Source organism: Papaver somniferum, chromosome 9, assembly GCF_003573695.1.
Source record: "Papaver somniferum cultivar HN1 chromosome 9, ASM357369v1, whole genome shotgun sequence".
Classification (NCBI taxonomy): Eukaryota; Viridiplantae; Streptophyta; class Magnoliopsida; order Ranunculales; family Papaveraceae; genus Papaver; species Papaver somniferum.
Genome location: NC_039366.1, coordinates 186,744,346 through 186,816,434, shown reverse-complemented (window position 1 = coordinate 186,816,434; position 72,089 = coordinate 186,744,346). Strand labels below are relative to the sequence as shown.

The 72,089-nt window shown below is 36.6% G+C and overlaps 2 protein-coding genes and 1 long non-coding RNA gene across 11 annotated transcripts; 2 read left to right on the top strand and 1 right to left on the bottom strand.

The window, feature by feature from the left end:
* Nucleotides 1-9,595: 9,595 nt before the first annotated feature.
* LOC113311082 (increased DNA methylation 1-like) lies at nucleotides 9,596-17,209 on the bottom strand. Of its 7 annotated transcripts, XM_026559929.1 has the most exons (13): nucleotides 13,793-13,854; nucleotides 13,588-13,662; nucleotides 13,394-13,475; nucleotides 13,245-13,304; nucleotides 13,109-13,161; nucleotides 12,853-13,019; nucleotides 12,386-12,566; nucleotides 12,020-12,077; nucleotides 11,684-11,929; nucleotides 11,224-11,285; nucleotides 10,667-10,694; nucleotides 10,215-10,355; nucleotides 9,619-10,060 (listed from the first exon to the last, which is right to left on the bottom strand). In XM_026559929.1, exons 3-13 carry the CDS (start codon nucleotides 13,445-13,447, stop codon nucleotides 9,968-9,970), a joined length of 1,143 nt encoding a protein of 380 aa, XP_026415714.1. In that variant the 5' UTR covers nucleotides 13,448-13,475; nucleotides 13,588-13,662; nucleotides 13,793-13,854; the 3' UTR covers nucleotides 9,619-9,967. The 7 variants fall into 7 exon arrangements, 4 of the variants coding, with proteins under 4 accessions (XP_026415713.1, XP_026415714.1, XP_026415716.1 ...); XM_026559928.1 differs by having other exon boundaries at nucleotides 9,596-10,355; nucleotides 12,020-12,074; XM_026559931.1 differs by lacking the exon at nucleotides 9,619-10,060 and having other exon boundaries at nucleotides 10,212-10,527.
* Nucleotides 17,210-50,856: 33,647 nt separating this feature from the next.
* On the top strand, nucleotides 50,857-52,869 carry LOC113312980 (ATP-dependent DNA helicase pif1-like). Its single transcript, XM_026561713.1, has 2 exons — nucleotides 50,857-52,023; nucleotides 52,099-52,869. The coding sequence occupies exons 1-2, from the start codon at nucleotides 50,857-50,859 to the stop codon at nucleotides 52,867-52,869; spliced, it is 1,938 nt and encodes a 645-aa protein (XP_026417498.1).
* A 551-nt stretch (nucleotides 52,870-53,420) lies between these two features.
* Nucleotides 53,421-54,891, top strand: LOC113308469. 3 transcript variants are annotated; one of them, XR_003339809.1, is made up of 4 exons: nucleotides 53,421-53,602; nucleotides 53,813-53,942; nucleotides 54,437-54,498; nucleotides 54,624-54,891. It is a non-coding gene; the product is annotated as an uncharacterized LOC113308469 (long non-coding RNA). The 3 variants fall into 3 exon arrangements; XR_003339810.1 differs by having other exon boundaries at nucleotides 54,423-54,498; XR_003339808.1 differs by lacking the exon at nucleotides 54,624-54,891 and having other exon boundaries at nucleotides 54,437-54,588.
* The last annotated feature ends 17,198 nt before the right edge of the window (nucleotides 54,892-72,089 follow it).

The window sequence follows — 72,089 nt, the reverse complement described above, 5'->3', positions numbered from 1 at the left end:
ATGTATTAATAGTTTTGCCACTAAAATTGACAAAGGGGGAGATTGTTAGAGCATAGCTCGGTCAACCTCGCATGCGTTGCTATATCAAGCATGTTTGTCAATGTTAGTGATCAAAACTATATAGTCTTGATATCTAGCCTACTATAAAGTCTCGGTCTAGGATAGGAAAAGTGGAGGTGAGCTCAAGTACTTCATGGCGATTCAACAACAACGACGAAGATCTACACCAAGGAACCGTGGAACTTCATCAACAAAAATGTATGTGAAGACTTGAACTTATCTGTCACTCATAAGTCTATCTATTCTATCTCCTACTTATTATGAGACAAAGTCGTATGCTTTATAGATTAGATCAAGCACACCACTATTTCGAGCTGAGTATTTGATGTGATTTTAATTATTGTAGAAAAAGTGGTAATAAGATTCGTCAACTCGGATTGTGTGGACTCGATTTTAGACTCAAATTAAAATAGAAAACTTAAAAAGAAATTGTTATCAATATTATAAAAAACACTGAGACTCAGGTTTCCACCAATCTCCAATTTTCATGTGATTTAATCTAGTCAAAAATTATGCAACTCTTTACGTTTGAAGTGATTCTAATATTCGCCTAGACAAGTAGATACTCAAAATAATAGTTGTACATCGAAATCATGGACCATCAAAAGACTTAACCTAAGCATGACCCATCAATTGAGAACACAACCACTTAATCAGAATCTTATATTCGATTTCAGTTCAGTGCAAATAATCATAAAAGAATTACGAAAATTAAATTAAATAGAATTTACCACATAATAATTGGAAAAATGGCTTCCTCCGTCGCCTCGGCAATGGGGTTTAGCTTCTCATATTAATCACGTGCTCAAAATAGGTGTTCATAGCTCAAAAGGGTGAAAAACAAGAGGAAACTAATATAGCAGACAGTTCGCAACGTTTTATAGGCGTTACAAACTGACTGTTACAGAGAACTTATGCAATATGTGTTGTTACAGTAAACGATAGAAGATATATGTTGTTGAATAACGACTGCTATGAAGGGTCCGTTCTTCGTCTTCTTCTTCCTCCTCGAGCAGCAGCAGCAACAGCATGAAACTGTTCCTGCAACTCCCGTTCTTCGCTCCTCCGGTCTCTCTCTGGTCCCTGCTTGACCCCAAACACTTTTATATCTTCCCTGGGTCTCGAAACAACTTATATATAACCAACAAGACCCAAGAATCCGAGTCTGTATACAATTATTCTCTTTCTTTTTCTTTGGCCGGAAGTTACGGGAATAATCTTTGTGTGTGGATTTTGTTGATTCCGTGCTTTTCCAAAACTCTCTAAACGCGTCATACTCCAGCTAGGACTCAAACTAGACCTGATACGTACAAATCATGGCGTCAAATTCTTACACAATCTCTGAAACGCGATATACATGTCCATCTCCTCTGTTTTGCTCTCACGGCTTATCCAGCCCAACTCGATCGACCAAATCACTTGCATATGACCTATTATCCTCTAGCAAGTCCAGCCTAAGAATTTCCAGTGATTTAATCTTCATAAAACTCCTCAAAAATCCGAATCCTAAACTTCCAGGCGTGAAAGCTAGTTTTCTCGCCAATTTTCTTCTTTTGAATTTGGGAAGGAAAGTGACCTCCCCCTATCCTGTGCTGTTCTCCCTTTAGCAGCTTCCTGGAAATGAGTCACCCCTTAGTAATTAGGTTACCCTTTATCCAAAATCAAGGGTCCGTATAGCAGGTGTCCTCCGGGTGCCTTTATCAACTTTTCGAGCCGAATTTCTCCGCACAAGTGTATTTCTCCATAAACACCTATAAAGACATAAAAAGCCATAATAAATACGAAATCGAGCACTAAGAATATATACAATTGGGATCATATTAGACACATAAATGCGTCTATCAAATACCCCCAAACTTATTATTTGCTAGTCCTCGAGCAAATCAAATAGAACATAAAATCCTAACTCATTGTCGCAGGCATCGTCGATTGCATTTAGCGTATGCAATAAGCCTTTAAACCCCTAGGTGGCCCTAGTGGCCGATTTATAGTCTCGGGAGGGCTTACTAGAGATATACCCACAAAACCTTTATACTCCAGACCCTAGCTATCTACGCAGAACCTTGGAAAGCACTAAAGAATCTCCTTGGTTGGCATACTTATTGACTACAGGAAGAAATATCCTGATGCGAAATTCCAATTGCTGTACACGAGCTTGCACTCAAGCATACTAAAACTCATATAAAGTGACAGAGCTTTACTCAGATAGTCGCACTATGGACATCAATATCCAGAGTCAAAACTAATCACATGGATAGATCAAGAAGATGGATATAGAGAAAAACATAGATGGTTTTGATGTTTACTAAGTGAATGGCGTTTCCCATATCTGTCTGAAGGCCTCCGCCAAAATGAACCTATCCTAATGTATTGAGATACTAGTCTAACTAATATCAACACACTGGAATATACAAGGGAACCAGTGGTCGATAACCTAACTCTAGGTCAACACAACTGGCATATACAAGGGTACCAGTGGTCGACTTTATCGAATTTATTCATTTTGGTCAAATGGTCTGGTCTCAATTTTTTTTTCTTTTTTTTTCTTCTTTGTTTTTCTTTTTTCTTTTTTCTTTTTTCTACTTTTTTTTTGGTAACTACCATTTTTTTATATCTCAATCACTCTAATTCACCCTAGCATTGGTAACAACTCAAATCGTGAGCCCCACCTAATCACTTAGAGAAACATAGTTTAACAACAAAATAAAATAAAAATAGAAGTGAAAAGGACTCAACGAGATATGGTGAAACTATCATTTTATTTCTAACACCTGAGCTCTGTGCTTTTATGAATAGACTCTTCTAGATGTTGCCATCTAATCAGATTGGTTCCTCAACTCCTACAACCAAAATGCTTCCATCCACTTAGATTAGTTAGTGCAATCCTCAATAGGCATAAATTTCTAGGTTCTGGAGTTTATTTATTCATACTGCAACTAAAAAGTTTCTCCCATACCCCAAACTTAAATCTAACATTGTCCTCAATGTTCTAAAGATGAAATTAAAAGCATGAACAAGGAGAAATTGTTACCATTTTAAGCAAAAGAGATAAGGAAAGATATTACCGTGTAGCATGACTGTTGGGTTACCTCCCAAGAAGTGCTAAGTTTAAAGTCTTCATCCTGACTAAGAAAGGATTAATCACCTCATAGAATCATAAAGTAATAGCCGAAATTTCTGTGGGTCATCAAAACCAAATAGAGCTATCACAAATAAAAGGAATCTGCAACCTATCAAGAAAATAAACAAATAAAGCACACCCTTGTCTAGTTTCCTGTTTAAGACAACTACATCTAGCTGTGGTTCAGGTTCAGGTTCTATAACTGGGTCCAAATATATTTCTTTAGGCTGCAACTCCTCAAAATTGAGATCCGAATTATTAGGTCCTAGAGTCTGTAAATACTCAAATAAGAACTTAGAAGCACATAATAATAACCTAAATAATTGAGGATCCTCTAAGTCAATCAGGTTTGACTTACATAATTGACCACAGTGAGAGTAGTGGTCATTCTTAAGAAAATGTGTCGATTCTAATATCCTAAAATAATTAGGTTTAGTCTCAGAACTTAATAATTGACACATTTGAAATTTATACGTTCCCACAATTGGTTGAAAAATATTTGGTGGAAAACAAAGTCGATCTTAGTATCATAGCCTGGTCTAACCTCATCAACCAGAGGATGGGTTTCTAACAACTGAACTTCCTTATGGACATCACTAGGTTCAGGAAAACGTGTGTGAAGATAATATTGTAAAATGGTTGAGGCACAATGATAATCACCCCCAAACTTAGATTTCTGGGTATCTCTAGATAGACTAGCTACAATTTCCTTAATTTCTAGATCGTTGGAATCCTGAAAATAGTCAATTGCTTCTTCTAGGTTATACTCAAGTGACGCATCCTCACCCATATTTAATAGCTGTACGAGTTCATTGTCTTCGTCTAAGACCATTGTTTCTAAATTGCTAGACTCTAAAACGATATTCTTAGAATAAACTCGTTCCTCTAAACCATTATCGACTTCGTAATCAAAAGGAAATACTACATCATCTAAAGAAGTGGTATCTCTAATCAAATCCTCGTCCTTTTGAATAGGTGAATAATCATTAAAATTATCGGGATCTGAACCAGAAATAACACTATCATCATAAAGTTCATTTGGAATAACAAATTCCTGATCACTATGCCTACATATTTCAAATTCTTCATCAACACCATCCTCGTCATAATCATCATAATAGCATGAAAATGGTTGAACCTCATCTAAACAAGTAGTGTTACCAATTTTATCCTCGTCATCTTGATTATGTGAATAACTATCTTCATTTTCAAAGGTACTATTGGAAACACTATATTGGAAATTAAGACTATCTTGAGCAGTTCTTTCCTGGGCCTCTAACAACATTTTCTGAGTCGACTCACAAGACTTCCTGATTATATCTAGGAAAGAAGGTTCACACATTGCATTGCTTTCGTCCATAAATAAGTTATTCATTTCAGGTGAACTACGTGACGACTCAAGTAACTTTTGTGTCGACTCAGCTAACTTTCGTGCAGACTCTAGTAGAGAGGAATTTTGCTCGTATGACCAATGGGCGTACGAACAGTAATTTGGCTCACCATGGTATGGACCATAACCTTCAAAAGGCTGATGTTCCCAATTACTATTCACACTATGGTCAAAGTAACGTCCATTTTGAAACTCAGTCTGATATTCGTTGTGTTGGCTATTGTAATACCAGTTCGACATTCTATTGCAGGGGTGTGAGTTGTCACACAAAAGAAAACCCACTGACAGGGGATTCGTGGGTGGATAGAGTCTTACCTCCCGTACCAGATGGGCGATGAACCATTGAAGTCGACTCAGGCCACCGACTCCGATGTCAGTGTACGAACCCGAGGGGCCGAGACAGTATCGTAACTGTCGTCCTTCCCTCCAAACAGTTTATATTTAATCTTAACCCTTCCGGAGGGTTTTTAAAAAAAATAATGTCTAGACGTGTCCAGAGTGTCCAAAAAGAAAATAAAAATTACAAAATAATAAAAACCCTAATACAAAGCTTTTTTCTAAATAAATAAATAAAATAAAAATAGTTATATACAGAACTTCTTCTCCACTCCTTTTTGATTCCTCTTTTCTTTCCTTCTTTGGCTTCGCTTTTGTTTTCAGCACTTTATCCCCTTTTCTTTAGCTCAGTTCCAAATCTGAAAACAAACAAGAAATACCATAAGGCGTAAAAAGGAACAAAAATAAAAATAAAACCTAAAAACAAATCTATACACAAATCCGCGTCGGCAGCGCCAAAAATTAATGTGATTTTAATTGTTGTAGAAAAAGTGGTAATAAGATTCGTTCAACTCGGATTGTGTGGAATCGATTTTAGACTCAAATTAAAATAGAAAACTTAAAAAGAAATTGTTATCAAGATTATAAAAAACACTGAGACTCAGGATTCCACCAATATCCAATTTTTATGTGATTTAATCTAGTCAAAAATTATGCAACTCTTTACGTTTGAAGTGATTCTAATATTCGCCTAGACAAGTAGATACTTAAAACAATAGTTGTAAATCGAAAGCATGGACCATCAGAAGACTTAACCTAAGCATGATCCATCAATTGAGAACACAACCACTTAATCAGAATCTTATATTCGATTTCAGTTCAGTGCAAATAATCATAAAAGAATTAAGAAAATTAAATTAAATAAAATTTACCACATAATAATTGGAAAAATGGCTTCCTCCGTCGCCTCAGAAATAGGGTTTAGCTCCTCATATTAATCACGTGCTCAAAATAGGTGTTCATAGCTCAAAAGGGTGAAAAACAAGAGGAAACTAATATAGCAGACAGTTCGCAACGTTTTTATAGGCGTTACAAACTGACTGTTACAGAGAACTTATGCAATATGTGCTGTTACAGTAAATGATAGAAGATATATGTTGTTGAATAACGACTTCTATGAAGGGTCCGTTCTTCGTCTTCTTCTTCCTCCTCGAGCAGCAGCAGGAAACTGTTCCTGCAACTCCTGTTCTTCGCTCCTCCGGTCTCTCTCTGGTCCCTGCTCGACCCCAAACACTTTTATATCTTCCCTGGGTCTCGAAACAACTTATATATAGCCAACAGGACCCAAGAATCCGAGTCTGTATACAATTATTCTCTTTCTTTTTCTTTGGACGGAATTTACGGGAATAATCTCTATGTGCGGATTCTATTGATTCCGTGCTTTTCCAGAACTCTCTAAACGCGTCATACTCCAGCTAGGACTCAAACTAGACCTGATACGTACAAATCCTGGCGTCAAATTCTCACACAATCTCTGAAACCGATATACATGTCCATCTCCTCTGTTTTTCTCTCACGGCTTATCCAGCCCAATTCGATCGACCAAATCACTTGCATATGACCTATTATCCTCTAGCAAGTCCATCCCAAGAATTTCCAGTGATTTAATCTCCATAAAACTCCTCAAAAATCCGAATCCTAAACTGCCAGGCGTGAAAGCTAGTTTTCCCGCCAATTTTCTTCTTTTGAATTTGGGAAGGAAAGTGACCTCCCCCTATCCTGTGATGTTCTCCTTTTAGCAGCTTCCTGGAAATGAGTCACCCCTTAGTAATTAGGTTACCCTTTATCCAAAATCAAGGGCCCGTATAGCAGGTGTCCTCTGGGTGTCTTTATCAACTTTTCGAGCCGAATTTCTCCGCACAAGTGTATTTCTCCATAAACACCTATAAAGACATAAAAAGCCATAATAAATACGAAATCGAGCACTAAGAATATATACAATTGGGATCATATTAGACACATAAATGCGTTTATCAGTATTCTATGCTTATCTTTTTCTCGAAGTATGTGTTTTGGTAAAGCTTTTCGCTTTAGCCAAGTTTATCTTCATCTTTCAATCACTAGTTGAGAATTGCTCTGACGTGAAGACAATCTGTGAATAACGGTTTGGATAGCGTTCTAAGAGAAAGTCTCAACGATTGAAATGAGAGTAGATTACGTAACCCTTGATCCGAAATTCTTTGAACTTTTTTGAGCAAGTATGTTCGGTAGGATTGTGGAATTGGCTTGCCAAGTCCGCGAACCCAGTCCGGGAACTCAGTCCGCGAACTGCGGAAGTTCTCAAACCCGATAATTTTTGCTGGGATTTTCGAAACTCGTTTGTGGGACGCAAGTCCGCGAACTCAATCCGCAGACCTAGTCCGCGAACTGGCGGAAGTTTTCGACCGAGAATTTCTGCTGAGATTTGGAAAACTCAAGCCAAATGCTCAAGTCCACGAACTTGTTTGTGAACTTGAGTGGTTGTAATCTAAGATGATTTGCTTTGAACATAATATTAAATTACTAAGGAATGCTTTATGCAAACCGTGGCTATAATGTTCATTGAGCCGATTCGAATCGAATCGATATCTTCTAGAGTTCAATTGTGTCTTGTGTAGTTACATAAGATCTCATACCAATTGAATGTCTCTCTAACTAGTTCGTTTGAGTCAAGTGGACTAGTTATGATGAATGAGGAACATGGTTAATATGTGAAACTCATATGGTTACCTTTTGGGTTGCTATATTGGACCAACATGTATGTGAACGTTTTGGGCCGGTTTTCATAAACTCGGAAAACGTACACGAGTGTGTTTGACAAGCTTTATCTTTCGATCTAACGGTTGAGAGATATTGGCTTTGATCTAAATCAGTGGTTAATATTGTTTGCTTAATTCTTAAGTAAAAACCCTGGTTTGAAAGGCTATAAATAGGAGACGTCTAGGTTGAAGAAAAACTAATCCCCACACACCTTTCTTGTGTGATACTAGTTTTCTTCAAAGCTAGAGTCGATCTCCATTAATCCTTGAGTTTCTTCTTCAAACTCGGATTAACGACTAAAAGACTTCATTGGGATTGTGAAGCCAGACCGATACTACTTTTATCGTAGTTGGGTGATCTGATCTTACGTTTCTATCGTTATGAGTACAATTGTTTCTGATTGGCTCGAGAACTTGATTCTCCGATAGGTAAGATAAAGTATTCACGAACATCTTCGTCTCACTGTTCGTGAATTCTCAGTATTCTTCTTGTGTATTCAGGAATCGAGTATTGAGAGGTGATTGATATATCTAGGTTGTTCTTCGGGAATATAAGACCGGATTTATCAATTGGTTCCTTGAATATACCTTGATAGAATTATCAAAAAACAGAACAATAAATTAGGGTTTATCTGTGGGAGACAGATTTATCCTTTGACAGACTTGTCTGTGTGAGACAGATTTGTTTATTGTCAAGCCTGCGATTTTGGGTCGTAGCAACTCTTTGTTGTGGGTCAGATCAGCAAAGGGAATCAAGTGCGTAGTATCCTGTTGGGATCAGAGGCGTAGGGGTGCAACTATACCTTGTATCAGTGGGAGACTGGTAGGGGTTCAACTATAGATCAGATCGAAGTTAGTTTGGAGTAGGCTAGTGTCTGTAGCGGCTTAATACAATGTGTATCTAATCTGGACTAGGTCCCGGGGTTTTTCTGCATTTGCGGTTTCCTCGTTGATAAAATTTCTGGTGTCTGTGTTATTTCTTTTCCGCATTATATTTGTTTATATAATTGAAATAATACAAGTTGTGCGTTGTTAATCAATTGGAGATCCAATCTTGTGATTGCTGGTTTCATTGATTAACATTTGGACATTGGTCTTTGGTACCGCCCAAGTTATCTCTCTTTAATCAAGACTCGTTGTTTGCTTAAGTAAGATTACATTGAGAGATAGAGATATCAACTCCTTGAGACACTATATTCTAGATTGAGTCTGACTGTCTAGTTGATTCTCTAGTAGAGTGTTTCGGAGATTGTCCGTTCAGATTGCTAATCGAAATATTGGATGGTGTTGTTAGACCCCCGCTTTTTCAGGTATACAAAGATATGAAGATGATTATGGGTGACATTTGTCCTGCGATCCACGGATTTAACTGGGACCAACCGTATTTATGCGGATGGATTTTCGGACCGTTCGTTACTGGGTGAGACGCGGATGGAATTTTTAAAATCCAACGGATGAAGGATTTGGTCCGGATGCGATCTTGAAAATCTGTTGGGCATCCATATCCGTTAAATTAAGTGCATTTATATAGTTTTAAAAATATTATGAATAAATTAGAAATTTTAATGTGTTTGTTTGGGATGTTAATATATATAAAAAATATGTATATGTGTATCCGCGCCCTAGTTTTTTGAGAATTTATAGAATTTTAATCTTTTCAGAATTTATAGAATTTTATCATGTCCACTAGTTTTTGGAGAATTTATAGAATTTTAGTCTTTCCAGAATTTATAGAATTTTATCATGTCCGCGTCTGTGCAACCTTGCATCTACTTATCCTTCATTTCAAAAGAAGACGTGAGATGAGAAAAATTCAGTCTTTCACATTGGTGAAAGTCATTCCGGTCGACCTACGAAACAGGTCCAAATCCAATTTTAAGGAAATGGCAAGATCAACTATTTTTTTCCTTTTTTTGGACATAGCAAATGTAGGCGCATTCATGCATATTTGAAGAAAAAAAAGGTTTGCATGTATCAATACTACTAGGTAGGTTATAATTCTGTGCCTCTTGTTGTACACTTTACATACTACAACTTTTTTCTTCTTTTCCTCTACTATGGAGGAATATTTGGTACATTAAACAACACCTATCAATTAATCTTCTTTCTCTCTTCTACCAAGGCTTGGCTATTTATCAATTAATATTTCTTTCAACCAAGGCTTGGCTCTTTATCAATTCGATACTTTAACTGCTAATGAAGCAAAATTGCATACAGAGAACAAATAAATTGGGAACTAAAAAACTTGAAAATCAATTCAGGCACTATGGCTCTTCTCAGGGAAAGATAAATCCACCGCGAGAGACCATTATTCAGAAACTACTACAATCCACCGATCCTTGGTGGAACCGGTTTCTCTAGCATCGCCGTCTTCTGGAAAAACATCAACTGAGTATCCCTTGTGTACTGCAGCAACTGCTCATGATTGAAAAGTAAAACTGAATGAGAACAGATACATTAAAGATAATAATAAAGAAAGAACACCGTTATTTGTAAAGTGACACGAGATACTCGGGGGGCTTCCCCTTAAAAACAGTTCAAACTCATAAATGGTGTGGGGGAGGGCCACTCGCTCTTCTGTGATCTTGGTGAAGCCAAATTTATTGATCCAGATAGATTCGGCTTCTTCAGCAGCAGGGAGGACAATATTCTCCACATTCAAGGAGCACAGAAGCCTCTCAATACACGAGAACAGTGCTTGGAAATAACCCTACAAAAACTCAGGACCAGTTAGCCTAAAGCTGGTAAAAATATATTAAGAGATCAAAGATCAAACTCGTATCATGACATTTCCCTGGCTATCTTTAGTTGTAGCTACCAAAGGAAGCTCAACAACACCCGAGCCAAAAATCCTGAGAATTCCAGCTGACACCACAACCGAACTGAATCCCATGAAGTAAGTCAACATTATTCAAGAAGAGAAAAAGAATAATGTCATGACCACCCAAGTTTTACAAAACAAACAACGTATTATTTCTAAAATACAACTTACTTTACAGTTAAAATTGCACAGTACATTACCTCGAACTCCTGCCCAGCTATATTTCGCCTGCATCATACGAGAATATTACTTTGTTATTACTCGTAACTGCTAAGGGTGTCTTTATTGCTATTAGGCTTAATCAAAATTTGAGCGCATTTTCCTTGCAAGATAACTCAACATGTTGCTTAATTGAAATTCCAGATTCTGATGTTTTCCATCTAGAGCAAGATGTTTTATAACACAAGCGCAACTAGTGTGGTATATGCAATGTGCCTAAGGAGATCTGGGAACTGACGCGTATGTATCTGTAGGTGTAGCATATCAATTGCAGCACTGCTCTTAGGTACCATGCGTGATTATAATATCTTAAATTTTATGACTACATATCTTATGGGCATTGCTTGGTTAAGATCCTAATTCAACCAAAAGGTCCAACACATATTCTTATGAGCATATTTCAGTTAGCTGTCACACATCGTTGGACTTGACAATAATATATGCAAATTATTATTGCACTCAAATCAAATTGCAAAATAGATCGAGCAGAAATGGCATTTTAACCAAGAAGTCAATTCAAATAATGAAATGAACTTACCCATAAACCATAGCAGGAATAAGATCACGACCTGACCTTTCAACTATTGGATCAAAGCCATGCTGGAAACCACAAAGATTTAAGAATTAATCTACCAATTCCGTGATTAAAAGCAGAAGCATAATTGAATATATATATATACTACCACTAGATTTATCTAATGCAAAAGTCCAGTCAAATAAAACCCTTCTTCCTCACCAAGGCTTTTCTTTTTTACCATCTTGTAGTTCAACTACCTATACGAACTAAGCTAGTAAGGATACAGCAAAGAGTTGCAAATATGCTATGGTTACAAGTACGTCAAATGTACACTACGGAGATGGATAAGATTCTTACCATTAACATAGATGTATCATATATGTCAATGATATAAACCGAATGAATTAATCAAGAAATTGAGGTTCTTCAGAACAAACCCGTATCATAAAAGATATTAACATTAATATCTGCAAAGACTTACTCTAAATATTGCAGCAGCCTTAGAAAGCAGCGGCCGATCTTCCGAAGATCCATATTTTCCACTTAAAAGTTTCCATTGCACATTAGCCCCAACTTCATGAATTAGGCCTTTCTCAATAAGCTTTTCGTCAATAATAGTAGTCAGTGAAGCTGGAAAACCCTTTGGCCAACCAAAGATCAAGGCTTGTAAAGCAGTATGTATACTGGTGCAATCCTCAGAGCAAAACCATTTTCCTTTGGGTAATTCCTGTGTTTAACCATGCGGTAAGTGCTAAATATAACCTCATCTAATGTGTGCATGGGTGTAGTTGGAGAATCAAGTGTTATAAAGACATACTTGGTCACAGAGCATGACTGTTCGCTCGTCAAATCTTGCTACACTGAAGTCATGCCTTCTAACAGAAAGTAAAAGAAGTAAGAATAGATAACTAAAAGTAACTTTTTACATATGTCAACCCATATCTTGCAACTATTCAAAATTTAAGAGTGCTGCTAAAAAAAATTGACATAAAGTAAGCAGACATTAGAAAAACATTCTAGAAATATATCGCCGACGCCTTGGTGAATTACCAAGATCGTTATCACATTTGATATTGTGGCACAGGTAACTTTTACTTGATACCTCTAGCAGAAGATTCAGCTCTAATGATGCCACAAAAAAGCTTTATATGAGATGACATCAGTACTGAGTACTGAACATTACCTGCAAACAACACATCCACCTATTTCAGCAGCTGGGGCTCTAACAACCCGCGACAACCGTATTGTTAGTGGTCTGGAAACACCAGATTCGCTGAAAGCTGACATTCCATCTGCCTGTATCTTGTCGTCGCAATATGGGCAATTCCAATCACCTTCTGGGAGGCACTGTAATTCCAAACAAACTGCAAACACAGTGGAAAATAATACATAAACAATCTATCAAATAAACATCACAATTACGTGTAAACCACAATGTTCTGAAGCCTGTTGTTTCGGGAAAAAAAGGGACCACATATAACATGTGTAAGAATTTAAAGTTTCAAAAGTTACAAGATAAAATTATGAGAAAAGAAGCACCAGAATTTGTGTATCAAGTTCCCATATGATAAAATATGGAATTAAAGTGAAACACACACGATCATATCTTGGAAATTTGGAAAATTGGAAAATGTCTTAACAAGTACAATCCTCCATGGAAAGCCCTCGGGCATCCATCACAAAGTAACAGATCTCCTCCATCTCCACATACTGTGCACATATCATCGCCACCGTATATTGCTAAATTTTGTCCACTTGCCAGAGAAATCGCTATATCATGAAGTGATAGTCCACTAGAAGTATAGATATGGCGATAGCTACAGAAAGAAAGTATGTCAATTAGAGATGTAAAACAACAAAATATAAACTGGCTTTAACAAGTAAAAGGTACTTGCGAGACACTCACGGTTGACGCCTAGTCGCCCATCCAGCATGAGCTTCAAACTGTGAGGGACTAACCTGTTCCCCCCAGAGACATAATAAGTAAAGAAGAATACAAATACGGGACTGGATTTAAAGATGTAAGGGGTCAATGATCCTACCTCGCTATCACAGCAACTACATAAAATACCATTTCCGTGCTTATAGCCCTCAAGTGCTATCTGCAGTTAGCATATACACCACAGTCAGTGGTCAAATATATATGTGATGAAGATATGGCAACACAGGTAGATGTATCAGCCAAACATACTTGTCCCTTCGAATAGTAAGCCAGTTCAGCTCCATCAGGAAGTCCATTAGGCATGAAAAGTAACCTATGCAGATCATTATCTCTGCAAGACAAATGACAAACTGTTATGCACCAAAGCACGCTAAGTACGAGCGATAAAAAAACAAGATGGAAGGTGGGGGAGTTGATGATAGGAACCAAATTTTGTACTGTACCTCTTTTTAGACTGACGACTGATATACTTCTTCTGCCGAAAGGAGCTACTGGGGTGTGGCTTCAGTAGTGTTGGCCTAAAATTAATATAATTTCAGGATCAGTAACCAACCAAGCTAATAACATAAATTTCTTATTTCAGTTTCTTTCTTGCACTGAAAATCGAAAAGAAAACATAAACATCAAAAATGGAGAAATTTTCCCAACCGTTCATGCAATTGCACTGTCTCATGCGTTGCTAAGGAAATCTGTGCAGCCGGGTACTTTTGAACCAAAGAGTGCGGCAAAGGAACATGACTATCCTCGGTGGCTTCTTGGAATGCTAAAAAAATCAATTAAAAGCCGCTTAGTTACTTATCATATTATATCCGCTAGAACTCTAATTAGAAACAGAAAAGAAGGTTCATTTCCATAATCAACCAGCAAAGCTAAAATATAACAGACTCACCTTAAAATAGGGTGATGATACACGCGATGCTTCGGCTGAAATACCTTGCCTATTTCACTCTTTCGTTCAACTTCCGCCGAGTTCTCTGTTTGAAGTGATTCTGTAATATAGATATATCAAGTCAGAGTAAATCTTACTAACACGGGGAGAAATAAAAAGTAGTAGCTTTCATCAATTACATTCTGGCCGTCATGCACAATTCAATCACTGGTTCTTTTTCCTCTGTACATTCAAAACAACAAGAAATCCATGGTTGGAAGTACGGCTTCCCAATGCCAGTCAAGGATTCCAATTTCCAATCAGAAAGGTTCATTTTCAATTAGCATGGTGTTAAATGCAACAGATGGTTCATTAAACTACCAATCGGGATATAAAGATAAGCAGGCCAAACGCATAAAAAACTTAAGAAAAAAACTCATAAGTTTGTTCAGAACACAAAATTACGGCTTAAAAAAACATTCGCAGGAGTGAACCTTAATTGGAGTAATAACACAAAAGCCTGTGTTACCTTTCCAACAAAGGTAAGACTGCACATTGATTGATGGACCAACCACAGATTGAATTACTTTATCCAGCGAGCCGAGAGGAATATTCCTTAGCTCTTGCACTGCACAGTAGATTGATTTGCCATTGTCCAACAAAACATAATTATTTGGATGCTTTGATTTGCTACCAGCATGTTGCACAAACACATGAGCATTGACTACCTGCATAAATCATCTTTGGTTGAGAAGATGGAGAAATAGATCACAGAAAACTAGTAGTTAAGTTAGATGACTCACATTAGAAAAGTTGCACAATCCACATCCGCACAAGTAACCACAACCACTTATAATTCCACGCAGCATTCCTTTCTGTAAGCATTGTAGAGAGCAGATCAACTAAAGATTAACAGCATGTGAGGTAAACAGAAAACACATAACCATTATTACCTCTCCTTTATAATACTTCACAGATACTCCTTCGAGAATACCGGTTGACAACAACTTTCTGACGTTAGTAGGGTAGCTATTCAAACCAACCTTCATCTTCATTTCCATCTTCTTAGGAGCCAAAACCATCGAATCTGATCCAGAAAAGGTCATTCCAGAAGTGTCTACAAGCATATCAGCACTTGAATCAACCAACTTTGAGGAGTTTATCCCACGTCCTGAGTGATAATGGTTGTATGGTAGATAATTGTCCACCCCATTACTTACAGGCTGACTTGTTTTACTAACTACACCACTTTCTGGTTCCTTTCTCTTTCCAAACTTGAATATAATTCTTCTTATACCAAAACTAGATGTTTCAGAAGCTTCCAATATAACTTGAGTAGTTGAAGCACCAGAAGGAGAAACAACACCTCCAGATAGGTCCTCATCCTCATCAGTACTTTCATCATCACTGCTGTTATCATCAGAACTTTCTGTACTTGAACTCCCGGTACTACTACACGCAATATCACCACACACTGTTGTCAATAACCCATTAACAAGCTGAATTGACACAGTTTGACAACTGGAAGCGTTCTCATGCAAAGGAAGATATGGATTCAACACCTCCGATTTGGATTCTTCATTTGAAGTTTCTTTATTTTGCTTCTTGTTGAGGGACGTCTCTCTTTCTGAAGCATCCATAACAAATTCATGTGTGCGCTTCAATTCTGTTTTGGGAATTTACATCATCCATTGTCCCATCTGCTGGTGGTGTTAAACAAGCAGGTACTTCACCCATCCACAATTACTATATATCCACCACCGAAATATAATCAAAATCCAAAACAGAAATGGAAATGGGAAATAAAAACTCATATTTAAGTATTGAAGAATTACTCAGCACTGAATTTTACTAAAAAAAAAAAAAAATGAAAACAAAAAATATCTCAACTCACTCTCTTAAAGCAAGAACAGTAATGGGACAGTTTGAGTCCAAGTATCAAGTTCTTGCTTCACTATTTAATGCACTAGAGTCTAGGAGTTCCATACGAGCAAACATGATGCCCGTGCATATCTGAGATTCTCGAGTCAAAAACAGATCAAGCTATCTCATTTATGCTAACAAAGGACTTCGCTGTCAGAACTGTGCACAAGCATTTATCTTTCTCATATGGTATCATAGATTCAAGCTAAACTATAAAAAAAGAAACTCCTAGTTATATGAGAAGATCATGGAAGGAGAATCAATTTCAAGCAATTTCTATGGGGGATACAATGAAACATGACATGGGACTACAGTAAAGTAAGGAGCTCTCGGTATATCTTGGATACTAGAGTGCACCCGCCGAATGAGGTAAATTTCTCAAGCAGTTACTTTCACAAAACAAAGAATCATATTCCTTGTGCAGATATAGGTCCATTGATGTCTATACTTCTGAAGCTTGTCCATGCTGAGAAACATTGAGATTGGAGTTGTTACTTGAGACTCATTTTTCCTAACAGTTGTTTCCATTCCAGAACATTGCAAACATATAGATATTTGAGGAGACTGAGAAATGCTGGTGGATACTTTTTCAGTTGATAGAAAATGTAACATTCCGTGGAATTATATTGAAATACACAGCTTAGAAAATGAAAATTCAATTGAGTAAGGTGAAGAGACAACTCACTTCAGAGTATCCTCAATTCAGGAAAAAAAAATTAAACTTAAACCTGTACCAAGAAGTAAGAAAAATGAAGGAAGAACCCTAAATTTAACAACTCGGTACAACCAAATAGATCATATAAGAAATTGTAAGAAATCTAGGTAAAAGAAATGGAAGAAGATCTGAAAATTTTGATATAACATACCTCAAACACCAACAAATTCAACCTTCAAAAATCACATCCAGATTCCACCCAAACTGAGTGAATCTAAGGTTCTCTCCTCCTGCTTTGCAACTCCGAGATCTAATTTCTAGATTAGGGTTTAGGATTTTGGAAAGAGAAAAGTAAGGTTTCGATTCGATCATAAAGGAACAAAAGTAAAAGTACAGATAGAGATAGAGATGAAGAAATAAAATTAGGGTTTTCTCTGCAACAAAACGGGAACGGCAAATCCCAACCTGGGGCTCCCTAGGTTGTTGGAGCGAAAACTGGAAATTTAGAAAGTAGAGAGAGAGAAATTAAAAGAGGCGCGACGAATGATAGGGACGGTTTTATATGTCTAACGTACAATCATGATAATCATAATCTCAACAGCAGTTCTAGACTAACCGAAGCAACTCACTTCGCTTTGCACCCAAGCACTAATAGAGAAGGTGGAGCCCGCGCCACCAGGAGTTTAGAGGGGGGCACTTATTTGTGGCGGGTCCCATAAAATTGTGAGAGGGCATCGAGGTTGCGGGATAAATTCTTCGATGCATTTATCATATCTCTAATCTCAAAGTTGGCCCCTAGCTCAGCTGATCATCTCCGTTTTTCAAAGTTTCATGTGTTCCATGAGGTCTCAGGTTCGAGTCCCCGATAACGTAATATTCATAATATTAACATTGAAGATAGGGTTAGCTTGCCCCCTTGTAATACAATCTCAGCCCTCGCTCCCGTTTCGTCTCCCTTGGCTAATGTAATAGTATGTCGTTGGCACAATCTCAGCCCCCTCCCGTTTCGTCTCCCTTGGCTAATGTAATATTATGTCGTTGACACAATCTCAGCCCCCTCCCGCTTTGTCTCTCTTGGCTAATGTAATAGCATGTCGTTGGAACTTAGCTTGTTAGGCTTCCAACTAGTTTCATGTAATCATAATCCGAATTTTTTATTTTTTATTTTATTGATTTTTTTTTTTTGAAGAAAGAGGTAGCCTTCTTAATTCTCATTTTTTTTCCGAAGAGCGAAAATTTGTGTTAAAAAGAAAAATCGTCCAAAGGCAAATTACATAAGCAGTGCCACAAGGAACACTGAAACTATGGAGAAGAAAGAAAAACTAGTTCTGCAAGACTAGTTACATAAGCAGTGCCACAAGGAACACTGATACCATGTAATCATGTTATAGCTCAAAAGAACTAGGGACTGTTTAACATGAACAATGACCTCTTCCACATCCTTAAGTCTTCCGCCAAAAACTCTATGATTCAGTTCGTTCCAAACGTTCCAAACGTTCCAAATAATAACAAAATGCAGTAGATTCCAGATATGTCTACACTTTTCTTTCAGTATATTGTTATTCCAGGCTTCAAAAAGATGCAAAATAGTGCCAGGAAGTGGCCATGTAATGCGCAAAAACTTTAAGAAGTAATCCCACAGACGAAAGGTATAGGAACATGGCAACAATAAATGGTCGGACGTCTCCAAGACTTCGTTGCAGAGAGGACAAGCAGTGTTGTCCAAGTGAACCCCTTTATGCCTAAGCATTGCTCTCGTAGCAGCGAATCGTGAAAGACATCCCATGGAAGGATGCTTGCTTTCCGTGGGATGTAATTCTTCCAAAGAAATTTGGAAAACTGACAGTCCGGAATAGGTCCAATAAGAGTATCATAACCGAACTTGTTATTGTAGTTGGGATTGAATACTACCTCATCATCTCCTTCCACGAGAGTAGGAACAGCACCAAGATCAAGTCCCAACTGTTCATTGGTATCCAGTTCATGCTTAAAGTTTCCATGTCAGCGACCGTTTCTAATCATCTGAGGCATTTTTCTGAGAACAAGCTTTGAAAATTATCGGAAACATATCTTTTAGACATCCCCTGTCCAGCCAACTATCCATCCAAAATCTCACCCCCTTACCACTTCTAATTTTGAAAGAAATCGTGTTGTAAATTTCATGAACCATCCTAGTGACATTTCTCCATAGGCTCCTCCCTTGGATTGCGTTTTCATCAACCGGCATGATCAAAGCTGCATCCACAAGAGTCTTATGTTGAACAATAGTTCTTCACAAGGCCTGTCTTTGTTTAGTATAACGCCAAATCCATTTAACCACCAATGTCTTATTAGTTATGCGAAAATTCTTCACGTCTAAACCACCTTGTTTCTTAGTCAAATTGATTTTATCCCATTTAACCCAGATCATTTTTTTTCACCCTTCAACAGCATCCCAAAGAAAATTTCTCTTTAAATTTATCATCTTCTTCTCTACACAAACAGGCAAGTGAAATAGAGATAAGAAATAAACCGGTAGGCTAGCTAGACAACTCTTGATAAGCACAAGGCGGCCTGATTTGTTCAAAAATTTCTTCTTCCAAGATGCTAACTTTTGTGCTATCTTTTCCAAAACTGTATCCCAAATGAAGTACTTCTCGAGGTTGCGCCAATTGGCATGCCAAGATATTTGATTGGAAAAATCTATGTTTTACATCCAAGTTCCTTAGCTAAATACCCAATAATCTCATCCGCGCCAACACTTATCATAATACGTTTATCCAAATTAAGCTTCATACCAGTTAGAGACTCAAACATAGCCAAAATAGTAAAAAGTCTAGTTACCTCATTCGCATTTGCGTCGACAAATATGAGGGTATCATTCGCAAATTGTAAATAAGAGATCATGCTCCCATTTTCTGCTACTTTAAATCCGTTAATTTGACCTCTTTGAACAACATCATTCATCAACTTTCCCAAAATTTCGACCACAAGAAGAAAAAGATAAGGAGAAAGCGAGTCGCATTGTCTTAAGCCCTTAGATGGCTTGAATCTTTCCGTAGAGCTTCCATTCACCAGAACCGACAGTTGAGAAGTCGTGACACACCACTTTATCCAAGAAATCCATTTTCACCGAAACCATGCTTGTGAAGAATACGCAAAAGTGAATGTCAGTTAATATTATCAAAAGCTTTCTCCATGTAAATTTTACACAAAATTCCACGCTTTTTCGATTTAAGTCTACTATCAACACATTCATTGGCGATTAACACACCATCCAAAATTTGCTTTTCATGGAAATCCGAAATAAGCTTTGGCATTATAGTTTTCGACCTCTCAGCTAGAATCTTCGAGAGAATTTTGTACACACTTCTGATTAAACTTTAACGGTCTAAAATCCTTTGGAGTACACGAATCTTCTTTCTTTGGGATAGGAGTAAGAAACGGTAAGTTTAACCTCCAGTCTAACGACCCAAAATGATGAAAATCATTAAGCATATTCATGAAATCTACTTTAATGATATCCCAACACTTCTTATAAAATTCATATGTGAAACCATCTGGACCTGGTGCTTTGTTTGAATCCATTTTGTTCACTATATTCTAAACTTCGTCTTCTGTGAAACTCCTCTCCATCCAAACTTTATCATATTCTCCAACTACCAGAAAAGGCAGCTCATCAAGCGAAGAGGTGATATCATTATGGGCCGAAAAAAGATTAATGTAGTAATTCTATATCTCCTATTTGATTAAATTCTGATCCAAACAATCCACCCCATTGATTTGAAGTTTAGCAATTGTGTTTCTTTTCTTCCGTGCACTTTCTATTATATGGGAGTAACATGTGTTACAGTCACCCCATCTAAACCCATCTTGTTTCGCCTGTAATTACCATTTCCTAGCCTCCAATTTTTCGATATCTCAAAGCTTCCTCTTGCATTGAAGTTTAAGAACTTGTTGTTCAGGTTGCAGTATTGTAGTTTCTTCAATAATGTTTAACTCGCCTATCTTCTACGTTAAAGCAAATTTTTCTCGTTTTACACCTCCAAACTCTTGCAAACCCCATTGTTTAATAAAGTATTTCAGGTTTTACATCTTTAGGAAGAAAACAGTACACGGTGCTCCTTGGTAAACCATTGTATCCCACCACATCTTTACCTTTTTATGAAAATCTTTATGATCAATCCAGCTTCGTTCCAACTTGAAATACGGCTTGCTACTCACCGAAGGATTAGTTATAACCATAATATAGGGTTATGGTCAGAAATCGTTCTCGTAAGAGCTAACTGTAAAGCACCAGGGAAAGCTTCACCAAATTCAATATTAAAAAAAACTGTCTAACATGCAAAGAAGAGGGTCAGTCTGATTTTTCGACCAAGTATAAGATCCACCTATGAGAGGTTGGTCTATAAGTTCCTGATGCCGAATAAACTGGTTCAAAAATCCTGAGTTTCTATTGTCGCCTTGACCTTTGTTTCTTTCAATATCGGACCGGATTGAAATAAAGTCACCTGCCACACACCAAGGTACATTCCACCATTGACTAATCTCAGCTAAGTCCTCCCAAAATAGTTGCTCTCATATTATAATCACAAGGGTTATAAACATTTGTAATAACCCACTTAAAGTCATTGGTTCTGTTCATAAGAGTTGCAGAGATATTATTGAAGCCGAGTCTTTCATCCTCTTTCGTGAACCTACTGTTATCCTATATAGAAAGCAATCCACCACTGGCACCAACTGAAGGGATGTAAGTTCAATCGAAATTTTCATCATACCAAAGTTGCTTGGTTAACCAGGTCGTGCATCTCATCATCTTTTTCCCTTGAATGAGACAAATCGCACATCTCTGACTAGCAATCAAATTCTTAAGAGTTGTTATCTTATCGAAATTATTCAAGCCTCTTACGTTCCAGCATAAAATTTTAAAGTCCATCACCATTATTCTGCTCCCATAATAACCCATCATTCATATCATCTTCTTCCTTAGCCTGATAACCAACCACTTCAGTTTCATTAGGAAGATTATCTCCCACCAAATATTCACCGTCCACAGCTGCACCAACACCATCTCGTTCTTGTTCATCATTCTCCTCAACATCTAAGTACCGAAATCTTCCTTTATAACGATGCACAAGGTCTGTCATCTTAACTTTCAGTGAGGCTATGTCTTTTTCACATAGGTGACCATAACTGCAAGCCAATTCGACCAATGAATCAATTGTCTTCACAACCACCTCTCCTTCATCCTCTTCAACAGATTTATCATTTGTTAAATTTTGCACAATTGCATTCTCCATATCATTCCTATTAGTTCCACCAGGAGAACCTTCAGAAGTAGTTCTTGAATCTCTGCTACATGAGCTTTCTTCTGATTGTAACACAGAAAATCTGGACCCCGAGTTTCTCATTGGGATCCATTGATTTTCGTTACTTATATCATTTATTAAGTCTCCTCTATAGGTTTTTGAGATGTATACCCAACTCCCTTGTTCATATTCTTGTATTACATGACCCGATCCATGCATAATTAGGGTTTGAATTTCCTGCATATTAATCACCCTTAGATTAGTTCCATCTTGGCCATCCATTTCTCCCCTTAAACTTCGCACAGAAGAAACGTTGTTGGTAATTCCCGGTTGTTCCAGAGTCTGACTCTCCTTGAAAATCTCATCGAATTTACTGACTTTCCTAAGGTAGTCATAATTGGTTAACTGAGAATCAGAGGAATAATCTGCATCCTATTCTATTTTTAGCAACACCTTCTCACCACCAATCATCGTCATCAACACCGCCGGAACACCTTCAAAACCACCATCAACGGCTACGGAAATAGTGAAGATTTTTCCTTGATTTAATTTGTAGTGTCTCCATGGATATCCTGACCATCCCCCATAATTTGTTTCCAACTTGTGTGAAAGTTTTTGAACTCCACCACTTTGATGGTAATCCTTTTACCTTTAACCACTTCTCCTTAAAGGTAAAGGAAGTTACTGGAAATATTTTTCTCCCGCACCTTATCCCTTGTAATTCTTTTCCTTATATATGCATAGGATTCTTTTCCTTATGCATAGAATTATCTTCCCCAAAAATTATGCATATTTTGATTATAATTCCTTTATGAACCCAAATAATTGGAAACCACAATTTTTTCCACTCTTCCCCTTCTAAAGATATTGATGCTGTAAGAGTATTAACTTCCTTGAATTCCAAAAATCTTCAAGTTTATAGCTTCCCCTTGATTACCCCCGCCAGCCTATTCCACTTTTTTTGATGAGAAATTTTCACCAGATCTTTTCTGACATCAATAGATTTAGTATGTTTCTTAGAATGTAAAATAGGATAGTCCTTTTCAGATGAGAAAGAACTCAGTGCATTTTTTACAGTTTCGGTTTCTCTAAATCTGAAAGAACTTCTGCCATAATAGACCAACATTCTCTTTTTGCTCCACTTGGTAAACAAATGTTGTATTTCTTCCCATCCTCGTCTCTTCTAAATATTGAAATCCTCATATATTCTCCTGTGTCATTAGCTTGAATCTGAGATAGATATACATCTTCAACCAATTTTTCTGACCATTTATTCTTCCTATCTTCGTTTGATGTCGCAATTTCAAGTGTCCTTAGCCAGCATATAATCTTAGGACTTTAAGATAACCAGGATCTGAATCCTCCATTTCCTCTCTCTATAAACTTGATAATTTTTATGTTTCCGATGTAGTCTTCTTCAATTGAGAGAGATTTCCTCTCTAACTGAACTATTCTTCGTAGTGGCTGCAAGGCTCCACTATAAATTCTTATTCCTCCAGTGCTAGTATCCATTACACTTCCCGTCGATTGAGACATGTCCAAACCCTTCATCATCCGAGTAGTTCTTTGAACAGATCTACCGTTATCATATCAAAATTGAAAAGAAAAGAAAACTAAATCTAAATCTAGGCGAAAAGCAAAAACTCCACTAATCAATAAATCCCGGCCCCAAGGGGAAGGATGGAAGATCCGTCCTTGGACAGCGGAGAAGTTCAATTAGTACTCTCACAAAGTGATTCAAATCCTAGGATTGAAACGATTGTGAGGCTGAGTTTGCAGAGGAAACTCGCTATGAGAGAGAAAAAATCAAAAAAGAGAAAGAACACTTATAAATGAAACGCCGCCATTGGATGCATCCATCCATATATGTAAGCAGGCTAAAGAAATAAGATAAAAACATTTAAGTAGCTAGTGTACTTACGCGGATTGGAATTGGATAACAACCACCAACACAACAAAGAAGAAAGCCTTAACTAAAGAAAAAAGTTTCTTTCGGAATTATCCTTGGGTCATAGGGGTGGTTTCAATGAGATTAGATTCTCTCATGAAAGGTCAACTGGAAGTGATAATACCACTGGAATGAGAAAGCTCTGTAATTTTATTTCAAGACACCAACTAATTGACCTTCCCTTGCTTGGTGCTACCTATACATGGACTAATAATCAAGTTCATACATTTAAAAGCAGAATTGATAGACTGATAGTTTCTTCTTCTTGGGAATGCATGTATTCTCAAGTTATTCAAAAAGCCCTTGCAAGACCTTGCTCAGATCATAATCCAATTGCCTTGTTTTGTGAAGGAGTGAAGCATGGGCCTTCTCCATTCCATTGTGAGTATTACTGGCTTACCCATCCTAATTTTATTTTTGTTGTAAGAGAACTATGGTCTTTTGTTGTTGTTTCTGGTAGTGCAGGATTCATTTTTTGTAAAAAGCTGCAACTGTTAAAGCAGAGACTTAAAGAGTGGAGCAAAGTAGAGTTTGGTGATGTTGATAGAAGATTGGAGAAGCTGGAAATAATTTTTGTTGATCTTGATATGAAGAATACAATGGTCTTACTGAGGAGCAATAGAATGAAAGAACTCAAGCAAGGCAAGAGTATTGCAATCTTACAATCTCAAGAGCTGAAAAGTGGAGGTCAAGATCTAGAGTTACACATATCAAGGACTTTGAGAATAAAACAAAATATTTTCACATAATTGCTAATGATAGAAAGATAAGAAGTTTTATTGTGTCCATTAAGGTAAATGATACTTTAACCTCGGATGAGCAAGTTATCAAACATGGAATTGTTTCTTTCTTTCAAGATATTTTCCAATCTCAAGCTACTAGAACTGTTACTATGGATGGAATGAGCTTCTCTAAAATTTTTGAACAAAAATGTATATGGATTGAAAATGAGATAACTGAAGATGAATGTATGGCGGCTATGAAGATGCTTGGGAAACATAAATCTCCTGGCCCAAATGGATTTCCCATTAGCTTTTATTGTTTTTGTTGGGATATTCTTAAAGAAGATTTCATGAATGTTATTAAAGAATTGCAACAGAAGAACTTTTTGGATTGGAGATTGAAGAATACTTTTATTGCTCTGATTCCTAAAAAATTAGACACTATAGAAGAGATTAAAGATATCAGACCCATAAGTTTAGTGCATGGAGCTTATAGAATTGTGCCAAGGATTTTGGCGGAAAGATTTAAACAATGTCTCCCTGAAGTTATTTCTTCTAAGTCACAAACAAGAGTTCTGGACCCAACTAGTATTTCACAGTTCTCATACTGGATACCATGTTGTGTTGTATCCAGACATTGGTAATAGTTCCAGAACTCTCATTAATCAATTTGAAACATCCTTATAAGACAACACTGGTATATTTACACATATCAATAACGTAACTTCAAGTAATTTTCAAATAATTATATGATCAATACGAAACATTCCAAGTTAACATCAAATGAATGTCTCGCACAAATCATGTAAGATGTTCAAGGTTATTTTCACATGATCAACTTGACGCGATATTTAGTTTCCAACAAATGAATTGTTTACAACTAAATTTATCAAGTAGATGATGAAGTATTCTAAGCTTTAAACTCGTATTTCGAGAATTATATAAACGAGATAAACTCGACTGGAAATTTCAAATGTGTATAACACAAAGTCTATATAGATATACCACTCAGTCTCATTAGTAGATAAAATTGAATATACTTCTGATAAGTTTTAGTCTCCATATACTTTTTATCGTCGAAGTTCCTCCAATCTCTTCAGTAGATCTTCTTCTTCAATCGGTGAACACCGTGAAGTCTAATGCTCAATTACACACTTCTATCCTAATACTAGGCATATCTATAAGTAGACTAGAAGTCAAGATATAGTCTTGGTCAAATAAACTTGACAAACAAGCTTAAGATAGCAAAGCTTGCGAGTTCGACCGAGCAGTGCTCTAACACCCTTAGTTTATGCTTTACTCTTTTGTTGGATATAACATTTAAGCACATATGTCCTTTCCTGGTGATCATAAATCACTTGTGTAATCCATATATTTCTCCCCATTTTTGTCACAAAAATGACAATGAAATGAACATACAAAAGTGAAACCGAAAGGATTTTACAAATCCATAAGACTTGTATAACCTATAAGAATTAACTCAATTCCTCTTATCTGGAATCAAATGGACTAAACAAATGACCCCGTAATTTTGGTAAGCAAAATCAATAGATACAAACCAAAATATTGAATTTTCGTAGTTTTTCTCAACCAGAAGCAATTGAAACAAATATAACCAATGTAAGTACAGTAATTGTACCGAATTTCGTTAGCAAAAACACTTGATAACAAACAATAAAGAAGATACCAAATCATTAAGTCTACTAATTGATACAGTTTTTCTTAACCGGAAACGATTGATTCATACTAATCAAACATATCAATTGTACCGAAATTTTGTTAAGTAAAAGCAAAATCATTGTTATAAAAAGACATGCACTTTGTCTCCTTGATCAAAGAGTCAATCGGTGGACGGGATTCGCCGGAAAGGGTCATCTTGCAGTCCTTATCGTCCGGATTTCATTTGACTTGGACGGATGGTAATGATTGGGGGCCACATTTATCACTATTAAAAAAGGTGTACTTTGACGGGTGGGTGCGTCGATTAAAATCTAATTTTCTTTAAACATATTTCTCAAAACACTCTCTTTTCTCTTCGCCTCTACGAGAAACCTAATTTACGCAGTTGAGAAACCTAATTTACTCAGTATAGTGAACACTTATGGTTTCTAATCTTAATGTCTCCTCGCCAATGATATTCTCCAATCCTTATCTTTCTACTAATTGGCGATTTCAGTAAGATTTTTTTTCCGATCAAGAAACGAGAAATTTATTGAATGGAGAAGAAAAAATTGCATGACAGTAGGAGAAATAATCAGTTGGAAAAAATTCATTCAAAGGATAAACCGGTAAAATATTAAGGTTCCTTACGTTTCTAATCATATGGAAGTTTCAATTTTATCTGTAATTCATGATTTTATTGTTTGTGTTTTGCTTACGATGACCCTTTTATTGGAGTTGTTTTATACAAATATGAGTAATGAATCAATGATGATGATATGTTTGGTTTTGAATAGGATTTTGTCTAAATTTTGTGCGTATCATAAAGGATGCTTTATATATGTTTGATAAAAGGTCCAAATCAGAACGTGGTGTATAGTTAATAAAATTTAAGCCTCTAACTGACCTACAACTTCTTGCTAGAGGATTTCATATGATAATTGATCTTTGTCTCTTTTCTCTTTCTCCATCAATATTTTAACTTTATGGTACTAAAGAACTTAATTTTGTTATCTTTAGGTGCACACTGCAAAAAATCTATCTTTGTTTCCCAATAGCGAAAAGAAAGCATCGGATGGATGCCCTGGCATTGAGAACTAGGAAGAACGTATGAATCCTTGGGTGGTTACCAAGTTAATGGTTGTCTCAAATACATAGCACATAGCCGGAAAGGTACTGAATTTACTATTTTTTGTCTCAAATCGTGATTCAAAATTTTGAATTTTCTTGAAATATATACCAATAAGATTAGATCTCAGTTTTCTTTATCAAAACACGAGTGGGTGGTGGTCAGTTCTGCGTAAGTGTTATGGTTGCCCATGTGTGAATTATTTAACTCCACAAATATGATAGGGGTAGTAGCAAGAGGAAATAGCTGTGAAAAGGGTAGATAAAGTTATTCCTTACTCTTAAACAATGTCGAATAAACAAATAGTATGGGTCATTTGAGGAACATTTTAATCAGGATCATCAAATGGACGTAAGCACCACACTAAATCTTGTACCTTTTACTTGCAGACTGCATTATATGATGGCTTGGCTTGTCCTTTATTTATTTGTTTTTTGTGATGAAAATAGGTAGGCAATATTGATTGTTAACGTGGTTGTATAGTTAATTTTTTAAATAGATCGGCACTTCAAGTACCTTGTTGTCCTTCCAGGACTTGCACATCATCTTAATTAATTTATATTATTCTTCTGTCCACAACACCTCTTTTGCATTTATAAATTGAAGATGCGGCGATTGGACACAAATGTAGGTAAATATTCATAAAATCATTTCCTTTTTAATGATGTACTTGCATTTAGTTCTGTTGCTCCGAAGTAGCTCCTTCAGGTTCAGCCACTCGAATATTCTTCGTCAAACGAATTGCATATTCTTTTGGTACTTAAGTTATGACTATCACATTGGGCAAGACACTTAACCTGGCATCCCATTTCCCAAGCTAAGGAACTTCCACGGACCAATCACTTGGCCGAACTTAGAGTAGTCGACCGTAGTTATTACTAAATGAATGCAGTCTTTGGTTAATAACTGTTCTCTTTTGCCATTATCACTTACCACTTTGGCATAGTTAATTCAACCGCATTATAGTCCATTGTGTAAGTTCTTTTATGTCCAAGTATGTAATGAAAATTATCACACTAGGGATTCATCGCTAATTATGGGAAGATAATTAGGGGTCAGGATCCTCAACGTCAACGTCAGTTAAATAAATGGATAGGTATCTACATTCCGTTGACCTGGAATCTGGTCTGGATTAAATCTTCATTACGGTTGGCGGTTTTACAGGTGATAAAACCATCACGGTTTTATATCTGCAACCCACTACTATCTTCAGTTGCGGAAACAAATTCATAACTTACCTAATAACTTACGTGATAAAAAATGGATTATTAACCTTGATCGCACTACACATTATACATTAACTGTAATTTCTGTTAATAAATGCAGGAGACACATGAATCATGAAAATAAGATAAATGATGGAGTTCACATGTTTAATAATGGATGTAATTTGGCTACCCAAGTTAATGTATGCATAAATCAATTGACTATGACACAGTTGTCTTTTTGGAGAAGACAAAGAGCGGATGGGATGAGTTCTGGAAACACAACTAAGGGACCTGATTTCGTAGTCCAACAGTGACAAATCTTTGCCGTTCGTTGTACAAAAATTGTGTTCAACGGCATTCATTTGGCTTAGAACAATTACATGAATCCATATTTGTTGTCGGTTTCTTTTTCGTTCTCAATATGAGTATTGTATTTAGACAGGAACTCTTAGGGTGTTATCCATTTGATTTTTAAAGGAAAATCTGAATCATGGGTATATTCTTTTGGATTGTAATGCAAATTGTTGTGAGTAAATATATTTGTTAGTTGCTAATTCCTGCATTTCATGTTAATCAACAATCACTTTCGATTTTATTTTCTTTGTGCAGACGTTACAACGGAATTTGTTCGTTGAAGTTTGACGATGCAGATTAGATCATAAATTCGACATTGAATACGACCAGTGTTTGGAGGAAATCAAAGCCGAAGATCACGGTTTGATCATAAAATCTGCAGCGTAAGTTAACTAAATTAAATAGCTATCTACCGTCCATTGACCTATGTTGGTTTGTATTCATTAAGTGTACATAAGTGAAGACTGTTGGATGAAATCCAAATCAAATATTGACAAAAGAATCAAGGTATGATCCCATCTAATGATAATTACATTTAAATAATGAATATGGTGGAGCAATTATTTCAAAATTCAAATTAAAAAGAAATCTGAAAAACTAAATAATCAATAACTGTTGACACCCACTACCTTGCAGTTTTGTGGATTTCCAGTAGGGAGCAGTTCCAGATAATGCAGTTTTCTTGAGATCATTACTCTATAAATACACTGATTTGGTGCGTTTAAAATAATTTTTTTAAAAGTTCGTGCTGTGGAAGGTTTAATATGTAAGTAGAAGTCAGTCTTACGACAATTATTTAACCATTCTATTGATCTATCGGTTTATTTACTGCATTACAAAATCTTTTTATCATGCATCTTTTGTGCCCTCTTCTATTTACTTTCTTTGATTTAAGCTAATCCAGTTCAAGGTCAGCAAAAAAAAAATGAAAAACGGAAATACAAAATGGTGCTTTAGTAAATGAAATTTTTTGGGTGATCAAATTCTTGGATGAAAGGTACATTGCAGGAGAAAAATACTATCATTCACCAACTCTGATCTAATGATCAATGACGCAAAAAAGAAGTTCACCAGTTTTTCATGGTGGGAGGCACTAGGATCGTCCGCTATCTGACTAGAGCATATTTCAGAAAACCAAAAAAATAAAAAAATTTGATTATTAACTATAAACATTTGTTCATGAATGCAGGAGACACACGAATCATGAAAATCAAGGGAATGATAGAGTTCACGTGTTCCATAATGGTCATAATTTGGCGACCCGACCAAATGTATGCCTAGATTTTTTTTTTTTTTAAGTTGTTTGTTTTATATTGTTCAAGTTTTTGAGTTTAACGATTTCATGGATTGTCAGAGGAGGGTATCGGGACAACAACGGAGGCGTGCAAGAGAACGTGCAGAAGACAAAACAATAACCCAAGTCAATGCAGATGTACGGGATCATCGCACAGGAAAACCACAAAATGCAGAAAATTGTCTTGAAAGAAGGCCAACAACATTGAATGATTCACCAGTCCAGAGGCGCCGACGTAATACAGAAAGTGAACATCACGCAGAAGATCATCGTAGCAGAGAGATCCAAGTAATGTTCACAACTATATATTCTACATAGGAAGTTTTGTAGCTGCGACCAACAATAATTGTGCAATTTGAAATTCAAATCACATTATTTTTAATAGTTGCATGTTCCACATGGTCCAAGGCAAAGGACGACAAATATAGGAATACCAAACGAAGCTACACATGCTAATGTATTTTTCGGCCTTTAAAGTTTAACTAAATACTATTTGCAATATCCTTGGACAAACAAACAACTCTAATGTTCCTAAAAATGATTAAAAAATCACAATTTTTTAGTTAACCTACTTTACTATCTATGTTATCAGCATCAATCAGTTGCATATTGCGAACGACATGAAAATTTGCATAGTGACACATCAGCGGAACATCACCAGCGGTGTGTTGCTGCGGGAGCACCAACGACGCAAAATATATATCTAACATCGCCAACAACATCTCGAAGATCAGCAGCCCAGAGGCGGCGCCGTGTTATAGTTTTGAAAGTGGTAGTAAAAGTTCGTTGCTCGGACTTGATGCAAATCTCATAGACCTAGCATAATCTCATTGTAGTTTTTTCGTTGGCATCATATTGTCATCATTTCCGGGTGATTATTTCCAATTCTCCCATAAGGTACAATAAATATCGTTTGTTTCTTAGGATATAGTAGAAGTACTGATTGTTAACGAAGTTATGTACTTTTCAGGTTATGGAAGTGCCTAATGTTTCATGAGAGGGTATTAGTGGGTTTGAAAATTCTAAAAGAAATATTAATTAGGTATATGGTGTGCAATATAGATTTCACTATATTATAGATTACCGCTTGATGACAGATCATGTCATTTTCACAATACTGATATTTGTTAAGTACAAAAGATCATGATGGTTTTGATTTTCATTAGATACAACTGCATCTTTAAGAAGAAAAGGTATATGTTTTTCTCAAAAATAATTTTTCGTTGATTGATTTTATGGCAAACATAAGGAACATTTGTTGTTATCTAAAATTATCATGGTCTCTGCGTCCAGGTGTCTGATGAGATGAAGCAGGTGGAAATATTAAAGTTTTGATTAGACCTGTGGAGGGGTTGAATGCAACAATGTTTCCGTAGAAATTAATTGGAATCATAGTTTTCTTGATAAATATGAATTTAATATCAAAAATTATATTAATTATTCATATATATGGCCAAGATTAAGAGTCAGTCTCTTAGAAGTAGAAATATACGGTGTTCTGATTTGTTGATTAATTGAGTGTAAAATAATTTTACTTGCTCAATGTTTATTTCTTTAAGTGTAAAGAACACCATACATAATGTTGGAATCTATTTGGTTTAAATAATAATATCGTGTCAAAGTTCGAAAATAGTAATATTATATATATATATATATATATATATTGACTATTCAACAATTTACATTCAGGTAACATTCATTATAACATACAATTAGTATTAGTAAATTCTAACGTAAAATTGTATTCAAATGCAGGCGGGATTGAAGATGGAGAAACTCCACCAATAAGGGAAAGAAACTTAAAGAGACGAACTAAGTGAAGACAAAAAATAAGAGTTCCTTTAAAAAATTTATTGTTTTGTGTTAAAAAACACGGAGACTAGCATGTAAAAGCTACCAAGAGAGCGAATTTTGTATTTATAATGCCGACATCAGGTGCACATTCTATTAGCGAGGTATCCTAGACTCCAACAGACCTTTGGGTTGTAGTTTGTTAGTGAAAAGAAGGGTAACTTATCAATAGGAGTTCCTATTTAAGTTCTAGCATATTAGTGCAAAGAAGGGTAAAGGTGTTGCTGAACATTTTCAGTCATTGGAATCAAGGGTAGCCTTTGGGCATCGAGAACATATATAAATTTTCATGCAACGGTTGGGCATATGACTGGTGATCCACCATAAGGGTTGTCGCTCGAAGTTGAACTTTAGAGGCACGCTGGTGTAGTAGTGTTTGTATAAAGATCGATTAGTTTTTTTATTAAGGATTTAGATATAATGATCCCTACACCATCATAGGAGCATGCAATATCAAGTGAACTTATATATTATTGTAGTTGTTCGTTAAATGATAATTTGGAAAAAAATGATTAAATAGTAATATTTGGTGACCTTTTTTATTTGTAATACCCTTCACTATCATACGTATTGGTCTAAATAAGATGTAAAGTTCTTATAAATGGTTAGTTTGGATGTTCAAATAAAACTGATGATATAAGAAATATATTCTCTTCGGTCAAAATTTCAGCAGCGATGAAGATCTTAAATTCTTATTCCATCAATCCTTCCTCATTAGTTCTCAACAACTTCTAAGATACAAAAGTGAGGTATGTGGTATAATGAAATAACTTTTTTCACTGCTTATGCTAAAGAAACTTGACATGATGATCTTACTGCTTTTTCGGTTGAACATACAAATTTGTAGGGAATATACTACAGCCTTATTTCTTTTGTGCATGTTACTTGAATTTATTCTCCATTTGTTTGTAGCTATAACATAAATTGACACCCTAAACACTCACCATACTCGAAAGCTCCACCAACACCGTCAGTATTCATGTTCGGGATCCAACCAGTTAATTCACATGTGTATATGAGTACCTCAAACATACTAAAATTCCATGATTGAAGTCGTGGTTGGGTTATACTGAATTTTTCTAAAGGGAATTAAGAATTAATATTCGATGACACCATCATCATCTACAAATATGTTTCAATGGAATATAATAAAGCCAACCCGTCTTCTTTTATTTATCCCCCATGAAGCCTCTAAACAACTACGAGTATCTATTATCATCTCTGTATACTCGATGGTGCAGTCACAAAACTCAATCTTCTTATAAGTGACAAGTCGCTACTCTTACCCATCGCATGTTGAGGAAATACGATAAAAAAAGCCGAGAAAACTAAGAATGGTGAACATTCAGTTATATGCAAATATAACTTGAAAGTATCGAGAGAAATTTGGTCCTACACATAAGATTTAATATACAATTATTGCATCTTGACTATCATTAAATTAAGCTAGAAAACCTTATACATATAACCACAAACAAACAGCAAAATACCAAAATGAGAGGTTGAGCCCGGGATGTAAGGCCCGGGGATACCTAGTATATGCAATAAAGTTAAGTTTTTCTTAAACATGAAAAATGATAACTAAGAAATATAATCGTTACCTCGAATTCCGCAGCCACTTATCCCCATAAAGAATATCGTTTGAGCACAAGTTCAATAAGAACTCTCCCCATGTTTGTTGTCATCCTCTAGCAAGAACAAAAGAGCAACATCAAGAGAAACCTTTACCAGAGAAAGGTTGAAACGGTTTTAACTAATGCCTACCAATAGCAAAAGTTTAAACCCAAAACCCATATATTATGCTAAACACAGCTTATATAAGCATAAATTGATATCAACTTATTGTCACTCTTCACACATGAGTTTTAATCGGAACACCTTTTGATCCTTTGATAAGCCTACCAATAAGGGTTAGAACTTAATCCCGCTAAATAAAAAAGCCACACAAATCATAAGGGCTACCATCATGTGATATCGAATAATTAGGTTAATAAAAACCGAAACTAACATCTCATAATCCGAAAGCAATATCATAAAATATAATCATTAAAAGAAAGATATGCAATCACAATTATCTAATAATGAAATAGATAGTTTTGATAATTTTTGATGTCTTTCTATGCTTGGATCTCCAATATTCTTTCTGAAATTATATATCTATTTTTTTAGGTTTTAATTAATTCTATTTTCTTCTGTTTGTGATTTTTGTTTTTGAAATGTCTTTTTGATTACCTTAAAGATTCTAATTCCATTTTTTTTTTCTTGGATGTTTTACTTTCTTGTTTATCTGAAGATGAATTGAGTCTGTCAAATCGAAGATGGCTTCTGATCCGTAAGAGGGACCGCCTAGAAAATGCAGCATTAGAGAAGTACACGAAAAAAATACCCTATTGATTTGAAATCCTTTAAAAAGGATGTTCAAAGTCTCAAGGAGGGTGAAAGCCTTTATGTTTTTAGTTTTTGTTATGCCAAAATTTGGAGCGCCAAGTATGAGGATTTTTTGCTTTCTCTCACGGACGACAATTTCAGCAGGTATTAATAGTAGTGCAATAAAATATTTAACTCATCTAAATGTTCTTTTGCAATTTAAATTAGTTAGTATTTGGTTTGTTGCAGGCTTTATATTGGATTTTATAGGAATGAAGATCTGGCGGGGACTTTGATATTGGAAAGTGGAAAAGAACTCAGACCTGATCTCCTTCCAGTTGCAGATGTACGTAATATTAACGCACCTTCATCCAGTTTTGACAGCTCATAAGATTTATTGTTGTATTCTTATTGCTTTTTTGCTTTCCAGGTGCTTGGTAGTAGTATTGATCTTGATGTTCTTATAACTAACAAATCCGAAGATGAAATACTCAAGTAGGTTTAATTCTGGTTGTTAGAATGTTGTTTTTTATAGAAATTTGCACTGTCAGTATCATTGAAACTGCTTTCTTTATTTTTTCTCATGATATTTAATTTTGCAGGAAGTTTCAAGGTTATCAAGAAGTTGACTTTGCAAAGCCAGGCAACATACCAATCAGAACGGTCAGCAAGAACTATTCTTTAAGGTGCTTGTATAGTTTGACAATTGTGGTATACTTCGGTCTTCTCACCATTTTTTCCTTGGAATTATCTTTGTTTCAGCTGAAGTATACTAAAGATCAGTTTGTGTTTCTACCTTACAGTAAACCCCAAGCGAGGAAACACCTAGTGAGGATTTTGTTTGACAAGTTACAGAAACTAGAGATGCCTGTTGAACTGATTGATGGTTGGAAAATTAAGCTGACTGAAAATTATGTTGTTTGTGAAGAGCACAAGTGTGTGACAGAGAAAGCCTCCAAAATTCTGGTTTGCTTCTAAAATTTTGGGTTCTTTAAGCCCTGGCCACATTTGGGATGTCTAGCCTAGTCTGCATGAATCCTTTCGTCTGATGTATTTTTTAATACTCTGCTGCAGAGACTTCTCAAAATTGGGATGTTCAATTATGTCGTTCAACCGCGTTGCTGCTGGACTGTCTCTTCTGGACAAACTTGCAAGTTCAAACATTATTACGAGTAAGTTGTTGTACTTCTGCAGCTGTTATTCTCGTAATTTCCCATTAACTTTTTTTTTTCTATGGTTTTATATATGTGGTTTTATATTTTTATGCAGTCTTTATCCCCTGAATTCTCGACCTGCTAGAGTGTAAATTGGGAATCTGCATCTTGGTTTGGTGGTAAGTAGGAAGATGATTCAAGTGAAGTTTGTTCCTGACTGTAGTATGTTAGACCTACCTATTAGGTTTATATTAAGCTACTAGGTATCACCGGGGCTTACGCCCCTGCTAAACCTTCGATTATGTGTCGTGTAAACTTCGGTATTCGACACTGGATTTTCAGCGATATGGATTTTTACTAAATATTTCCCTTTTTTGAAAAGGTTAATCTGTTTTTTTTTTTTTTTTTTGGTAAGTGTTAATCTGGTTGACAGCATATATTCATACTAAACTTTCGTTAAAACATACGTTCGACAAAAATTCATATGAATGTATTAATGGATAGTTTTAACATTTTTCTGGTCGGTATGATCATAACTTGCTTCAACCGGAATAAATGTACATTTTTTATTTACAGTTTGAATAGGTTCTCTATAGTCATTTTAGAGAAGAACATCTTTCTAGAATAACATTAATATCCGAGTACTGATAGAAGTACTGCGGGATAGAATAACATTAGATGCCATACCATTAGACTGCGGTAGTGAGCCAGGTTTGTCCTTATCTGCTAACTCAATTATTTGCCCCTTACGTTTCGGTTGTTCCCTCTTTTTCATCTTGTCGATCTCTCGTTTCCTCTTGCTCATCTTGTCGAAAAGAATTGGCTGACAAAACGATTTACTTGAGGCGGTTCACTCTCTGTGATCTTCCCCTTCCTTCAACAATCCTATTCACAAGAGAAAGCAAGATATCAATATATCAATATACTATGACACAGATGCCTTTTTGGGAGGGACAAAGAGCGGCCAGGATGAGTTCTGGAAACACAACAAGGGACCTGATTTCGTAGTTCAACAGTGACAGATCTTTGCCGTTCGTTGTGTTTTGGGAAAGACAATTACTGGTTGTGATGTTGTATCCCAAATAGAGAAGATGTACATTGTCTCTTTGTTGAGATGCCAGACGGTTTGAAGGGATCCACCATCCGTTTGTGTCGTGATCTCTTACATCCACTCTCTTTTGAGCCCAGATGTCTTTTAGCAGGTGCTTTCACCTTTTAAAAACTACCCAAACTACTTAACTCCTTGTGTCGTGATCTCTTACATCCACTCTCTTTTGAGCCTAGGTGTCTTTTAGCAGGTGCTTTCACCTTTTGAAAACTACCCAAACTACTTAACTCCGTTTGTGTCGTGATCTCTTACATCCACTCTCTTTTGAGCCCAGGTGTCTTTTAGCAGGTGCTTTCACCTTTTAAAAACTACCCAAACTACTTAACTCCTTGTGTCGTGATCTCTTACATCCACTCTCTTTTGAGCCTAGGTGTCTTTTAGCAGGTGCTTTCACCTTTTGAAAACTACCCAAACTACTTAACTCCGTTTGTGTCGTGATCTCTTACATCCACTCTCTTTTGAGCCCAGGTGTCTTTTAGCATGTGCTTCCACCTTTTGAAAACTACCCAAACTACTTAACTCCACACTTTCATTAGAAACCGAAATTGCCAACTCTTTTGAATGAAATTTTCTTTGGTAACCGATTAATTAGCTAGGATCCTATTTTTGCAGCAACGATTCTAAAAAGTAAGAGAAAAGTGTAGCCATAATTGAAAATAGTGTGTTCGACGGTAAGTGCAACGAATCGTGTGTTTTGAAAGAATCCTAAATCCTCTTACCAGGTGCTATGTGTTGGTACAAAAATTGTGTTCAACGGCATTCATTTGGCTTAGAACAATTACATGAATCCATATTTGTTGTTGGTTTCTTTTTCGTTCTCAATATGAGTATTGTATTTAGCCAGGAACTCTTAGGGTGTTATACATTTGATTTTTAAAGGAAAATCTGAATCATGGGTATATTTTTTTGGATTGTAATGCAAATTTTTGTGAGTAAATATATTTGTTGTGAGAAAAGCAATCACTTTCAATTTGCTTTTCTTTGTGCAGAAGTTAGTAAAGCAATCATGGTTTGATCGTCTAAACTTTTAGGTATTAGTAAAATTCAGTATCTTGCTTTTTGTAGTTGTTGCTTCGACGGATTTTCATGTAGTTCAATTTTTATAGGACTGTACTGTTTTTGGTTGTTTTTTATTAAGTTTCTTAACCATTTTTTGTATTGAATCTGACTAATTTGTTTTCTTTTGGAAACTTTAATGATGCAGAACATATTTATAGGTTGTTATTTTTTCATTTGATTTTCCCTTGATCCAGTCATTAGGAAGTATTTGATTTACCATATGTATCTGTTTTCCACCAGTAGCGTATACTCCCTAAATCATAAAGTCTCATGCGCCGAAGGCGCACGAGAGGTTGATTTTATCTAGAATCCTGTATGTGTTGTTGTGTAATATTTTTGGATCTAGAGAGCAAAATTGTGATAGTTTGTAGATTGGAGAATCTTATTTAGCAATTTTTGTTATGAAGTTTAACAAATCTTTTAGGAATGATCGAAATGCTTAATTACGTGAATCACCAAGCCTTCTCTATTTTGCTTTGAAAGTTGTTGAATCATTTTGCATTCCATATTATTTTTGGCCAACACATATTACTACGTACTTGGCAATTGGATTGTGTACACAAATTTAAAAATGCTAGAGTATCTTAATCCGCTGGCGATTGGTTGTGGGTAGATTTTTTTGTTTCTTGCGCATTCTTAGAACAACGTTTATGTCTTTAATTTGTAGGAAAATCTTTAATATCTCTGTTGCTAAAACAAAGAGAGGACCTGCCCGGAGTGAAATTGGTATTGTCTATACGAGGGTCACCAAGATTTTTTGGTACTTAAGTTATGACTATCACATTGGGCAAGACACTTAACCTGGCATCCCATTTCCCAAGCTAAGGAACTTCCTCGGACCAATCACTTGGCCGAACTTAGAGTAGTCGACCGTAGTTATTACTAAATGAATGCAGTCTTTGGTTAATAACTGTTCTCTTTTACCATTATCACTTACCACTTTGGCATAGTTAATTCAACCGCATTATAGTCCATTGTGTAAGTTCTTTTATGTCCAAGTATGTAATGAAAATTATCACACTAGGGATTCATCGCTAATTATGGGAAGATAATTAGGGGTCAGGATCCTCAACGTCAACGTCAGTTAAATAAATGGATAGGTATCTACATTCCGTTGACCTGGAATCTGGTCTGGATTAAATCTTCATTACGGTTGGCGGTTTTACAGGTGATAAAACCATCACGGTTTTATATCTGCAACCCACTACTATCTTCAGTTGCAGAAACAAATTCATAACTTACCTAATAACTTACGTGATAAAAAATGGATTATTAACCTTGATCGCACTACACATTATACATTAACTGTAATTTCTGTTAATAAATGCAAGAGACACATGAATCATGAAAATAAGATAAATGATGGAGTTCACATGTTTAATAATGGATGTAATTTGGCTACCCAAGTTAATGTATGCATAAATCAATTGACTATGACACAGTTGTCTTTTTGGAGAAGACAAAGAGCGGATGGGATGAGTTCTGGAAACACAACTAAGGGACCTGATTTATTAGTCCAACAGTGACAGATCTTTGCCGTTCGTTGTACAAAAATTGTGTTCAACGACATTCATTTGGCTTAGAACAATTACATGAATCCATATTTGTTGTCGGTTTCTTTTTCGTTCTCAATATGAGTATTGTATTTAGCCAGGAACTCTTAGGGTGTTATCCATTTGATTTTTAAAGGAAAATCTGAATCATGGGTATATTCTTTTGGATTGTAATGCAAATTGTTGTGAGTAAATATATTTGTTAGTTGCTAATTTCTGCATTTCATGTTAATCAACAATCACTTTCGATTTTATTTTCTTTGTGCAGACGTTACAACGGAATTTGTTCGTTGAAGTTTGACGATGCAGATTAGATCATAAATTCGACATTGAATACAAACAGTGTTTGGAGGAAATCAAAGCCGAAGATCACGGTTTGATCATAAAATCTGCAGCGTAAGTTAACTAAATTCAATAGCTATCTACCGTCCATTGACCTATGTTGGTTTGTATTCATTAAGTGTACATAAGTGAAGACTGTTGGGTGAAATCCAAATCAAATATTGACAAAAGAATCAAGGTATGATCCCATCTAATGATAATTACATTTAAATAATGAATATGGTGGAGCAATTATTTCAAAATTCAAATTAAAAAGAAATCTGAAAAACTAAATAATCAATAACTGTTGACACTCACTACCTTGCAGTTTTGTGGATTTCCAGTAGGGGGCAGTTCCAGATAATGCAGTTTTCTTGAGATCATTACTCTATAAATACACTGATTTGGTGCGTTTAAAATAATTTTTTTAAAAGTTCGTGCTGTGGAAGGTTTAATATGTAAGTAGAAGTCAGTCTTACGAAAATTATTTAACCATTCTATTGATCCATCGGTTTATTTACTGCATTACAAAATCTTTTTATCATGCATCTCTTGTGCCCTCTTCTATTTGCTTTCTTTGATTTAAGATAATCCAGTTCAAGGTCAGCACAAAAAATGAAAAACGGAAATACAAAATGGTGCTTTAGTAAATGAAATTTTTTGGGTGATCAAATTCTTGGATGAAAGGTACATTGCAGAAGAAAAATACTATCATTCGCCAACTCTGATCTAATGATCAATGACGCAAAAAAGAAGTTCACCAGTTTTTCATGGTGGGAGGCACTAGGATCGTCCGCTATCTGACTAGAGCATATTTCAGAAAACCAAAAAAATAAAAAAAATTGATTATTAACTATAAGCATTTGTTCATGAATGCAGGAGACACACGAATCATGAAAATCAAGGAAATGATATAGTTCACGTGTTCCATAATGGTCATAATTTGGCGACCCGACCAAATGTATGCCTAGATTTTTTTTTTTAAGTTGTTTGTGTTATATTGTTCAAGTTTTTTAGTTTAACGATTTCATGGATTGTCAGAGGAGGGTATCGGGACAACAACGGAGGCGTGCAAGAGAACGTGCAGAAGACAAAACAATAACCCAAGTCAATGCAGATGTACGGGATCATCGCACAGGAAAACCACAAAATGCAGAAAATTTTCTTGAAAGAAGGCCAACAACATTGAATGAGTCACCAGTCCAGAGGCGCCGACGTAATACAGAAAGTGAACATCATGCAGAAGATCATCGTAGCAGAGAGATCCAAGTAATGTTCACAACTATATATTCTACATAGGAAGTTTTGTAGCTGCGACCAACAATAATTGTGCAATTTGAAATTCAAATCACATTATTTTTAATAGTTGCATGTTCCACATGGTCCAAGGCAAAGGACGATAAATATAGGAATACCAAACGAAGCTACACATGCTAATGTATTTTCCGGCCTTTAAAGTTTAACTAAATACTATTTGCAATATCCTTGGACAAACAAACAACTCTAATGTTCCTAAAAATGATTAAAAAATCACAATTTTTTAGTTAACCTACTTTAATATCTATGTTATCAGCATCAATCAGTTGCATATTGCGAACGACATGAAAATTTGCATAGTGACACAGCAGCGGAACATCACCAGCGGTGTGTTGCTGCGGGAGCGCCAACGACGCAAAATATATATCTAACATCGCCAACAACATCTCGAAGATCAGCAGCCCAGAGGCGGCGCCGTGTTATAGTTTTGAAAGTGGTAGTAAAAGTTCGTTGCTCGGACTTGTAAATATTTAAAAATAAAAATATATACACAATATTTGTCACAATGGGCGAGAGGTACTGGGACTAATGATTCGGCCAATTTTCATAACATAGGGCTCAATGATTTATTCTCAACAATAATCGCTCAAAACATAAATTATATGGACTCTTATTTTGCCAAAGTAGATTTTCAAAACATTGATTGTAAGTCCTAAGCATGATGTATCAAAACACCTAAGCCAAGCATACATCATCAAATTAAATAACAACCATTTAATTCAAATCATATTTCAATTTTAAATTAATGCAAAAGTCTTAAAAAGAATTAATGAAATTACCCCAAGTATGAAGTTTGGCCTCCTCCGTCGTCCCAGTGTTGGGTTTTAGCTCATCATAGTAAAAATGCTCTCAAAATAATTATTTATTGCTCAAAAAGTGGCTTACAAATGATGAAAAGGTGTAAAACAATTGAACAGAAAAATCGCAACAGAAATAACTGTTGCAAAGGCGCTGTTCAGCTGTTACAAGAAGAACGATAAATGATAACTGTTGTTGTACGACTAACTACTACCCACGAGTGTGCGTCTTAGACACTGTTGATAAACGACTGCTGCTGCGAGTCCGTTCTTCGTGTTCTTCATCTTCATCAATGGCGGCAGCAGCAGCAGAGAGAAATCATGGTTCTCGATTCTGCAGCGTTCCTTCTCTCCTCCCAACTCTCGACAGCCCTTCTACTCGACCCAAGGAGTTAATTTATACCCAACAGCAGCATTTAATCCCTCGCAATAACTCCATATAATCCTTCATTATTCGGTTTAAAGAAAAATATTCTAAAAATATTTTCTTCCCTGTTTTGTTTGATCACGCGTCTGCAGCTGAAAAATCACCTTAATTGTCTTCTAAACGGTCCAAAAGTGTGCTAGAGTCCTCCATGCATCATCATAACACGTCTGAATCCGTCAAAAATCCTCTCAAACCCGTGACTGCCCTGTTCTCTGATGATGACTTGTTTAGCCGATTCTAGCCAAATTCGATCGAACCCACTGCCCAAAATGTGTTCCTTAACCTATATCACATCTCTATACCAAAATTCAGCCATTGAATCGACCTACAACTCCTTCATTTTCTCGATCGAAATCTCTCCTGAACTGTGAACATTTTCCCGCCAATTTTCAGAATTTAAATTTTGAAGAAGGGTGTCCCCCTATCCTGAACTGGGGTGCGAATAGCAGCTGTCTTGGGGTGACTTGGGGGTGACCCTTAGTAATTAGGTTACCCCTTATCCAAAAGCGAGAGTCTGAATAACACTTGTCCTCCGGATGCCAAAATCAACTTTTCGAGCCGAATTTCCAAAAATATTTATTTCCTAAAAATACATAAAAACACAATATTAGTACAAAAATAGAGTTCCAACAATACGGACATTGAGGACAAATTAGACACAAAAATGTGTCTATCAAATACCCCCAAACTTATTATTTGCTAGTCCTCGAGCAAAATTTATTCTTGAAAAGTGACCGAGTTAATCTCGGGTGGGTTTATCAGAGGTGTACCCACAAAAACCAATACTCCAGACCCTATCTATCTACGCAGAACCTTGGAAAGCACTAAAGAACCTCCTTGGTTGGCATACAATTATTGAATCTAAGAGGAAGAACCCTGATGCGAAATTCCAATTGCTGTACACGAGTTTGCACTCAAGCATATTGAAATTCATATAAGTGACAGAGCTCTACTAAGATAGTTTCACGATGGACATCATACTCGGAGTCAGACTAATCACATGAAAATATTAAGAATATGGAAAGAAAAATGTAGATGGTTGAAAAGCGAACGGTGTTTCCCATATCTGTATGAAGGCCTCTGCCAAGATGAACCTAACCTAAATGACTGAGATACCGGTCTGACTAATATTAACACACTGGCATATACAAGGGAACCAGTGGTCAATAACTTAAATCTAGATCAACAAACTGGCAAATACAAGGGAACCAGCAGTTGACTACACAAAACAATAACCATTTTTTTTTAACTTAACGGCATGAATAGATCTTTTTGATCCAAGCGCATGCTTCTTGTAACACGATAGTTCCCACGGGTCCTGCATTCCACGCTTGCTTAGGCGACGGAAACAGGGAGAACACACGCATATTGCTATCCAAGTGTTAATACTTATTCCGATTGGTCTAACTGGTCCGGTCTCTTTTTTTTTTTAGTAACTCAGTCACTCTAATTCACCCTAGCAGTGGTAACAACTTGAATCGTGTTCCCCACCAAATCACTTAGAGAAACATAGTTTAAAATGAAAAAATAAAATAAAAAAAAGAAATGAAAAGGACTCAACGAGATATGGTGCAACTATCATGTTATTTATAACACCTGAGCTCTGTGCTTTTATGAATAGACTCTATAGATGTTTCCATCTAATCAGATTGGTTCCTCAACTCCTACAACCAAGATGCTTCCATCCACTTAGATTAGTTAGTGCCATCCTGAATACGCATAAATCTCTAGGCTCTGGAGCGTATTTATTTATTGCAACTAAAAGATTTTCCCATACCCCCAAACTTAAATCTAACATTGTCCTCAATGTTTCCAATGATAAAATTAACACCATGAACGAGGAGAAATTGTTACCACTTGAAGCAAAAGAGTTAAGGAAAGATATTACCGTGTTGCATGAGATTGGGTTACCTCCCAAGAAGTGCTAAGTTTAAAGTCTTCAGCCAGACTAGAAAAGGTTTAGTCAACTCGAACCGTATAACAGTAGCCGGAATAACTGTGGGTCTTTAAAACCAAAAAGAGCTGACAAAAGGAAACTACAGTGAACCAACGAAATGAACAACACTAGCATGCCCTTACCTAGTTTCCTGATAACTATCTAATTGTGGTTCAGGTTCTATGAAAGGGTCTAAATAGAATATTTTCATTGGTTGCGTTTCTTCATAGGTTGGATCCAAATTATTAGGTCCTAGAGTCTGGAAAAACTCAAATAAGAACTTGGAATCACAAAGTAATAACCTAAATAATTGCGGATCCTCTAAGTCAATCAGATATGACTTACAAAATTGACCACAGTGAGAATAGTGGTCATTCTTAAGCAAATGTATCGATTCTAATTTCCTAAGGCATTTAGGTTTAGTCTCACAACTTAATATTCGACACATTTGGAATATAAACGTTCCCACAGTTGGAAGAAAACTATTTGGTGGGAAAACAAAGTCAATCTGGGGATCATAGCCTGGGCAAACCACATCAACCAGAGGATGGGTTTCTAACGACTGAACTTCTTCCTGGACATCATTAGGTTCGGGAAAACGAGTATGAAGGTAATCTTGTAAAATGGTTGAGGCACATATGTCAAGTCCCAAGTGAGGGACCTTTCTAAGAGTTAAAGGTAAGGCACTAGGAAGGTGATAATCACCCCAAACTTAGAGTTTTCAGTGTCTCTAGCTAGACTAGTCACAATCTCCCTAATTTCTGGATCATTAGATTCTTGAAAATGGTCAATTGATTCTTCTAAGTTATTATCAGGTGGTGCATCTTTACTCATATTTAAAATCTCTACGAGTTCATGTTCTTCGTCTAAGACTAATGTTTCTAAATCGCTAGACTCTAAAACAATATTCTCAGAATAAACTCGTTCCTCTAGACCATTATCGGCTTCGTAATCCTCGTCTAAAACTGTGGTATCTCTAGTCAAATCCTCGTCCTTTTGAATAGGTGAATAATTATTAAAATTATTTGGATTTGAACTAGAAATAACATTATCATTATAAGGCTCAATTGGAGAAACAAATTCCTGATTACTCTGCCTACATATTTCAGATTCTTCATCATCACTATCCTCATCATCATGATACAATTTTTGAAATTCAAGAATTCTCAATCTTTGTTCCAAACTACATGGTCTATGTTTATAATATTTCTCATAGATCGTTAGAGGTGATTCCTCAATAAAAGTTGGAGTATCCATATATCGCTGCCCACGCATATATTCACCAAGAGTCATTTCCGAAGACGTCTCTTGATAACGAGAATTTCTAGACATATATTCTCGCAACGTCATCGCAGGTGGCGTCTCCTCAAAAGGATTCATCACCGAAGAAATATAAACTACAGAGGGATTCTATACAATCACAAACAAGGCCGACTCGACTCCACCAAACAAACCTAAAGATTTCTAGCAAACAAAAAGCATGATGGCTCCACTTAGATTGTTTCTAGACCAGCTTATCTTTCGAAAGGGAATTCGTTGCAATTTGAGCAAACCCCTCTGGAATCAATCCGAGTCAAAGTAAGTTGAATTGAGGCGAGGGAAGCTCAGTGGAGCTTTGATACCCAAGGCCTCACCGCTATCACAAGGCGGCGCAGTCACGCATTCAACTCACAGAAACCATCATGAACTTTGGAGTGTGCTTAAAGAGCAACCAATATTTTTCGAACGAGTTTCCTATTAAGCTCGTTACCCTATCGGTCTCGTTCTATTCCAAATTTTAAGCTTGGGTTCGCGTTAGGTTTCGTTTTCCTAAGGCGGGCAAGAAGGGAACGGTGATGAAATCCGAACCCTTATCTTGTTTAGGCCAGGCCTTGCCCTTTACTAGGAAATAAAGACAGTCCGGTTCGTCCTCAAACAATTATCACCTTAAGGCAGACAGTAACCCGCTTGCAGGAGATTCGCGGGTGTTTCGATTGGACTTACCTCCCGTACCAGACGGGCGATGAACCGTTGTCGTCGACTCGGGCCACGACTCCTATGCCGTGTGGGAACCCGAGGGGCCGAGACGATATAGTAATCGTCGTCCTTCCCTGCACACAATTTATATAATAATTTTTTTTTAAATAATAATACCCTTCCGTAAGGTTAAAAAAAAAAACAAAGTCCAATTGTTTAAAGTCCAAAGTCCAAAATAAATAAATAAATAAAAAAATTACATTTTTCCTCACACACTCTAAAAAAATTACAAATTAAAAATTAAATCCTAAAATTGTACTTTTTTTCTTCTCTTTTCGCTTTTCGCTTTAAGATTTTTCCTCTCCAAGTCCTTAGTTTTCACTTTGAACCTGCAAAATAAAGACAAAAAGAAACGTAAAAAGGAACAAACAATTCTAAAAAAAATAATAAACCTAAAAAAATAAATCAATCTATATACAAGTCCGCGTCGGCGGCGCCATTTTGTTATAGTTTTGAAAGTGGTAGTAAAAGTTCGTTGCTCTGACTTGTAAAGATTTAAAAATAAAAATATATACACAATGGGCGAGAGGTACCGGGACTAATGATTCGACCAATTTTCATAACATAGGGCTCAATGATTTATTCTCAACAATAATCGCTCAAAACATAAATTATATGGACTCTTATTTTGCCAAAGTAGATTTTCAAAACATTGATTTTAAGTCCTAAGCATGATGTATCAAAACACCTAAGCCAAGCATACATCATCAAATTAAATAACAACTAATTAATTCAAATCATATTTCAATTTTAAATCAATGCAAAAGTCTTAAAAAGAATTAATGAAATTACCCCAAGTATGAAGTTTGGCCTCCTCCGTCGTCCCAGTGTTGGGTTTTAGCTCATCATAGTAAAAATGCTCTCAAAATAATTATTTATTGCTCAAAAAGTGGTTTACAAATGATGAAAAGGTGTAAAACAATTGAACAGAAAAATCGCAACAAAAATAACTGTTGCAAAGGCGCTGTTCAGCTGTTACAAGAAGAACGATAAATGATAATTGTTGTTGTACGACTAACTACTACCCACGAGTGTGCGTCTTAGACACTGTTGATAAACGACTGCTGCTGCGAGTCCGTTCTTCGTGTTCTTCATCTTCATCAATGGCGGCAGCAGCAGCAGAGAGAAATCATGGTTCTCGATTCTGCAGCGTTCCTTCTCTCCTCCCAACTCTCGACATCCCTTCTACTCGACCCAAGGAGTTAATTTATACCCAACAGCAGCATTTAATCCCTCGCAATAACTCCATATAATCCTTCATTATTCGGTTTAAAGAAAAATATTCTAAAAATATTTTCTTCCCTGTTTTGTTTGATCACGCGTCTCCAGCTGAAAAATCACCTTAATTGTCTTCTAAACGGTCCAAAAGTGTGCTAGAGTCCTCCATGCATCATCATAACACGTCTGAATCCCTCAAAAATCCTCTCAAACCCGTGACTGCCCTGTTCTCTGATGATGACTTGTTTAGCCGATTCTAGCCAAATTCGATCGAACCCACTGCCCAAAATGTGTTCCTTAACCTATATCACATCTCTATACCAAAATTCAGCCATTGAATCGACCTACAACTCCTTCATTTTCTCGATCGAAATCTCTCCTGAACTGTGAACATTTTCCCGCCAATTTTCAGAATTTGAATTTTGAAGAAGGGTGTCCCCCTATCCTGAACTGGGGTGCGAATAGCAGCTTCCTTGGGGTGACTTGGGGGTGCCCCTTAGTAATTAGGTTACCCCTTATCCAAAAGCGAGAGTCTGAATAACACTTGTCCTCCGGATGCCAAAATCAACTTTTCGAGCCGAATTTTCCAAAAATATTTATTTCCTAAAAATACATAAAAACACAATATTAGTACAAAAATAGAGTTCCAACAATACGGACATTGAGGACAAATTAGACACAAAAATGTGTCTATCACGCCGTGAGAAAGAAAAACAACTCAAAGAGATGAGAGAACAAGAACGTCGTGAGAGAGAAGCACAAAATGAAACGGAAGCAGATGCAGAACGACGACGAATACTGAAGGGAAAGGGAAAAGTTGTTTGCGAAGAGGTGCGTAGATACTCAGCAACGTGTTTGTCAAACTTGGGCACAACCATTTTACTATTTAATACTTTGATTTCCAAAATTGTAGAATCCTCAACTGAAACAGATGCGATCAAGTGGAATACAAATTAGAGAAAGGGAGGCTATGCGCTCAAGTGGTATACAAATTAGAGAAAGGGAAGATACACCATATGCACATGAAGATGCAGAGTCTGGCGAAGAGGTGAATTAAAAAATTTACATTTTACACATACACAATTATCATTTTTAAATTTTAAAATATAAAAATATTCGTGCGATGACAAAATTTACAATGCAGACGGCTATATTACATAGGAGAGTTGGTGTCACATCAACCGATCAAAACATTGAAATGTAAGGATTAATTTGAAGATAGAGATTGCATTTATTTATTTATTTTTAGTTTCGTCTAAACTAGATTCCTATTTCTCACTATGCAGGCCGTCTGTTGGAGAAGATGATGTTGTGTCAGATGATTAGAAAATGATGAAGTATATTACGACAGTGATGAATTATGTGATACAACTACAACTGAGAACCGGGGATCTGCTCTTACTACTGACGTGCGCCATTTTCTGGGACAAATGGATGTCAAATGTCATCACTGCGGGGCGTTGCACTGGATGGCGGAAAAACTCACAAATTCGTCTTTAATAAACCCGAAATTTGGATCATGTTGTCTCCAAGGAAAAGTTCGCCTACCGTTACTGCGTGAACCACCTATAGCATTCAGAGAATTGTTTGACGGAACCAACGCCGAATCAGTATCGTTTCGGACATATATTTGAGAGTATAATGCGGCAAATGCATTTACTAGCCTTGGATGCAAACTAGATACAAGAGATTTGAAAGGGAGAGGTCCGAGACCTTTCTCAATACATGGGGAGTTGAGACATTTAACCGGCGGTGTTTTACCAGCTCCTGGGACTGAGAGGAGGGCGGTTTACTCCCAACTGTACATCTATGATCCAGCTTTTGCATTGTTTGTCCGTGGAGAACTAAATCCTGAGTTAAATATGAATGTCCTACAGACAATTCAGAATACTATGCTCCAATTCGATGTTTTTTATACCAAATATCGTCAGGCTTATGCAATTTTGGACCAGATGAGCCCGATCGACCAGAATATCAGAATTTCCCTTCAATATAACAAGTCAACCGATATTAGGCGTTATAATCTTCCGACAGCAGATGAGATTGCAGTTATCGTTCCAGAAATAACTTATAAGGAGACTGGGGTGCGAGATATTATATTGCATTTGAGAGAAAACAACGGGTTGAAACAAATTTCGGAGTGTCATCCGGCGTACTTGCCTTTACATTATGTTTTATTATTTCCTTTTGGTGAGCTGGGATGGTCAACGACAATGAGGCAATGGGATGCAGTCACCCAAACATATACGAAAACCAAATTATCTCAAATGGAGTATTACAGTTACCGCATATTTGAACGCACCGAAGAATATTCCACCATCTTAAGAGCCAGAAAACTATTTCAAGAGTTCTTAGTTGATGCATGGGCAGCGACAGAGCAGAGTAAGTTGGCATGGCTCAGATTCAACCAACCAACTTTGCGTTCTGACCAATACAGTTGCATTGCTGATATGACAAATACCGATTTGAATCCAGGTGATAGAGGTAATCCTGTTATTTTACCATCTTCACACACTGGGAGCGGAAGGCATATGCACGAGATATATCAGGATTCGATGGCTATTACACGTTCTCACCACCATCCAGACATTTTTCTTACAATGACTGCAAACCCAAATTGGCCAGAAATAAGAAATGCACTTATTGGCAATTAGAGTGTCACTGATCGACCTGATTTGGTGGCTCGAGTTTTTGAGCTGAAAAGAAAAGCATTGATGAAAGAAATAAAGGAAAAAAAGGTGTTCGACACGGTTGTCGCCCATGTTTATACAATCGAGTTTCAGAAACGTGGGTTACCACATATGCATGATCTTATATTTTTAAAATATTAATGACCCAATACTGTTTGACACCGTAAGAAAATGTATGGTTCATGGTCCATGTGGAGAACGAGATCCAGGTGCAGCATGTATGTCAGAAGGAAAATGTACGAAAGGATATCCAAAGAAGTACACTGACACAACAACTTTGGACGATGGTGGGTATCCCAGTTATCGTCGTCGTCGGGATGGAATAGAGGTAACTGTCAGAAACAACAAAAAGGCATATAATATAGATGTTGTACCCTATAACCCGCATCTCTCAAGAATGTTCAATTGCCACATCAATGTTGAAATATGTGCAGGCATAAGATCTGTAAAATATATTAACAAATACATTCATAAAGGGGGTGACCGAGCTACGATGGTTTTGAGAGAACATGACGAGATTCAACAATATATTGATGCAAGGTACATTGGACCACCTGAGGCTGTATGGCGTTTACTTGAGTACCACTTGCATGAAGAATATCCTGCTGTACAGTGGTTGGAAGTTCATTTACAGAATAAGCAACGGGTTGTTTACAACGCAAGGCAATCAATGACCTCGGTTATACGAACAGCACAAGAACATAAGACGACTTTGATGGGTTATTTTGAATATTATGCTAAAAATCCTACTGCCCCGGCCTATACTTATCAAGAGTTCCCGCAACACTTTGTATGGAGTAAAAAGGCTAAAGAGTGGAAAATTAGATAACAAGGATTTGCAATTGGAAGAATGTATTTTGTTAGCCCTAACGCTGGAGAGTTGTACTACTTACGTATGTTACTCACAACTGTTAGAGGTGTTAATTCTTTTGAAGACTTGAAGACTGTAAGTAATGGAGACGTAGACGAGGTGCACAATACGTTTAAAGATGCATGTATTGCACTTGGGATTTTAGCACATGATGGAGAATCAGAAAAATGTCTTCAAGAAGCAGTGGTTATGCAAACTAGAAATCAGCTGAGGAAACTATTTTGTATTATCCTATCGCAATGTAATCCATCAAGACCGGAGGTGTTGTGGGCGAAATTTGGAATGAATATATGTGATGATCTACCACATAGATTGCGAACAAGGTTTAACATCCAGAATCCAACAGATGAACTGGCAACGGATTACGGATTATACCTGTTGGATCAACTGCTTCAACGATCTGGAAAAAAACTAGAAAAATATGAATCATTGCCGAAACCAAGACATGATTGGGGTCAAATAGTAGGTAACAGATACATTTGGGACCATAGACAACTTCAGTTTGCATTAAGTGATTCGGTGATTCAGTCAGATATTGAGAAATTGAATGTCGCACAACGTTCGGCGTACAATGCGATAGTGGATTCTGTGAATGATCGCAATGGACGAATGTTTTTTCTGAATGGCAGTGCAGGGACTGGAAAAACTTTTTTGTACAACACAAAAGCAAGAAGATGTCGTAAAGATGGAAAAATAGTCTTAACTGTTGCTTCATCTGGTATCGCTTCACTACTTCTTGATGGAGGTCGAACGACACATTCCACTTTTAAGATTCCATTTGAAGTCCAAGACGATAACAATATTAGTATTAGTAAAGACTCGGATTATGCCCAGCTGCTTAAAGAAGTAAGATTGATCATATGGGATGAAGTTTCAACGCAACATAGATTTTGTGTGGAAGCAGTTGATCGCCTACTACGAGATATTCGCAGTGATGACAGACACTTTGGAGGTGTAACAGTCGTCTTGGGTGGAGACTTTAGACAGACTTTACCAGTGGTCTCGAATGCAAGTCGAGAACAAACTGCTGGAGCATCTATAATAGGTTCGTTGCTTTGGGATTACATTACTGTCTTGACGGTAAACCAAAATATGCGATTGGAGCAGGAACCGCAAAATTTGGAGTTTGCTGACTACTTGCTTGAGGTAATGAAATTTCATTGAATAAAACTATATTTATCGTAGACATAGCTATTTTAAATCCGATTAATTGTTATGTAGACTGGAACGAACCCTAAAGAGGTTGTTAATCTTCCATCGACAATGGGTAGATGTCAAAACATGCATGAGCTAATATCTTCAGTGTATCCTCTGTTGGTAATGGACGAACCAATGTCATCCGAATACTTAACCGAGAGGATCATTTTATCTCCACGTAATGAAGACGTCCATAAGATTAATATGGATGCATTAGAAAGATTACATGGGGAGACTTACACGTATTTTGCTGCTGACAAAATGATTCGGGATGATCATGGAAGGGATTCGGATTTTACAACTGAATTTCTCAACAGTTTAAGTCCACCAGGAACACCTCCATTTAAGATAGACCTCAAAGTTGGATGTCTCATTATGTTTCTGAGAAATCTGGCACCGAAAGAAGGCCTTTGTAATGGTACAAGACTGATGGTGACGAGGTGCGGACGACACGTGATTGAAGCTAAAATCATAACTGGAGCAAAAGCTGGTGAAGTAGTATTCATCCCTATAATAACTTTTCAACCTTCAGCTTCAGATCTAAACATACAAATGGAAAGACGTCAATTTCCCATACGCGTTGCATATGCGATGACTATTAACAAATCCCAGGGACAATCGGTGAAGTATGTGGGAATTGATTTACGTACTCCAGTATTTAGTCATGGTCAGCTATATATCGCATTGTCCAGGTGTACTGCTGCAAGGAGAATTACTTTATTATTTCCAAATGAATCAAATGTGTCTTTAGATCCGGTAACAAAAAATGTAGTGTATCCTGAAGTATTATTGTAGAATTTGATGCTTCTTTTAATTTTAAAAGAAGTAATGATACATGTAATTTTTAATATTTCTTTAGATTGGATGATTTTATTAGTTTGTTACTTTAGTATTTGGTGAAAAACAAACTTCCAGCATAAAATATCCCCAAGGCTTGCACCAATCCGTATTTGGTGAAAACACGACTAAAATTAAAACAACAACATGCCGAAGGCGTACGAGACGCAGTCCCTCTTTTTGGGGGAGACAAAGAGTGGTCGGATTTGTTTCAGGGAAAGACAAATAGTGGTCGTGATTTTGTAAGCCAACAAAGAGAAGGTTTACACCGTCCGTTTACTCTGTTATGCACTGATCCACCGTTCTTTGTCTTTCCAAAACACAGGTTTCTTCTTTTTGCATGCACGGATCTGGGGTCGCTTTTTTCAGTTTTTCTACGTGTCACAGCCTCCTCTTTTTTCTCTATATTTTACGTAGGTGTCTCTTATACAAGGTGTTTGTATAACCTCCCCCAATCAGTTCTGATAGTTTCTCCATGCTTTAGTTTTGTTCTTCTCCGTCTCCCTATCAGTTCCGATAGTTCCCCTGCTTTAGTTTTGTTCTTCTCAGTAAACTTGGTGTATCTTCTGATTCGAAGGTGGTCGCTCCGATTATATTTTTATAAACCAATACTAATATATGTCTTTTAATATTGCAGGGATGAATCAGAATTAGAAAGATGGTTTCTGGAGGAATCAGAATTAGGCAGATGGTATGTATTATTGAATTGGGGTTTTAAGAAATCACATTTATGTCCGTCGTTGGTATCTTTTTCATTTTAAATTTGGGTGTTATATTTATGCCACGATATGCTCCTTGATGTTTTAAAGGAAATGCTGGATAATGAGTTTGCTATTTGAAGTTGTGAGCGAAGATCTTTGTTTATGTGTTTATCATTGTTTGTTGTGTGTGGATGATGCAGATTTGGTAAAACATCTTCGGCGGCCTAATTAACTTTATCCAGTCCATGCTTGGAATGAGTAGGAAGTGGGATTTTTTTGTGCTGCAGATTGAAAGTACCACCTTTAGTCATGACGACGTTTGTTGTTACGGTAAGTCTAAGTGATGTATTTGTTAGTAGTTGAGATTTGAGATCAGCTATCCACATAAATTTTTGCTTACATACTATAGCCAGAGCAATTGGCTAATTTGATAGCAACTTGAAATGAGTGGAAACTCCTGTGCAGTTTAAGTTGGTGATGACCGTAAGAAAACACATGAACAGCATGATAAGTGAGTGGGAATTTGCTTAATTTTAAGCAAATTTTAACTATATGTGTCATGGATCTCCTTAGTCTGTTATTAGGCTGTTGTACCATGCAGCCTCCTGGCCTGCCTTACCATGACCTTTGAAACTCAGCTGGATTGCTTTTAACGTATACTAGGATAATTGGTCACTAAGTGATGTATTTGCTAGGGTATCTTGGGAAAAAGGTCCTGACCGGTCCGGTATACACTCAGTGGTTGCTTTTACTTGCAACAAATAAGATTGCTCTTTTCACATCAGTACTAACTTCGATTGTTGAATTTAGATTCAAATTTATAGGCTGCAGAGTTGGGATTCGGCACTGCCTTTGGAATGGGTGATGGGATTAGGCAATAAAACATGTAATTGTTGCACTTTATCTTGAAAAGTCCTTTACTGAAGAAATGTTAGCGGTTCAGTACGGTATATTTCAAAGTCTTTTGTTCATTTAATTTCTTGACTTGAATTCTTTGGCTTATTTATTCAGTTTTCGAACACCTGCAAAGGTTTGGATGTTGCTCTTAAATGTTTGGAATTAATCAGAGTGAAACAAATTAGAGTATCTGCATTATTTCATAAGGATTGTGGAATGAACGTTCAAATGATTACAGTTGCCGACTTAACTCGCAACGTGTGAGAGATAGCATTCAAATTTACAAATAGGGGTTGAAGGTAAAGTATTTGTAGTGTGAATTCTAGGAAGTCATGTCATTTTAAATTTTGTAACACTGAATTAAGAGCGACTTACAATTACATTCGACAACTTTTCTCATTTTGCATGTGCAATGGTTTCTCAATTTTTCATTTAATGACACGGTTAGCTTAGATTTCTGGGAATACCATTTTCTTAACCACCAGCCAAAATGTTTTCATTTCCGCTAACACATCTTTGCTACGGGAAATTCGCGCGAGCTTTTAGTTATGGAAATCATACGCTTGACATGAAGTGGGAATACATTTATTAACATTCATCATTCAAACTTAAAGGACTGTGTTGCAAACATTTGAAGCTCAGCAAAATTGTACACTTTTTTATGCCTTGGATTGCAGAAACCATAATACGTTCACACCAGCTTCTGCCGCATGAACCTCTCCAATACCTTACCATACTCAGAGGGAATATCTAATTAACAATCATATTATTCTAAGTTTCATGAGCCACAAATCCTTGCGGCCCATTGGATATTCATGGATCATGGGGTTGTAAATATTTATAAGTGAAATAAAATAGTGAGACGTACTCTTTAACGTGGAAAATTTTATGACCAAGAACCAAGAACCTGTGTTGGATGGTTGAAATCATCCATATGATTTTCCAGTTTTACATTGCAGAGTACTTTACCTGAACTTTGGTGTGATTTTGAATATTTTTGCTTATCAGACCGCTAATTTTGGATATTTTTTCCAGCTGGCTTAACCAAATGAAATGAGAATATGAACAAGGAATCATGAATGCAGCAATCATGGAAACGAGGGTCGAGTATTTCCATTCAGTAAAGTTCAGCCCAATCTGAAGTTAAATGTAGCTTTAAATCACGCCTATGCATTGAAATTTTGGATTTGTTAATTGTAGGTTGTTGGGTATTGCTTGGGTTTGTGCTAAGGGGGTCAACCAAATTATATTACTACTGTGCGTCTTTGCAGTTAGTGGAATCCAAGATGGTAGTGAATTTAAACTCAAACCCAAGCAAGTAGATCCATGACAGTTTCTTCTACCCGGATACATGCTTTCAGTTCACTTTTTATCTTAATTGCGGGTACAGTGGATGACATGGTTAATCATATTATTTTTAGGCTTTCATTTGTACGACCCAAAACTACCAGTATTCCTTTTAACTAGAAGAATTAGTTAGGATCAGTACATACAGGCTTTTGTAGATGCAGCTGAATTTCTTCTGCACATACAATGTGCCGTTGTACTACATGACATGAAATTATCTGCATTTTTATTTTTGGCCATAACCAAGTACACTGTTTATTTAATGTATATCTAACTTATTTGGAGTTTGCTGACTACTTGCTTGAGGTAATGAAATTTCATTGAATAAAACTATATTCATCGTAGCTGTAGCTATTTTAAATCTGATTAATTGATATGTAGATTGGAACGAACACTGAAGAGGTTGTTAATATTCCATCGACAATGGGTAGATGTGGAAACATGCATGAGCTAATATCTTTGGTGTATCCGCTGTTGGGAATGGATTAACCAATGTCACCTGAATACTTAACCGAGAGGATCATAATTAACCGAGAGGATCATTTTATCTTCACGTAATGAAGACGTCCATAAGATTAATATGGACGCATTAGAAAGATTACATGGGGAGACTTACACGTATTTTGCTGCTGACAAGATGATTCGGGATGATCATGGAAGGGATTCGGATTTTACAACTGAATTTCTCAACAATTTGAGTCCACCAGGATCACCTCCATTTAAGCTAGACCTTAAAGTTGGATGTCCCATTATGTTGCTGAGAAATATGGAACCAAAAGAAGGCCTTTGTAATGGTACACCACTGGTCGTGACGAGGTGCGGACGACACGTGATTAAAGCTAAAATCATAACTGGAGAAAAAGCTGGTGAAGTAGTATTCATCCCAAGAATAACTTTTCAACCTTCAGCTTCAGAGCTAAACACATAAATGGAAAGACGTCAATTTCCCATACGCGTTGCATATGTGATGACTATTAACAAATCACAGGGACAATCGATGAAGTATGCGGGCATTGATTTACGTACTCAAGTATTTATCCATGGTCAGCTATATGTCGCATTGTCCGGGTGTACTGCTACAAGGAGAATCACTTTATTGTTGCCAAATGAATCAAATGTGTCAAAATATCCGTTAACAAAAAATGTAGTGTATCCTGAAGTATTATTGTAGAATTTGAAGCTTCTTTTAATTTTCTAGATTGCATGGTACATGTAATTTTTAAAAATTTCTTTAGATTTGATGATTTTATTAGTTTGTTACTTTAGTATTTCGTGAAAAAATAAACTCCCAACATAAGAATATCCCCAAGGCTTGCACCAATCCGGAATCGGTGAAAACACAACTAAAATTAAAACACCAACGCGCCGAAGGCGTACGAGAGGTAGAGACCAGGCCGAAGGCCTGGTTGATACCCTAGTCACTAATCTATAACACAATTGCCTTTTTTCCAAGGACAAAGAGTGACAGGGATGGATTATGGGAAGATAATTAGGTGTCAGGATCCTTTTGTCCAACAGGAGAAGATCCTCAACGTCAGTTAAATAAATTGATAGATATCTACCGTCCGTTGACCTGGAATTTGGATAGGATTAAGTATTCATTATGTTTGGCGGTTTTACAGGTGATAAAACCATCACGGTTTTATATCTGCAACCCACTACTATCTTCAGTTGCAGAAACAAATTCATAACTTACCTAATAACTTACGTGATAAAAAATGGATTATTAACCTTGATCGCACTACACATTATACATTAACTGTAATTTCTGTTAATGAATGCAGGAGACACATGAATCATGAAAATCAGATAAATGATGGAGTTCACATGTTCAATAATGGATGTAATTTGGCTACCCAAGTTAATGTATGCATAAATTTGTATATTTATTCGAGTGGTTTGTTTTAGGATGTTCAAGTTTTTGAGTCTAATGATTTTATGGATTGCAAGAGGAGGGTATTGGGACAACGACGAAGGCGTGCACGGGAACGAGCAGCAGATGAAACAAGAACCCAAGTCAATTCGGATGTACGCGTTCAACACACACAACCACCACAACAACGTTGCAGGAGTCACTGATCCAGAGGCGCATACGCAATACAGAATGTGAACATCACATAGAGATGGAAGCGGAAGATTATCGTACAAGACAGATCCAAGTAATGTTCACATATATGCATTCTAACAGTAACGTCTTACAGTGTTGATTATTGTGTGCAAGTTCCACATGGTCTACAGCAAAGAACGACAACAACTAATGTTGTAGGCAAATATCGATCTGACATCGCTAACATCATCTCGAAGATCAGCTGCCCAAAGGCGACGTCGTGAAATAGAAAAAAAACTAAAAGAGATGAGAGAACGGGAGCATCGTGAGAGAGAAGCACAAACTGAAAGAGAAACAGATGCAGAACGACGACGGATATTAAAGGGAAAGGGAAAATCTATTAGTGAAAAGGTGCGCATACATAGTAATCAATTTATTTTATTGTTAAATTTTGAAAATTTACAAATTTATTTACCAAAACTATAGAATCCTCCATGCAAACGGATGCGCCCGAGTGGTATACAGATTAGAGAAAGGGAGGATGTACCACATGAAGATGCAGAGTCATATGAAGAGGTGAATTAACTTGAACATTAAATAATTTACTTTTTACACATATATAATTATCATAGTGATTGACAAAATTTACAATGCAGTCGGCTGTATTACATAGGAGAGTTGGTAGCACATCAGACGCTCAAAACACTGAAATGTAAGGATTTAAAATTTAGATTGCATAAATTTATTTAGTTTTTGCATAGGGTAAACTATATTACCTGATTATCACTATACAGGACGTCTATTATTGTTAGAGAAGATGATGGGGTGTCGGATACTTACGAAATTGACGAAGTAGATTACCACACTGACGAATTACATGATCCAAATACTTCTATGAATCAGGGAGCTGTTGTTGCTACCGATGTACGTCATTTTCTGGGACAAATGGATGTCAAATGTCAGCACTGCAGGGCATTGCACTGGATGGCAGAAAAACTTACAAATTCATCTTTAATAAACCCAAAATTTGGGTCATGTTATCTCCAAGGAAAATTTTGCCTACCATCAATGCGTGAACCACCTGTATCCATCAGAGAATTGTTTGACGGAACCGACACCGAATCAATTTCTTTTCGGAAATATATTCGAGAGTATAATACAACAAATACATTTACTAGCCTTGGATGAAAATTAGATACAAGAGCTTTGAAAGGGAGAGGTCCGAGACCTTTCTCAATACATGGGGAGTTGAGACATTTAACCGGAGGTGTTCTACCATCTCCTAGAACTGAGAGGATGGCGGTTTACTCCCAAATGTACATCTATGATCCAGCCTTTTCATGTTTGTCCGTGGCGAAAGAAATCCTCAGTTAAATATGAATGTCCTACAGAAAATTCAGAATACTATGATCCAATTCAATGTTTTTTATACCAAGTATCGTCAGGCTTATGTAATTTTAGACCAGATGATTCCGGCCGACCAGAATATCAGAGTTTCACTTCAATGTAACAAGTCGACTGATAGTAGGCGTTATAATCTTCCGACAACAGATGAGATTGCCGTTATTGTTCCAGAAAATACTTATAAGGAGACTGGGGTGCGAGATATTATATTGCATTTGAGAGAAAACAACGGATTGAAACAAATTTTGGAGTGTCATCCGGCATACTTGCCTTTACATTATGTTTTACTATTTTCTTTTGGTGAGCTGGGATGGTCACCAACAACGAGGCAATGGGATGCAGTCACCAAAACCTATACGAAACAAAATTATCTCAAATGGAGTATTACAGTTACCGCATATTTGAACGCGCAGAAGAATATTCAACCATCTTAAGAGCCGGAAAACTATTTCAAGAGCTCTTAGTTGATGCATGGGATTCTACAAAGCAAAGTAAGTTGGCATGGCTCAGATTCAACCAACCAACTCTGCGTTCTGACCTCTACAGTTGCATTGCAGATATGACAAATGCGGATTTAAATTCGGGTGATAGAGGTAATCTTGTTATTTTACCATCTTCACACACTGGAAGGGGGAGGAATATGTACGAGATATACCAGGATTCGATGACTATTACACGTTTTCATCACCGTCCAGATATTTTTCTTACAATGACTGCAAACCCAAATTGGCCAGAAATAAAAAATGCACTTTTACCCAATCAGAGTGTCACTGATCGTCCTGATTTGGTGGCTCGAGTTTTTGAGCTGAAAAGAAAAGCATTGATGAAAGAAATAAAGGAAAAAAAGGTGTTCGGCACGGTGGTCGCCCATGTTTATACCATCGAGTTTCAAAAACGTGGGCTACCACATATACATGCTCTTATATTTTTGAAAGATTCGGAAAAAATTCGTACGAAAGACATGGTTGATAAATTTGTTTCGGCTGAATTTCCTAATGAGAAAAATGACCCAATACTGTTTGATACCGTAAGCAAATGTACGGTTCATGATCCATGTGGAGAGCGAGATCCATATGCAGCATGTATGGAAAAAGGAAAATGTACAAAAAGATATCCTAAGAAGTACACCGACACAACAACTTTGGCCGAGGGTGGGTATCCGAATTATCGTAGTCGCCGGGTTGGAATAGATTTTGCAATATATACACAGCTACATACACAAAAGCCATAACCACGCACAATCTAAGTCTACTAAACTATTGAAGTGAAAACAATGTGAGTTATTGTGTGATTTACTTAGTAGCCTCATATTATTTTTATTTTTTTTGGTTTTTGTTTGCGTAATGAAACGTTTACTTCTTTTTGCATGACTTCACTAGCATTATCTCCGCCTTTAACTTTCTTCCACATTGTCTTTTTTGTTATGTTATATCAATTTGGTACTGTGATAGCTATAGGGAAAAAATAAATTACTTGAATTTTCTTCTATGCCGCCATACAGATACACCATACCTTTTTTTTACATAACTGTAAGTCCAATCTCTTTCTTTCCCATATTTGTTGCTTGAACATGACCGAGAAAATGAAGTTATAAATCTGTTAGGTTTTTTTTCCTTTAAGTTTTACGTCATTATTGATTTCCTTTTGGAGTTCTTTCTATTTTCTGTTAACCATTTTATTTTTTGTGTTTGAAGACGCGGATATGGATTAAGGTTTCGTAACTACAGATGGTGCTAAAGATTGTGTCCAACATGCAGTCAATGAAGTTATGGAGTTCAAGTATATGCACAATTACATCTACAAAAGCCATTACTACAGACAATTCTTTATTTCTGATCGTGGTGTCATTCCTAATTTCTTCCTTCTGAATTTGCAGAGAGGAATCATTTAGTAATGGTTGCTGGAATTGGATTTGTAAAGAGTGCAAACAAGATTCCATTTACTTTCATGTTTACGTTTCAGAAGGTGTTTTCTCTAGGTTTCAATCTGTAAATGTAATTTATTTTTTCTATTTCTGTTGTTTTAGATTCAACTTTTGGACGGGGGACATAATGAATTGAAGAATTGTTGAATTTTGATTTTCTCTCTATTTTTTGTTTCTTTCCGTATGGCTGGTTCTTGGTCTCTTTTGCAGTATCATGGTTTGTTTCATTTTCAATTCTCAATTTGAGTGTTGTATTTTTACAAAATCCTGCATGATGTCATTTTCATAATCTTCTTATTCAAAGGTGAATAGTCTTTTTTTTTTGGATCGATCAAAGAGGAAATTCATTGAAAAGGAGGTACTTAAGAGGGTTCCTCAACCCAATGAATACAATCAAGAGAAATAAGAGAAGGAAGCCGAAAGGAGATTCCGACACCAAAAACAAAAACAAACCAAGATCATAAACGCGCGGAAGAAAGAGGAGAGCATAAACGCGCGGAAGCAATAGAAGACTACATTGATAATAATTCGGTTTATTGTGCTCTGATACCTATATAATTAGGTATTTTATTTTTAGGACATAAACGCGTTTATTAGGAGAAGACTATATTTGTGCTCTGATACCTAATAATATAGGAGACTATAATTAGGAGCAAGAGAGAGGAGAGCATAAACGCGCGGAAGCAATAGAAGACTACATTGATAATAATTCGGTGTATCTTTCTCATTAATTCTCTAGCTATTTATACAATCACAAGACTTGGCTCTCAAGGCACAAGACTTGTGTTGTAATATTAAGATTGCGGTAAATACGGATTCGATGCTCGGACTTGAATAGATTTAAAAACAAAAATATATACAAAATTATCACAGGATCAAGAGATACTAGGACTCAGGATTCCACCAATTCTTATACTCATGCGAATCAACTATTAATTCTAGACAATTATAGCTTATAAAGATAACAAATATCGACTCTTTTCTTTGCCAAAAATAGATTTTGTAAAGTATTAGATGTAAATCATAAGCATGATGCATCAAGAGTTCCTAGACTAAGCATACATCATCAGATAAAATCACAAATAATCAAGAAAAATCATAAAACAACTCATAATAGTGCAAATAGTCATAAAAGAATTAAATAGAATTACTCATGCATAAAGAATGGTTTCCTCCATCATCCCATTAATGGGGTTTAGCTACTCATAATAATCATGTTCTAAAAATAAATATTTGATGCTCAAAATATGATTGAAAGAGTGAAAAATATAATATAGTGAAACTACGACCCTCTTTAAGCGTCCAGAGAAGAACGATAAAACACCACTGCTGTAAATAACGATACCTCATTGCTACTGTTGACGCTGTTGTTTTAAGACCCGCAGAAGCGAGTCGTTGTCACTGTTGGTAAACGACTGTCTTGTGGAGTCTGTTCTTCGTGTTCTTCGTGCTCTTTAATGGCAGCAGCAGCAGAACTCCTCCTTCCTGCAGCTCCCGTTCTTCGCTCCTCTAGCCTCTCTCTGGTCTCTGCTCGACCCCAAACCTCTTGATCCCTTTTCTTTGACCTATCTCGAGTCTATTTATATGTAACCTCACGGTTACATCTCAAGGAAATATCTCTTTCTTTCTCTGCAGGTCAAGGTCTTTATCTGGTATTTCTTTTCCTGTCAAACTCTCTTCTACACGGCGGTTGGTTGTAAAACTCCCTAAGATAGAGCAGCAATCCAATACAAGATATTATGGCCACGTAACTTCTATAGCTAAAATCAAACAGAACCCGTAATGACTCACGGCTCTGTTTTGCTCCACACGATCAATTCTGGTCCTTCAAATCACCCCTGTTAGCTTCCTATAAGTCCATAGAATAAGCCCAAACATTTCCAGCCCTTTAATCTCCTTAAAACTACCCAAACAATTATATCGAAAATCTTCCAGGCGTGAGAACTAGTTTCCCGCCAAATTTTACGTTTCAAATGTTGAAGATGGGTTACCCCCTAACCAGTCCTGGTGTCCCTTTAGCAGCTGCCTGGAAATGGGTCACCCCTTAGTAATTAGGTTACCCTTTATCCAAAATCAAGGGTCCGTATAGCAAGTGTCCCCTGGGGCATTTTCCGCATTTTTTTCGGGGTTCCTCCGGGTTATTTCTGGGGTACTTCCGGTACACTTCTGGGCCTTTTGTTATCCTATGTGGTGAACTAAAAACATATCTTGTTTTTACTTTCTACTTTCAGCTCACAAACAGGTTGGTAAGGGAAAGGCAACAGCTGTTAGAGGAAAGTTAAGCCGTCGCAAGAAACATCTCGCGGTTCGAAAAACTTTGTTGGAAAAGCTCAATAGCAAGAATTATCAAACTAAGGCAGATAGGAAGATGTGGGTAAAGCTTATGAAGAAACCTAAAGACACGATTTACAAGTTTATAAAGTGTCAGAATAATCACAATTTGGTCAAAAGGTCCAAGGCATATCCTGTTCCTGGTCGTGAAAACTTCTACTATGTGGTTTACAGTCCATATTTCGAGGGCCGTGTTAAGGTCGGAGAATTACTAGAACAAGCAAATCTTCTCTTCAAATTTAGCCTTCGGTGTGCAAGATGTGATGCACGAGTAGGTTTCGTGCCTATGGACATAGACCGTGCGAGTCCCACTCCATCAGATGGCACAAGACACAGGTTTTGGCCGTGGTTTCTTGCAAAGGATTTGGTTCACTAGGTTTGTTCAGTTACAACTTTTTCTACTGGTTTAAACTCTACAGAAGCAGTTATGCTTGAGTTCTGTAATAAATTTAAAATTACAACAATCATCACTTCACTGTGTTCTTTCTCTTCCTCTTCGGTTTTTGTTTTGCTAATTCACGATTTTATTATTCAAGTAAACAGAATCATTACCAAATCAGTGCAAAAGGCAGCTCATACAAGGGAGACTGCAAACAAAAGGAGCAAATCTAAAGTAATGGCTGTCAGGCCATTCTAAATCAGATAAGAACGGAGGCCTAGTTCTAAATTCTTAATAGCAACCTCTCTCTAATAGAGTACCTTTCTAGCTAATAAGCAAATTTTCATCTTGACACCTCTGCTTCTTGGCTTAAAGATGTTAAATACCACTCGATTCCTTGAACCAAAGGCTACCAAGGGCTTGAGCCAAGCAAAGCAACAGGTTTCACAGGGCAATGAGAAAAATAGGGAGTTGAACTAACTTGGATTGAAGCTGATAAAACATACCCTTCTAGTTGCCATGATAGGGCCAGAGTATTTGGACGCCCAGCGAACAATGACTGTTCCTACTGCAATGATTTGAGCACTAAGAATCATCCACCATTCCGCACTCCCCAAAGTGAAGAGTTACTCCCTTTCAAGTGAAAGTACAGGCAACTGGAAAAGAAAGAAGCATTGAAAGTTTACGACAATATTCAAGGTATATCGTGTAAACAAGTTAATTAATAACCTTCCAGTCGAGGCTTGTCAGTCCCATTATGATAGAAGGAGCTTAAAGACATCATACCATTTCGACTGAAATATTAAAATTTCAACCACGACAGTAAAAGGTGTGAAAACATATCTACCTAAAGTAATAGAATTCCAACACCTCCAAGCACAAGACCTGCAACTCCCACAACCCCAATGGACTCACTGAATAACAAGAAGAACTTTAAACTGCATACTAAGCTAACCGTCATTGATTCCCATAAAGCCAGAATTGAGTAGTGGTGTACTAGAAATGTAAGTTTATTGATCACATTATGTGAATATCCTTAGCTATCATACTTTCATGATCCGCACAATTAAAATTTGGCTGAAAAAAAGAATGAGATAAAGAAAACATACACTGCCCAAACCAGCGGATGTCCTTTGCCTTCAGCAAGAAATCCCTAAATTTTTTAAGCAAATCATTCACTCAAATTCAAAGGCAATTCAACACAAAAACGGGAAATGATTCATTAAAGGATTTAACCATCTCGATAAATTTCAGTAGAGAAATGTACCAATTCTCACCTGAAACAAGCAGCATCAACAAGTCCAGACAAAACTACTGAAATCCATGCCATAACACCAGAAGGTTGTTGTCTCCCACTAAACCCAGAATACGCAACCAACATAAACACTGCAGGAATTAACTGAAAAGCTGAAACAAAAATGGTACAGCCTCTGAAAAAACTTCCTTCATTCCCACCATAGAAAAGTGAAAAACCAACAAACCCACATCAAGATCTCCATTCTTTTCTTCCATTTCAAAAGTCTCACTTTTTTTCTGCAAAAATTAATACTTCTGATGTTTTAACAACAATAATTCATCATTGTAACCAGTCCCAACACAACCATTTCTCTATCTGAATCATTTTTCTGCAATAACCACTGTTCTTGGAAGCTTAATCGAAACCCTTGTCTTGATCTTTGTAATAACTAATAAGGAGACTTGAACCGTTGGAATATCTATGGTTTGACTTGGTGAAAATGAATTCACTGATCCTTCTTCTTCCGAGGTTTATGAATACATGATTTGGCTGGTAAAATGAGTGAGAATCGGTCTGAACTAGGTAAAAGTCCGTCTGATGAAAGTTATAAAGAATGGGGCGGACTTTTAAAGTCCGCCTGATGAAATTTTAATGGGGCGGACTTTTAAAGTCCGCCTGATGAAATTTACAAAAAATGGGACGGATTTTTAAAGTCTGATGAAATTTTACAAAAAAAATAAATGGGACGGACTTTTAAAGTCCGTCTGACGAAATTTTAATCATGTACCGTTGCGTCACAACACGGACTAAACCCAAATTTTGGTCTTTTTTTTGATCTTTGATCTTTGGTTTTGATCGCACCACTGCAGTTGCTCTAAGAAGCTTGTCTATTACCCAATTGCTAACTATACCTATTACCTTTTTGTTTTTGGCTTTTATATTCGAGTAAAAAAAAAAAAAAAGCTTATCTATTACAAAATTCACAACTGAAACTTCAGAGGCATTTTTTGTAATATGAAGTAATAAAACATTACAGGCTGGAATGAACCGTGTTAGTAAAACATTATTTAATAGACAAGCTTAGTAATGTCAGTATTATTACTCCCGCAATAATACTAAACTCGGGGGACCATTATTTTTTTTAATTTTTTTTATGGATATTAGAAGTAATTTTGAATCACCCTTTATTTAAGTTTTTTGTTAATACTAAACTTGTCCTTGGCAATTAAATTCGTTAGTGTAATAATTAGTTACTGTAATGATTAATCATTATTTAGCTAGTGATTACTGATTTATTAATAGGATAGTTTTGTTAGAAAAAGAATAATTGAGAGAGAAAATAAGAAAAGATGAAGAAGAAGATGGGTGAAACCAAAAAATCTTATTTTGAGTTTGGTAAAAAATATGATATGAGTGATTCTTGTGATGATAACTCCTCCTCTGAATCAGAACCTCTTCCATCTCCCAGTGTATTTGTCAATCTTTCTAACGATCCAGATATGAGTTATTTTTTAGATGATGAATATTTTTTTCCCTAATCTCAATCTAACTTCCCAAATGATGGATATTATCAACCACAACCACGAGAAGATAAATTTATGGGTACTTAGGTATGGCTCAAATTTAGTTAATGTAGCTTAAATTTGACAAAAAATAGGCTAAACTGAAAATTTAAGAAAAAAGATTCAGAAAAAATTTCGGCTAAGTCAAAGTAATTCGGTTACCAGTCCTTAAGAACAAGTAACCGAACTTTTCTGTATGTGGAGTCTGGTTCCTTGTTTCAGCAGATGCATGTAACCAAACTATATTTTAATGGATGTTTTTGAGAGTCCGGTTATCTTTTTCCAACAGACATAGCCGAACTATTTTTATATAGTATGCAGATAATAGTTCGATTAAGTCAAGTTTACTACCTTTGTTGGCGAAATTTTAATTCGGTAGGATCACAATTGTTTTTAGAAATTTGATAGCCGAACTCTGGAGTTCAGTTTAGTCGATTGTACTAATTTTGTTCCCGAACTTCTAATAGAAAATCGAAAGAACAAGTTCGGCAAGATCGCAAAATTTTTGTAGAGTTCATGTAACGAACTCCTTTGGCAGCGCCGGTAAAATTGTTTACGTTGCCGAATATTTAAGTGTTTCTTGTTTGTGGTTGGTACTGACGTTGTGCTATTTCTCGTAGGTTGTATGTGATCCAATACCAATGGAAAATCAACCTTCTCCAGTTGATATTTTGTACAAAGACACATCACATCACTACATGAATGACTTGGTATTCAAAGATCTGGTAGATACAAAGAGTTGGGCTAGACAACATACAACCTGAGGTCAAATTACAATCATTTATCCTTGAATTTTTGTTCTTATTTTCTCATTTTTTTAATATAGGAATCAGATCATTTGAAGACGGCAGTAGCAAAGATACCTCTCGTGCTCATTGTCATCCTAATGTCTTATTGGTAGAAAAATCAGTTTCATGTTTCGCTCAAGAACACCTCTCTGAAAAAGACGTATCTCTCGTGCTCACTATCAAGAGGCCTTTGTTAGAACGTATAACACGCTGCACAGGTGAAAATGGTTCCTTCGATCGATCATCTTTCGTCTCAAAAGCAGGGTTATTGCGAAGCATTCCATGTGGAGAAATTACTTTGAAGCACAGGGGAGTACTGGGCAGGGAGGAAAGAAATTGGTGAAGACACTTATGTTCTTTGAAGGATGCCTCGAGCCATTGGTTGTACTGTAAGTTCTGTAACTCATTACAGTTCAGTTTTCTTAATTTATCGGAATATTTTCTGGGTCTTTTAGACTTCAATGAAATTCATAACTTGAACATAACACATCTAAAGTGCCTATACCTTTGATCAGGATTAATGATTATTTTTTTTTGAAACGAACGCCAAATTTTTTCCTTGACGTGTGCATCAGTTTTCCCATTCATGCCTCTAGGATGATGGTATTTGAATTTCTCAAATATGTTAGCTTCTATTCACTGAAAATTGTGCATGATTCGAGTGGAAATTCTCTTTTCAGATCTTACAGGACACCATGGCGATGGGCTGAAAAAAAGTTAAACACGTTCTCCAGTTTGGGTCTTTGTAACATATCACTTGTCATTGTAGACTTCTTTTCTTGCTGATGAAGGTGACTCTCTTCCAGAAGATATGTGTGGGACCAGCGACTGATACGTGTAGCAAAATCAGATAGCAGCATCCTCTAGGAAGGGCACAACATCTCTATACAAAAATGTACTACGGAGTCTGTAAGTACTACTACAGATGCAAGGTGTGGTAAAGATTCTCCCTGTTTTGAATCCACACTTACAGATGCAAGTTATGATAAAAATTCCAATCTGGAAGGAAGTGGTGAGCAGGTGGATTCCTTACCAAATGATAACACCACGGGGCCGCACCTTTCTTCAAGCATAAGTTTAAATGCCGCAGCCGATCCTTTAGAGACTAAGATACATGTGTAGAGGCAATCTTGGAGGGTCAGTTTGCGATTGTAGTGAACCTCGATGCAACATGGACTGGTAAAAGCATGCCAGGGAGTAGAATACTAGAAGTAAATGGTTATGCACATACTGAAGTGGCAGCAGATTCATTGACTAAAGGCGCAACTGATATGGAGAGGTTAAAGGGATGTCAGTTTTTTTTATACTAAAATCGAATAGCTAAAGTTCAACATTCTTAAGTATGAATTTTGAATACATTATTTGAAATTTAGTAACTCTTACATGATACATTATACCAATCGTACTAATAACATTCTAAGAATATATGGAAAATACACAGCATGTAGAACACAGCCTAGTAGAATCACTACTGTTCAGCTACAACTTAAGTAATTCTTTCTTTTCATGGCTAGGAACCTCGTTGATTTTCAGCAATCCTTGATTCAACCTCTTAGCAAACAAGGCACACTCCTATAAACCGCCGTGATGAAACCGAAATGGTGGCAAAGCTAACTCCTCAAGGAATTGACAAGATAGCTAAAACGAGGACAATGGGTATTTCACGGCTTTAAATGTTCCAAATACTGAAGAGGATAACAAGGATAATCACTCATCTTTGTCCACCATTTACAATGCAATTAAGACAATTATAAAGAAGGAATGGAGAGATATTACTCTTATTAAACTTGTTAGTTGTTGTTTTAAATAACTAATAGCTCAATCATTGTAACATATCCCTCTTTGTTACTCATCTTCATTGAACCGAACTTACCTAAAACATGATCTAATGATAACACTTTCATACCATCTTCACAACAAAATTTACAAAAAAGAAAATGTATGAAATCAGAATCATTGGTAAAAAAAATGTCTTCTTTTTTTTAAGGTTAAGATGAAAAATGAGAATACCTCCAGGACCCCTTCTGGGTTTTTTAGGATAGAGTGTTGGGATTTCTTCTGCCGCTAAATCCACAAATAATAAGAATGAGATAATTGCACAAAGCGCATTGGATAGAATGATCAGTATTATTAGCATTTTGTTGTTTAATAGATAATCATGTATCGTATCTCTTAGATTCAGATAAGGAAAAACGATTAGTTTCCCTTGGTAAACTTGAATATTGGATTTCTGGATGGCAGTGATCATGCGGGTGGACTGATGGAGGATGGTGTGGTTTTAAAAGAACCTACAACTTAGACCTGCAAGTATACAGGGTCAGTTGTAGAGAGTGAGGTAAGAAGGGGTTTGTCCTCAGGGACTTGGTGTGTGTAGTTGAATCTATGGTCTCACCACAACTGATTTCAGAACAAGAAGTAACACAAATAGGGGGTTTTGTTTGCCGATACGGCTAGATGAATGATTATACTACACAAACAATATTAGAATGCAATTAGAAAGCACTAGGGCAGTCGAATCCACTGCTTAACCTGCACTAGATAATTCAGTTATGGATATTACTCTTGTCCTTTTAATGAATATCGGTGAGGATTCGTGTCTTCCGCTTATTCAAGGTGATCTGAATATAGATGACTAATCACAACTAAAGTATTTATCCTAAATAATAATTGTCTGATTAAAGCACAACTATTCAAAAGATAAATCAATTCATTTAAGCATGAGTTGCAGCACAACAACATAGAATTGTTCCAACTACCTAGGTTGCATGACAAACAAGGTGAAAGTAATATGTTGTAGCACAAAGATTAAATCTATCCTTAAGCAGTTAAGCACAACAAGAACAAATTCATAACCAAAATTATCTGATATTAGATTAAGAGCTTCATCTAAGCCCTAGTTAGAAAATTAGAACATTATAAGAACTGAAAAATAAACCTAAATACTACAGCTTGGTGCACCGGCTAATCCGGGCATCCCCAAAATCAACACCCATGTCTTCAATTTATACATGCAAGTTTTTTCCCCAAAAAATCCCCAAACAGTAAAATTAGGGTTTACTAAAAAATCTAAAATTGACCTTTACCTAATCTCTGAAATCAATCAATGGTCTCGACCCATTCTTCTATTGCTTCTCCTCTTCCGTAATTGGTGGTTTGATTTCACTAACTCTGTTTCTCTCAAACCTAGTTTCTAGGTTCACTGTTTTTGAAAAGATAAAAGGGTTGAGAGAGAAGGAGCTAGAGGGTATCATGGTGGTGTCCTTTAGTGATGGCGGGGTGGCTGATTGATGGGGTACAGTGATGGAGGTGGTTGAGCGGAGTTGGTGGCGGACATGGTGGTGGTGATGGTCGCTGTAGAGGAATGGAGAAGATGGAGTCGATGGTTTTGGGAAGAAGGGTGCGTTATAGGTTTTTGGTTGTTTGGGTGTTGAGCGGGCTCATCAAATCTTGATGTTTCGCGAAGCTGAGCCGTGTGATGCGGAAATGATAGATCGATCTAACGGCGAGATGGAAGGGAGCGAGGAGCGACCGTTGGATGCCGAAGTACAACGAAGCTGACGGCTCAAGATGGAGTTAGGTGCTGTAGTGTTAGACAGGAGCTTCAGACTTTGATGACTGGCGATGCTGCGACCGTAAGATGCTGAGATGATCCAATCTGACGGCTAGAAAGGGAAACGGGTATGGATATATGAAATGGATTTGGGTGGGGGTTTTGGGCCTTGGGTATGCCAAGCCCATATCTTCTTTAAGAACAATTCTTCCTCTTCAAGCCCACTTCTAGCCTTTTGGTCTTGTGCACAACATTCTTCGCGGCTTCCTTGTGTAATTCCTCCCGGCTTTTCACCGCTTTTCTGCTCTTTTCCGCTCCGCTATTCATTCAAAATTTATTTATTACCTAAAAATGCAAAATTAATTAATAAAAATATTTATTCTTGAAAACAAAGAAAATACAGAATATGGGATAAAATGTAGAATTAATGCACAAAAGATGAGTTAAATGCCAAGAAAAATATATAGAAATATGCACTTTTTAGCACTTATCAGAGGAGTTTCAAGGTGTTGATGGAGGTGGTGAAAGAATCTAGAGAGGAACTGAAACAAAACTTGACGGTGGTATTTGGGCTTATCTGTTCAATCTTAACCGTACACCTTTTCACGGAAAATAAAGGCAAAGTTAGTAAATAGAAGGAAACTTGAGTTTTAGTTGGAAATTTCCATATTTAACCTATTTATGTAACGTTCATGACGGTCAACACGGGTCTTGTGATCCAAACTCTAATTAAAATTTTCATGTGACCCAAAAGCAATTCTGGTCATTTTTTTGTGACCCAAAGTCAAAATATCCCGTTTTAAATCTAGCAAGACCGCGGGTAGTTGTAGCGCTACTTTGAGTAAATACTTCAAATTTAGATTTAAAAATTATTATATTTAAAATAATTATGTTTAGACTTCAACTGCTTTCTGTTTTTAGGAAGTATAAATTTTTAATAGTTTTTTCTTTCGGAGGATTTCTTAATCTCCAAAAATTTAAACAATGTAACCGGAGAATTTGGATCCAACA

Bases quoted from the DNA above. Each gene is read 5' to 3' on its own strand.
- LOC113311082 (XM_026559928.1), bottom strand. From the start codon at position 13,447: ATGCCTAATGGACTTCCTGATGGAGCTGAACTGGCTTACTATTCGAAG. The intron at 13,020-13,108 runs GTGAGTGTCTCG...TTCTTTCTGTAG, and splicing joins TGGGCGACTAGGCGTCAACC to CTATCGCCATATCTATACTT. The intron at 12,567-12,852 runs GATTGTACTTGT...CTGTGTTTGCAG, and splicing joins CCCGAGGGCTTTCCATGGAG to TTTGTTTGGAATTACAGTGC.
- LOC113312980 (XM_026561713.1), top strand. From the start codon at position 50,857: ATGTATTTTGTTAGCCCTAACGCTGGAGAGTTGTACTACTTACGTATG. The intron at 52,024-52,098 runs GTAATGAAATTT...ATTGTTATGTAG, and splicing joins TTGCTGACTACTTGCTTGAG to ACTGGAACGAACCCTAAAGA.